A 71,533-nucleotide genomic window follows, 5' to 3' on the forward strand; every position below is an offset into this window, starting at 1 on the left:
TCTGGAGCTTTTGGCGTATCGGTAAGATACCTAACATTTGGCATCAGAGCAGCCACCACGTCCTATGTTCAAGTCACAGAAGGGACGACCTGTGGAGAGGACTACCTGGAGAGAGCTACCTGGTAAAAAGCCAGAGTGAAAGCCGACAGAGTGAAGTTGCCACAGAGTGAGCCGCCGCGGAAGGGGCGACCTGTGAAAAGGCCTACCTGGAAAAAAGGCCAGAGTGAAAGCCGTCACAGAGTGGGCCGTCGAGGACCGCGGATGCGGAAGCGTGGTGGTATGTTACGGTCCTAAGTGGGGGCTTGCCTAGGTATGGAACTGGGTGGGACCCAGCCTGGTATGGGACAGGTTTAAAAATGCCTAACTTGTTCCTTCAGCTCTGGACCTTTTGGCGTATCGGTAAGGTACCTAACACAGAGAAACCCTAAAAACTGAAATAGAATCACATGAAAAAAGGGGATAAAACATAGAATCTGAGATCTAACCTGAAAAAAGAAAAAACGGGGCTTCAATTTTGTCCTGTTCTCGGAGGTTACTGTAGAGGGGAGTGCCCGGATCGAAAGACGGAGGCGTTTGAGCGGTGAAAAGAGGTGATATTTCACCCCTCTTTTTTCACTTGGGACAGCCCCACCAGTATATTCGCCCCCTTTTTACATGGGACAACCCCTCTCCGAGCCACCCCCAAGCAACCAAACAAGGCATCAAATGTAAACCAAAGAAAGCATCAATGTAAAAATCAAACAAGATGGAAATGGAAAGTATTGGATGAGAATTTCTTTTCATATTTTGTTCCTTTTTTCCCAAATTTATATAGGGTGTGTGGCTGCATATAGTAGGGCTGCACAAAAAACCGGCCAAACCGATAAACTTCATTTGAGGGAGGATTTTTTTTGGAGTTAGAGTTAGAGGTGGAAAGCTACATATTGTAGAGAGGAGAGGGTTGGAGTGTGAAAGAGAACCAGCAGAAGAGAGAGCTACACCTCATTTTTTTTGGGAGGGAGGCGGGATATAAACATATTTAACTACTTGATTTGGTTATGTATTAAAGCTGAACCAAAAACCGGAGAAACCGTGAACCGAACCAAACCAAACCGGTCAAAATCAGTTCAGTTTGGTTTGGTTATACCCCCATCGGTTCGATTATGGTTTGGATTTTCTCCAAATCGATGGGCTCGGTTCGGTTCAAAAAACCTCCCTAAACCGAACCGTGTGCAGCCCTAGCATATAGTCCCGTATATTTCCCAAAATACTTTATGGGCCCACGACGATCCAAACCATTCATTTATTGGGCTTCAACGTAAATAGGAAACCTATTGGAGGGTTAGGATCATCCTATGAAAACCTCTAAAGTACAGTACTTTTTGAAAAATAATGGAGCATACGGCCACACACACCGTAATAAAACTTCTCTTTCCAAAACCCTAAACCGACTCTCCTCTCTCTCTCTCTCTCTGCGAGTAACATACGACTCTGTTTCTCGAAGCTGCTCTACCGGTAATCTCTCTCCCATCGCGTATTATACCCCTTTTTTTATTACAGGTGAGCTCCTCTCTCTCTCTCTCTCTCTCTCTCTCTCTGTATCCCTCTTTAGATTTTATTAGCTTTTTTTCTCGAATTTGTTTTGAATTTTTTGCTTTCTGGTTGTTATTTTATAATAGATGAGACGACACTAAAACCCTAGAACCATTCAGGGTTCTCCACGTCTCTCTTTTCTCTTGGAACCCTAGCACTCGATTTTCAGCAACACTACGAAACATGTCTCAACCGCAAACCGCCGAGGTATTTCTCTACATCGCCCTCTCTGTTCAACAATGCAATTTCATTTTATTTAAAGTTCTAACGATCCTAGCTCTTAATTTTCAGTAAGTCTGTTACTTTTACCGCTAATTGGATTTGAATTTTCTTGAACACTTATGCGATCTTTATGTTTAATTTGCTTCTGCTCGTCTTTTCAAGCATTCCGTTCTGCTCTTAATTTCTTATATCTTAAAATTTCGTTGGTTTTTTCACAACTTTTAATTTGCCGAGAGTTTTTATTGGCTATTTGGATACACTTCTAACTTTGTGTTCTGCTACAGGGGGCAACGGAGACTGTAGAGACAGTTTTTTTCAGTTTCTTAACAGATGAAGAGGTTAGGAACTACAGTTTCAAAAAGATCACCCACCCAGTTTTCTACGATCAATTAGAAAGACCCGTGCCAGATGGATTGTATGATCCTGCATTGGGCCCGTTAGATGATAGTTCACCGTAAGTTTCACGAAACAGTATCCATTTTCATCTTGCATACAGATTTGCACAGTTCGAATACATGAATTTTATAATTCAGGGTTGTAATAAAATTCTGGATTTTACATGCTAAAATCTTGATTTTATAAGCTGAAGCCTAGATTCATGATTTAGCCTTTTGTTTTCTTTTCAGTGATGATGGATTCATGATGTAACTAATTTAACTAGAACCATAGTGGACAAAAAATCATGTAAAAATACAATTCACTTAAAGAAGGTAATAGGGTCTTGTAACTCTAATTGCTTACAAGTAGTTTTCAAGTAAGTAATGAGTATGACAGACTAGAATTGCAGCCCATGCATTAATGGTAAAGCAATTGATGCTGGCTTGCAATAAAAGCTCAAATGATGAGAAGTTATCAACATGTACTATTCACTGTAATTTGGATTGCAAGTTGGATTTTAAATGATGAGAACTTATCAACATGTACTATTCATTGTAACTATCGAACACGCTGCGGTTCTAAGTTTTTATCTGATATCTGATTTATTAGAATCTCATAATTTCATAAGGTACTTCATACTTGAGAGAAATTTTGTTCCTCGTGCAGCTGTAAATCTTGCGGCCAACGTTCTTTTCATTGCCCAGGTCACTGTGGTCATATTGACCTTATATTGCCAGTGTACAATCCCTTGCTGTTTAGGGTTCTTCACGGTCTTATACAGCAAGCCTGCTTTTTTTGTCATCATTTTAGGCTAGAGAGAGGAAAGGTAAAATTTGTTTTTTTTTTGTATTTGCACAACTTGCACTTTGGTTGCATTTATTTTCTTTGGTTTTCATTTAATAAATGGGGCCAGATCTTGGTTTTCTTCTTTCAGTTGTTCATTACTCCATTGATATTGGTTTTTTTATTTTTTAAGGTTCAAAGGTACATTGCCCAACTTGACCTCATAAGAAAGGGTGACATTGTTGGGGCTGAGAATTTAGACTCACAGTTGGAGGAAAATGGCGGGAAAGGTACATCTGCTCATATCAAGTCCTGTTCCACCTCCAAACCTTTGGAACAGTACAAGTGGACCTCTGCTCAATATGTTAAGGCAAAGGCTGTCTTGAGTAAGTTTATGAAAGACAAGCCTAAAAAATGTGGGAACTGTGGGGCAAAAAATCCGAATATCACCAGTCCTACTTTTGGTTGGCTCTACATGGTATGTTCTTCTCTTTGGGTTGGATCTACTAGTTTTCACGGCATTTTCATATCTTGCACGCTCAATATGAAGTTGGATCCATAAATACCATTTTCTATTAAGTTCTGCAAAGTAAAAAGTTGACAATTATGTTTTATTCGTCATCATTCATCAGCATTCTGATACTTTTCTAAATAGTTCCTCTGTTATTGAATCCCCTATATCATGTGGCTCTATATTGATTCTTCAAGGACTAGTGTCTATATATTAACTATTTAGGTAGAAATCTACTGTTTCAGATTCTTTATGCGCTATAAGATGGACTGGTGGTGCTTTTTTGTATAATAAATTTTGTCAGGGAGCTTGATCGCATTTATTTCATCTTCATTTAACTGAAAATGGGGACGCATCATAGGTATATAATCAGGCGTTCATAAATCTTTAGACTTTTATCTTCAGCTTCATTTCTATTTATTACAATACGTTTGCCTTTTTAATCACACCATATTTCTTTTTTAGTTTTCTTTGCTTTTTTAACTACACCGTATTTCTTTTTTATTTTTCTTTACTAGTAAGTCTGCTTTTGTTGACTATAGGTTAGTACAAGGATATTTCATCATTATCTAATTTCAACCTCTTCCTCTTTCGAAGTGGTAAATGCTTTATTAAGAAATAAGAAACATTACAACATGTCATCGGACAAAGGTTGCCCAATAACAATAGAATATCGTTTTACACCACACCTAGCTAGCGTATCTGAGGCAAAGATGTAAGACGAGCTGTTTTTCCTCTTGAGATGCGAGGTGTAAGCCTCAGGGATTTTCGAAAATTCAAATTAAACATAAAAATAAAATGATAAAAAATAAAATAAAAAATCACTAAAAGTTTGCCCTACTATATGCAAAACTGTTATTTATTAGTAATCAAAAGTATTAGCAGATTATAGACTCAAAAAAATTTAGATCTCTGTGCTCCCAAGCCATGACTTTGACCAATTCTTTTGGTGTCCCATGCCACTCTATCGGCCCCATGCTTCCGCGCTATTAATTTTCCTGATAAAACTTCTTTTTCAGTACCAAATCTTCTGTGGCATTTCCCTAGCAAAGTCTTGTTCCTCATTGATATTTCCTTTGCCAGGACCTCGTTCTCTTTATCTTTACAAGCAGTCTTCCAATTAACAAGTGGCTTGAGCTTCTTCCACTCCTCTTTCCCTTCCCAATGTAAATTTCTTTGGACCCTTTCAATTCTTTTTGTCAGCTGAACCAGGATATTGTAAAAACTCAAATTCAGTAACAGACACATATCCTTGTATCCTCAAATGTTATCAGATCCTTGCCTTCGCTGTGTTCCAATCTTTGCGGTTCAAAGGATCAAGATGCCTGATCCTTTCCATAGTGGATACCTTTACCTGTATTTGGGTACACATATTAGATACCACATAGTTTGATGTTGTGCTTGGACAATGTTGTTCATCATCTGGTCCATTATGCCAGCCGCTACTTATGATATGGATTATCAGAGCAAGAGTTAAAGCATCCCAATAGATGATTTTGTAACTTGTGTTGGCAATTTTATTTAAACTTCAACCCAGCCATCATGATGATATTGCCTTGATTCAGATTTGGGCTTGATTGATTTTGTTTTTTCAAGATTTTTTATGTGCCTATATTATTAACAACCATTTTTCATTATTATGGTGTAAGTGTTAATACAAAATTGTTTGTTTGCTTGTTTTTTTATGGGGCTTATTCTCTACTTCCACGTTTGTTTGTTTTTTTTGTTGTTGTTGTTGTTGCTTCGTTTTTTTTTTGTTGGGATCCTAAAAGTTTAGCACACAACTACTAATGCTTGGGGAGTAAATTTCTGGAGTTCTTTAACAGACTCATTACCAAGTTATGGAATTGCTTTTTTTCCCCCTTCCTCTCATATACATTGCCAGTAACCCTCTTCATGCCATGGGGGCATGGGCAATGTTGGCTTGTTGTTGGTTGATGTCTTTTTGTATTCTGTTTCGTTCATGATTTAGCAGTCACAGGAGTAGATTCTTGGTGTTGTTTTCATTTTCTGGGTGGCTAAACATTCATTGAGGACACTGATCTATTGTGTTTGATAGCCATGTCAGGTGATTTGTCGATTGGGATTGGTAGCTAATCAATTGATGGGGAGTACTAGCTATATCTGTAGGACTCAGCTCATTGGGTCGTTTCCAACCTTTATGTTTAATAAAGTTATTGCTTTTTCCTGAGATTCCTGTTATGAATTGAACTTAACCTAACTGAAATGTTCCCTCACCTTTTGTTTTTTTTTCAACATATTTGTACATTACCTCATTCTATATTTTATTGGCGAATGCATAACAATATAATATCTGTTTTAATGTAAGCTGAACATGGTATTGTTTCATTACTGAACTACAATTTGTCATGATTGGGCTATAATTTATTGCATTTCGCTGATAGTTGAGCTGCATAAAACTATCTATGCTTTGTAACAGTTTGTGGGACTAATGTTCGCAGGGCGCTATGTCAGACAAATCTATTAGAGACAATGTCTTAAGAGGGACTAAGTTGGATCATTCATTAAGTGATGGAGCTGAAGAAGGATCCTTTAATGGTGTGGAAGAACAGATTTCTGAAGATATGTTTTCAGAAGGAAACAATGTGGGCCCAGCTGATACTGAATTATCTGGTGCTGAGGCTGATGAAATGCCGGCAGGTGCAAAGAAAGCACCAAAAAATGGAGGAGGGCGTTTGCCTCTCGAGTTCTTAAAGCAGAAGAAGTTTTTCTCGGGACACCTCTTACCATCCAAGGTTTGCTAACATCAAACTGAGCACTCTTATCACCCTTTGCTCACTGTAATGCCTGCCTTTTTCAGTTGTTATATGGTGCTATAGACCATGGATAGCCAAAATTTCGAAAAAATATTTGATTTTTGAAAAAATAAATTGAATTTGACGAAATCCCAAAATCTAGGTTTCGGTCCCAACCGAAATCCAACATTTCGGACGGAATTTAAAACCATGCTATAGACATGTTTCTAGTGACGCCTTTATTGATTGTTTAACCTTGTAAGATGGGATGCATATGACGTGTTGTTGGAAAACACTTTGACCGCAGGTGAAAGAACTTCTGGGGCGTTTATGGGAAAATGAGGCCGAGCTCTGCATGTTTGTTTTTGACATTCAGCAGGAGAGTTTACGCCTGACTGGGAATAACAGGAGTTTCACTATTTTTTTCATGGAAGCTCTTCTTGTTCCTCCGAGCAAGTTCCGTCCTCCCTCCAAGGGGGGGGGGAGTCGTACAGTGAGTGAACTTTTGTCCCTAATTATGCACACTTCTTTTCTGGTTTATTTGTTTTTTATACCACTATTGATTCTTTCGATCTTTGTTTCATTATATTTGGTAGTGGATCATTTTTCCCTTCATGCTTGACTCTTGACTTCAGTGTTGAACTCTTAGCGGCATACTCATGATTTATTTATTGATTTGTATAAGAAAGCTTTCTTGGCTATAAGAATAAGAGAGTTGCTTGTTTTATTGGAGATTTGTTTCGGAAAATAAAGTTTATGAGCCTGTTTCCAGAAGTTGCGATGTCATATGAATCTTAAGATTGTAATTGGATCGTTTGTGCCCTTTATATTTAGGAGGTCTAAGGAGTTTTGTTTGTGTTAAAAAAATGGGCCCTGTATCTGTTGGTCAATTTTTTCAACATATCGTAGTGATTTATTTCATCTTCATTCTCAAATCTCTTTCTAGCCTCATATCTACCATCCAGAGATGCATGTTAAAGATGCATAAAGCCATTTTTTTGAAGATTATGCTGATCGTATTAGGTATCTCTGATGAAGATAGGCGATAGATTCATGGAGATGCTTGGGTGCTCGACGGACCACTTCGCTTGTTATTACCTTGGTCTTCCTTTCTGTTGCGATAGAACTAAGAAATGGCAATGAGACATGTTAATCGAGAAAGTGGGACAACGCTTGTCCTCATGGAAAAGGAATCTTATCTCTATGGGAAGAATGTCCTTAATAAAGGCAGTTCTGGCTAATCTACGTGTATATTATACCAGTTCAAAAAAAAAAAAAAACTACCTGTATATTATATGGTCCCTTTTTAGATGTTCTTCGGGGTTATTGATTGCATCGAGTAGCTTCAGAGGAATTTCATTTGGTCTGACTCCACAGACATGAGGAGATTCCATCTTGTAAAATTGAAGGATGCTTGTCGACTCCGACGGATCGGGGATTAGGAATTCACAAGTTGAAGGTTGTAAACAATGCTCTCCTTGGAAAATGGCTTGGGTGGGAGCAATCTCATCTATGAGCTAAGATCATTTGATGGTAAGTATGGTGTCAGGTTCGAAAAATAGTATCCATGCAATAACGGCAGGAATATTGGAACCATGAAGTGCAGAGCCGTTATGAAAGTGCTAGTCTCTTTCCAAAGAGGTCTTCGCTTTAAGCTTACCACGGAGCAAAGTTTAGTCTTGGAAACATTTTTGGTATCCTCAATGGCCATTGATGGATACGTATCCTGATTTATTCTCAGTGGTAAATAATTTGGAGGCTAGCGCCCAAGATTGTTATGAACAAATTGATGACAAGATTAGTTGGAAGATATCCTTTTGAGCGAGTTTTTTTTTATTGAGACACTAATGGGGTGGCGGAGTTGATGGAAAACCTGGAATCAATTTTGTCAAGCGGGCTGGGGGAGGATAAGAGGGTATGGATATGCGCTTTGAATGGCATCTTCTCTGTCCAATCTTTTTATCCCAGCTTTTCCATGCTCGCCGATTAACAAGGTCCGGAGGATCCTTGCTCCGCCTAGAGTATAAGTTTTTTTGTGGACAATTCTGCTGGGTATGGTTTTGATAGTCGGCCACTTAAGGAATCGAAAAATCATCATCGTAGACCATTGTGCCCTGTGTCATTTTCTCACAAGGTTTGGCATCGCATGGGTGTTCCCTTGCCATTTTGGTGGCCTTTTTGAAGGTTCGAGTTTTGCCCCATGAACAATAGGAGGAAGGACTTTTTGGAGGTTGGTCCTCTTGGACACCATATGGGTAATCCGGAAAGAAAGAAATATACACATATTTAAAGGAAGAATGCGAGGTTCTCTCTCTATCTTCCAGCATGCCATTTTTGTTGAAGGTGACGGAGTCATTATGCATCCTTTCTTTACTTTCTTTTTTACATAGTCATTCTTAATGTGTCATATAAAGTATATTACACCTTTGTATGTTTTGATTCTTTTTAACTATTCTTTAATTCTTATGTGTGCCGAGTATTTTCTTCTGGTGCCCATGGTACATGCACTTTCAGCCTTAAGCATTTAAATTGGACACTCTCTAGTGGTACTCACGAGTCATAACACACTTCCTCTATGTTATGATCGTTTTATATCTGATGATATAACAGAAGTATGAGGTATTATGCACCTCATAGTATTTCATTTGTGATTTCATATTCATGTTACTTCGAGAAGTTGCTACCTTCTGTATCCTAGCAACCAAGGTTATTGTCGACCTTGGCTGTTTCATTTTTTTGTTATATGATATGGCTTTCGTGTTCCTTTAATCAAATATTGAGATATTTGCAAACAATTATAATCATGGGATATGATTTTCCTTGGCCACCAGTGTTTATTATGTGTCTCAGTTCTTCTTTCAGTGCATTTGTAAGTGCTTTGCTAACAAAAAAATTTACATTCTTTGGGATGTCTTTTTTAGGCTGTGGATCATCCGCAGAGTGTTCTTTTAAGTAAAGTGCTACAATCCAATATTTATCTAGGGAATGCATGTGGGAATGACTCTCAACACTCAAAGATTGTTCCTAGGTGGATGGCTCTTCAACAAGCTGTAAATGTGTTGTTTGATAGCAAGAAGGCCATGGGTGAGTCATTCTCTCTCGTCTTTCTGTTGGTTTTCTTTAATTTTTTGATATTACCATGAATTATTTATTTTGAACTTAAGTTTCTCTCATTGATTTAGATCATATAGCTCTTGGTTTCCATTAATAGTTGGAGATTTTGCTTCTAACTCATATTTTGTGCATCTGATGTTAGGTCAAAAGGATAAAGTTGCCACTGGAATCTGTCAATTACTGGAGAAGAAGGAAGGTATCTTCCGACAGAAAATGATGGGAAAAAGGGTTAATTTTGCATGTCGGTCTGTCATATCTCCGGATCCATATTTAGCAGTCAATGAAATTGGGATTCCTCCTTATTTTGCACTGAGGCTAACATATCCAGAGGTGAGTTTTGCATGTTTGCCTCACATCAACATGTGCAATGGCTTCTTTGATTTCATTAGCACATAGACAAATTATATCTTTTATAAATGTCACCATGTGGTGCTGTATACTCATCTGGAGATATTTATATGCGTACCTATGTGCATGGATTTAAATTTTGGTTTCGGTTTCTATCGAAATTTTGGCCGAAATCCGGTAAAATTTTTTTTTTAATAATTTCGGTAATTTCGGCCATAATTTCGAAAAAATACTATTTAAAAAAAATAAATTGAATTTCTCAAAATTTCGGATTTTTGCGAAATTTCTGTTCGGTCCGAAATCCGACGAAATTTAAAACCATGCCTATGTGCACGCTTACATGCATGTCATTGAACAAACATATAAATGAACATGTGCAATCCAGCTTGCTTCCTTACGGGTTGGATATCCATGCCCTATACCAATAAACACAACAATTTATATACATACCTATGTGCACACTTACTCAATGATATTTCACACATGCCGTGATCAAGTTGTGATTTTGCAGAGAGTAACCCCTTGGAATATTAACAAGATGAGGCTTGCTATCATTAATGGTGCTGAGATCCACCCAGGAGCTACTCATTATGCGGACAAATCGTCAACTATTAAATTGCCATCCAGCAGAAGTATGCGTATTTCAATTTCAAGGAAGTTACCGTCAACAAGGGGAGTTGTTACACATCCTGGGAAGAGTCTGGAATCTGAGTTTGAAGGGAAGGTTGTCTACCGCCACTTGCAAGACGGAGACATTGTGCTCGTTAATCGTCAGGTAAGTTATCGTTGAAAGGGGTAACACATGCCATTGTGAATTCTCTATTGTATTTCTTCTCAATGTTTTCGTGTGATTTGTCTCTTTTTTTCCCATTTTCCCCTGAAACTAACTTGATTGATTTTCAAAACAAGCAGACTGTGTGAGTATGATTTTTGTTTATTTCTCTATTTAACTGATCTCTCTTTTCCCTAATTGATGTAATGCCTTGAGTGAGATGAAGCTTGTCCTTGGAGGGTTATGTATTTACCCTGTCCATTATTTATTGTTGATTTAAAAGGAAAAAGGTTTACAATATGTTTCCATGAGAGCAGTAGAATGTATCATCTTGTCATTTTCTCATCTTGAGCTTAATGTAAATTAGTTTTCTCTGTGAACTAAATCTAGATGTGGCTACTGAGGTTTCTATATGAATTGACCAACTATACTTGAGACACATTTTAATATTCTCTGTTATGGTCATTTGACTCCTTTCCTGTGACTTTTGTTTTTTTATGTTGAACCTTCCATTTAGAAAAGAGAAGGGGTAAGACGTTTTATAACGGATATCACATATATGTCATGAATTGTTTTAATAGCTGCTTACTTTCTAAAGTCTTGTTTTTCTGAAGTTAATTTAAAATTGAAGTATAATGAATTATTTTTATTACCACAGAAAGAAATCAGTTAAATGACCCGAATACACTTATGACTTGGTAAAGTGCTATTTTTATGTTTGTCGTTTATTATTTCTTGGCAGAATTCCTGTCCATTATACTGCTTATTTTAATTATGATGCTTTCATGTTTTGATTATTGAATGTTGATTAGATATTGGTCTTGATTTGTTTTTTGCAGCCCACACTTCACAAGCCAAGCATGATGGCACATGTAGTTCGTGTTTTAAAAGGCGAAAAAACGCTTCGCATGCACTACGCAAATTGCAGGTTTTTTTTTTTCTAAATTGTATTTCCTAACAAGTTAAGTCACAAATATCTTTCTCGGGAATTTCTCGGCAAGGAAAAATCTCGTGATAGATTTTTTTTTTCCAGGTTTATATTGAGAAAGAACGATAAAAATAAAATTATTTAAAAATATATTAAAATATATAAATTCAGCAAATAATATAAAATAAAAAATATTGTAACAATATCACGATGGTAAATGAAAATATTGCTATATATTTTTTAAAATTCTCGGAATTATTTCAGGATTTTGTCTTTTTATCAAAATATCACGATAAAATCGCTATAATTTGCAAATATTGGAGATATTTGTGACATAGCTAACAAGCAGTGTACACATGCTTTTGTATGTCTGGCTAAACTTTAAGTTGTCCTTTTCTGCAGCACTTACAATGCTGATTTTGATGGTGATGAAATGAATGTTCATTTCCCACAAGATGAGATTGCACGTGCTGAAGCCGTGAATATTGCAAATGCAAATAAGCAATATATAGTTCCAACAAGTGGTGATCCCATCAGGGGCTTGATTCAGGTTAGTAAGTTAACACCAATCATCAAATGGCCTTCTGGTTCCATTATTTGGTGTCACAATTGTTGGCTCCATCCATGGTTTTAAATTTCGGCCGAATTACCGAAATTTCGGTTGGGACCGAAACCAAAATCACATGAAACCGAAATTTCGGCCAGAATCCCAAATTTTGGCCGAAATTTGTGGGAAAATGTATTTTTTTTTCAGAAATTTACTTTTTTCCGAAATTTTGGCACAGTAATGATTTTTTTTTTTACCGAATTTCAGCCGAAACCTAAACCGAAGTTTAAAACCTTGGTTCCATCAGTCCCCAGCATTTACCTTTATTGCTTTTTATTCTTCAGGACCATATTATAAGTGCCGTACTTCTGACGAAGAAGGACACATTTTTAACCCAGGATGAATACCATCAGCTTCTTTACAGTTCTGGTGTGACTGTGGCTGCTCCACGTTCTTTCATTGGTAAATTTGGTAAAACAGTTAGCACAATAAGCTCTGAGGATGAGATAAAACCACTTCTCCCTGCTATTTGGAAACCAAGACCATTGTGGACAGGGAAACAGGTGACATTAGATACAATTTTTAGTAACTTATTTGTCTGTAGTCTACTTGTGAAGTCAGATCTAAAGTCAAACACATAATATCTATGGATTAATCAGGAAGGATAAATATCTCTAAGTTTTAGTCACCCTGCAATGTAATATATTGTGATAATGGTGCTGTAAATGGTTTGTTTTGACAACTGCTAAGTTTGGTTCTCTGTAAGTGGGAGACATATTTGTTGATTCATCATTTTCAATTTGCTTTTCTTTCTTAGGTCATAACCACAATTCTAAACCATATTACTAGAGGTCGGCCCCCCTTTACTGTTAAAAAGACTGGAAAGATCCCAAAGGAATATTTTGGAATTAATAACGGTGAAATCAAGTTGTTAATTCAGAAGAATGAGTTGGTGCATGGGGTGATCGACAAGGATCAGTTTCGCAAGTATGGTTTGGTTCATACAGTTCAGGAGCTCTATGGTTCAGATACTGCCGGCATTTTGCTTTCTGTATTTAGTCGCTTATTTACAGTGTTTTTGCAGGTTGGTTGCTCAATTGATTTTGGTCCTTTTTTTTTTTTTTTGGATGGTTTGATTTTGGTCTTATTATGTAAATACTCTGTTAGCTCGAGTGTTTTTGCTACCTTAAGATATTGTCTATGATTTCAGATGCATGGGTTTACGTGCGGGGTGGATGATCTTCTAATTGTTCAAGAGTTAGACCGAGAAAGGACAATGAAACTAGGAGATGCTGAAAAAATTGGCGAACGTGTCCATTCTAAGTTTGTTGGTGCCAAGGATGGTGGCATAGGTAGGTTTTGATTTTAATCTTCTATAATGTGTGCGCAAATTCTTAATATCTATGCCCACTTATCTAATCTTGTTATGTAGTTAGAATTGCTATAATAGAAAGGGTTTTCATGACAAAAGCACTGCCATTTGGAGGCTCCTCTCTACATGAGAATGAGGAAATTATTTTGTTTCCCTCCTTTGTGATGTGATTTTTATTTATGGTATACATCTCTGAATAGGACAAATGCTGTCATTTATCATCGTTTGCAATACATTGCTCGCACTTCATTTCTAGCTTTTACTCTTGATTTGTAAAGTGTGGATCTCTTTGATTAGAGGAATGCATTAGATTAAGATGCATTTTGATGTGCATGCAAATTGAAATTTGGGTACATTTTGGATTTGCTGTGGTGCAACATATTTGTAACTGCAATCTAAGGTGAAAATTGCATCCAAATTGTAATATGTGTACATCCAAATGTACCTTATCATTTACTGGTTGCTTGGTTTCCTTTGCTCATGAATTAATATTAGTATTCTTTTCGTCAGTCTGGCATGGTGCTGTAGTGATACCATGTGTCAGAGTTTGACACCATGTGCTTCTGAATTAATTTTAGTATTCTTTTCCAAACTTACCTTATCATTTTCTAGAAGCAATAGTTTGACACCGTGTGTCAGAGTTGTAAATTTTGTTATTTTGTTTTTGCTCTCTCCTTCTGTTTTCGTCGGCTTATTGCGGGCCATGTTTCCTTTGTGGCATTTCTTTTCCAATTAATGACTTATCTATGAAAAAAAAAGATTCTTTTTTCCGGTTGCAAATGTTTATTATATTCCAAATGATAATATTTTTGGAGCAGGATAGAAAGATACTTAACCAAAGGCTCTTTATTCTCCCTTGGCTTGGTACTTTTGTCAATATTGGCGCACATTCTCTCTCTTCCCTAAAGTCTTGTGTAGTTTCATATTAACTATGTGTGAGGCTGATTTCATTTTGAATGTAGTTCAGTCAAGTTTTACAGACTTTTAGTTGAAAAATCAGCCTGCTAATTTTTTCTGTTAACAACACTCTATGTAATGGCTTTCTTTAACTCTTAATCATTTATTTCTGAATTCTTGAATTGGAAGATATTCCATATGATTTTATTCTATGCAAAGTGGTAGGTAGATGCAATAGCTTGCTTGAATGTTATCTGTTTGGTTTCATAGATCCAAAAACTTTACAAATGGAGATCGAAAGAGTCGTACGCAGTAATGGAGATTCTGCAATTGCAAGCTTGGATACGATGATGTCCAGTGCTCTTAACCATTTAACTTCTGAGGTTAATAATAGATTATTCCCAAGAGGGTTATTTAAGCCCTTTCCGAGAAACTGCCTTTCTCTCATGACTACGACTGGAGCTAAAGGTGGTTTGGTAAGTTCGTAGATTTTAAATCTATTGTTTTATTATGTTGGGTTTTTTGTTTTATTCTGTTGGTTTTGTACATCTGTGTTCTAGTGTTATTTGGTTCTGTACTTGTTCGTCGGCATTCCTGGATGTGGATAAAAGTGCTGGCTAAAAGCTCTAGAAAACTTACAATGTGAAATATATAAATACTATTCAAAAAAATAAATTGAAGTGGGTAATGATTAATCATGTATTCAGATCATTTCATTGTTTATCCGTGTTCATTGTTTGTTTTTTGCCTTGATAGGTTAATTTCACACAGATATCTTCCCTATTAGGCCAGCAAGAGTTGGAAGGGAAACGAGTTCCTCGTATGATCTCCGGGAAAACTTTGCCCTGTTTTCCTCCTTGGGATTGTGCATCACGGGCTGGTGGCTTTATTAGTGACCGTTTTTTGTCTGGTCTTCGCCCTCAAGAGTATTATTTCCATTGCATGGCCGGACGTGAAGGGTAAAGAACATTTCATGCTATTAAATAGTTTTATTGGACACCCAATCTTCTTATGTTCTTATTTCGACTGAATTACATGTACATGCAACTAACGCATTATCTTTTTTTTAATGATATGAGCTCGAGTTTGTATGAACTTTGCTATTATTTTATGTGGTTCATATTTGTCATCTTGTCCATATTATGCTTGTAAGTTCCTGTATTTCACACATTTGAGTGATTTATGTGCGACAGTTAAGCTCAATGTCTTTTTTTGAGCAAATCCAGTGTTCTTCTGTTAACTTTATTAAGTATGCTGTTGAGGTTAATTAATTGTTTATTCATTTGGACATATACGCATAGGCAATGATATTTCCACCCCTTTAATTTTTTGCGTATGGTTTTTTAACCTAAAGAAATATATCAAACTGAACAAAAGAACAGAGCCCTATACCAATGTGTTCTAGGAAAAGAATGAGAAGGCAAAGGCAGCGTCAAGGAGGGAGATAGTCTAACTCCAAAAGACCAACTCTCCCAACACCACTATGAACCAAGGCATTTGCCTTGCCGTTTGGCAGAGTGAATTTATGCTGGAGACTGGAGAGATGTGGTATGATCTTGAATCATGACCAAAATTTCCTCAATTTCATCCACCAACTTCAGGCTATATAACCTTTCCGATCTTTAATCCATCTAATAACATTGAGAGAATCCCTCTCCATGATCAATGAGTTAAGAAGAGAAACGTCTAGAAATGCGCTGCAACAGAGTGAGGACTTCTGCCTTATTAGAGTCAGCCACCCCATTCTCCCCCGCATAGGATCACCTTATGTTGAACTCTGCATTGTGTAGGAGACCACCAATGCCAGTTGAGCCAGTGGTCCCCATACTCGATCCATTAAGTTTGATGAACCTTGACGGCGGAGGGGCCCAACCCAATAATGAGAGGATATGGCAGGGATTTGAATGGCACTGTACCTAACCTCGTCCCAAGAATTCTCCAAGGAAGACTTTGAAGCTGTAAATCCCGGGATACTCTGTTGCCCACTGTATGGTGGTAGAAAGATCTGGTGTTGACTACACCCAATGTTCATGCTAGATCCCTTGATGTTTTGGTTCCTTTCCTTCAAAATCAACCACAAGGGCGGGAAGAGAGACACTGCAACATTTGTCCTCTTGGGTCCAAGGAACAAAAGACCAGGGCTCAAACAATTCAACACTATGGTCATGTAAGAGCCTAAACACCCCAAAGTTACTGTTAGAAGTGGATATGTGCCTAAGGGCAAGATGGCCTTTGTACTGTGTTCTCCTCTCTATAAATACATAAGTGAAGGGGAGCTAATCTCCAATTCACACTTTTCTCTTCACATCTTGTCTTCTAACATGGTATCAGAGCCTAAGGTTTTCTCCTCCCCACGCCTCCACCATCTTCTCTTGCCTTTTTTTTTTTTTAATTGACAAATATATTCATACCAGGAGAATTTTCAGTGGGGACCAATAGTTCCACCAGATTTACATAGTATGAATTGCCTAGGAGCATTCTCCTTCGCCCAAAAGAAAAACCATTACCCAATAGCCTCAATTGTATCGAATCCAACAAAAAGTGCTATATTATGGGGCCCACCAAGTCAAGATCGTGACCTGCCACGTCACACAGACTTCACCACATTCCGAATTTGATTTTAAAAAATCCCGCTCGAAATTTCATAGCTATTGTGCGCCCCTAACCGTGCACGATAGCCAACCATTCAACAACACCGTCGGATCTCCGGCGCCCTCCACCTCGTACCACCACCAAAACCCGGCCGGTCATTCTTCCCACCGACGACCACCTCCTTCTACGCGGTCATCACCTCGAGTCCCTCCTACATCTCTTCCACAAAAGTCATCTCCGCCGGGGGAGTCTTAGCCACCACCACCGTCAACAAGAATCATGTCATCCTCCCCGCCGACAACCATCTTCTCTTGCCTTATTCCTCATCCCCAAAACCCTTAACCCTAATCTCAGCCAGCCCCCACCCGACACTCGAACCTCACTCGACCCTCGTCGGAACCCTCACAAACACTCCCATCTTCCTCAGCCAGCCCCCACCCGCGACTCTACCCTCACCGGAACTCCCCGCCCCACTCTCCACCCCTCGCTTGAACCCTCGCCCACTTTGCCTTTCGCCAGAACTCCATCCTCCCTTCTTAAACCCCATCCCATCTCGCGACCTCTTCCCTTCTCCGTTCTCCATCCCACCACGTCTTCCACCCCTAATCCATCTTCTCTCACCCGGATCCTCATATAATCCCTCTCTTGTCCCTTAAAATCCTAGTTCTCACACCCCTTTCCAAGACTTAAGTTTACTTCCCTTTTTTCCTCTTTCCCTGATGACCTAAATCATCTTCTTGAAATTCTTTCTCCTTGTCCGCAGCTCTGATCTTGTTGGCTAGTCGCTCTATGTCTCGTTTTCATCTTGGTACTCCTCGGAGCCGCGGCGTGATGTTCGACCCCATCTAGTGATCCCTTTCTTGCTTATTCTCCCTGTTAAAGTATAAAAGATAAATAACGCCTTTCTCCAACAGCTTAAGCTTTTGGAGAAGTTGGTAAGGTAACATGGTATCACAGCCAAAGGTCTCGAGTTCAAACCTCCCGGATAGCAAAAATCCACATGCAATGGTCGGCCAAAGTGGGACCACATGTGCCACGTGTTTGCCAAGTGGGCCACACATGCGAGGGAGTGTTAAAGTATAAAAGATAAATAACGCCTTTCTCCAACAGTTTAAGCTTTTGGAGAAGTCGGTAAGTTAACACTCCCTTTTCCGATTGTTGTGGTTGTGAGTCATCTTCTCTCTTTGTCTTCATGGAGCCTCCTATCATTGAGAATCCCACTATTGGCACGACCCATGGGGTCCGTGCAACTCCTCCACCTTAGGTCTCTTCTTCTTCCGGCCATTCTCCATCTGTGGAAGGTTCATTCCCACAGATGACTACCGTCAAACTAGATTGATCATTACAAACATTTTTCTTTTTTGAAAAGAATTTTCTATAGGATCATTTTTCTTTTTTTGAAAAGGTAATTTTGATTCAAATAAGTGAAATACAAATGACGGACTCACTATATTTAGTAAAGACGGACTTACTGTATATTTAGTAAGTTTGATAAGGATACCCCGAAGGTACTCTAATACTCCCCCCTGTAATTGATATTGACACCCCTTCTGTAACAGACACTTAAAAATTAAAATATGGGTCCGAGGATGATCCCAATAAAAGGAAAGTGATATATCTGCCCCTTTTGATTACTTGGGACATCCAGCAGCAGTGTACGTGGCAATTAGGCCCATTGAATCCTTCTGACGTGAAGTACATCAGCCCCTCTGCAATCATTGGCTGCTGGGTGTCCCAAGTAATAAAAAAGGGCGGATGTATCACTTCCCCAATTAAAAGGCCTAGATATTGAGTTTCACTTGCTTCTTTCTGGATGATATAGGAGGATTATGAATATTGAGTTTTCTAGCACAATTAACCCATATGTTACTTATGCAAGAGTTAGCAAAGGCTGTCATATTTATGCATGGGTTTTTTTTAGCACCTTAATCAGTGACACTCTGCATTTTTGTTAGAAATATCATAGCCTTAATCAGTGACTCTGCATTTGTGTTAGAAACATCATAGAATAAGGCGTAAATCAGTGTATTTGATCAGTTTGTTGGAACCGAATTATTTTGTCTGGTATTAACCTTATTGCGTATTGTCTAAAATGCTGTTCTCTTGTTGTATTTGTATGTTTGACAAGTTGTATCAGACAATCGTTTTTCCATTGGTTCTGAGCCACCTTTTGAACTTCACATTTTAGATTTTTTTTCTTTTTAATGCAGTCACATCACTGAAAATCTATTTTTTCCTTTTATCTTTTGCAGATTAGTTGATACAGCCATTAAAACATCTCGTAGTGGATACCTGCAAAGATGTCTTATAAAAAATCTTGAATCTTTAAAGGTCTGTTACGATCATACAGTACGTGATGCAGATGGGTCTATTATACAGTTTTGCTATGGGGAAGATGGCGTTGATGTCCATAAAACAAGCTTCATTGCTGAATTTAAAATTCTTGCTGCCGTAAGACTAGAAACCCTAACCTCCTTTTTTTTAACTATCTTCAAAGTGGAAATAATATTCTACAATCTATTTATCCTCTACAATTTTCAGAATCAGAATATTGTTTTGGAAAAGCTCAGTGGTCAACTTGAGGATGCACATTTATCTAAATCTGATGCCTATATTAAGGAGTTGCCAAATGCACTTGAAAGTGAAGCAAAGGATTTCTTTTGTAGCCTCACAAAGAAGAAAAGACATTCTCTTCATCTGAGGAAGCAAAAGAATTTCATGAATTTAATGAAGCTGAAGTACCTCTCGAGTCTTGCTCAGCCTGGAGAAGCTGTTGGTGTGCTTGCTGCTCAGTCTGTGGGGGAACCTTCAACCCAAATGACGTAATATTTGTTATTTATTCTGAAGTTCATATGACTATGGTTCACATGCTTGTTTTTTTCAGCTATTTAGTTGCATGTAAATAGATTATTTTCACCTCTTGATGATTCAGAATCTGAATGCAGATGGTTGAAATGCGTGAAATTTTTTTGGGGAAATGCTTTTGAAATGCATGGGAAACATGTAGGAAACACGTGAGAAACATATGGGAAACATGTGAAAGGCATCTGTGAAACACATAGGAAACTTATGTAAAATGTGTGGGAAACGTGTGTGGAACTTACAGAAAATGTTCTACAGAAATCGCACCAAAAAAGTGTGTAATATATACTAAAAAAAGAAATAATAGGATATATAATTATATAGTAACAAATAAAAAATAAAAACAAGTAACAAATTCTACATAATTTAAGAATATAGATAAAGTAAAGAACACATATAAATAATTAATGTATGCCTCTAATTTAAATAAAATTTATGAAAAAATATTATAAATGCATGTGTTTATGTTTGAATCTCCCTCTTTACTTTTGTTCTTTCTTCTCTTAAAAACCCTAGACCGAGACGCACCACTTAGTATTAGAGCATTCAACTGGGATTTTTTTCTCTGATCGAGACTAGACGAGTTTGACCTTGATGATGTGATCTGTCCATACAGCCACCTATACAACTAGATCTACCTCTCTTAGTCGAAATGGGCATAAAATGGATATTCCAATTAAATGTTTTGCCTTTCAGAAGTTTTTGCATCCATTTGGAGGACCCCTTTTCTTCTGATTGCATTATCCAAAGTCCAAACCCTATTCATAAAAACTTACATGTGTTTAGGAAAGCTCTAGGAAAAGGTTACAAACTATGTTGGATAAGTTGGTGCTATCATTCACGCTCCAAAGGATTATTAGTGATAATGTGTTGGGTCTGTGTTTCTCGTGTAATGTATATACATTTCTTCGATTGTTCTTTATTTATTTGAGTGCAACCTCACTATTGTTTAATGAATAAAATAATTCATACTCTAAATATAAAAGGGTAAAATTGCCATTGCCTATCATGCACTTCTCAGAAAAATTCTCCCACCATTACAGTCTGTGACCACAAGAAAGATCCATGACCTAGGAAAACAGAAGATTTACGAGTGAAACTGTCCCAAGCATGATATGTCATTGCATCAAATCACAAATTAAATGTGCACATTCATGTGGTGTAACATTAGACCTCATTTTTCTTGCAAATGATTGCAAATATTATGGATTTTTTACTGTGATTTTGGTTTCTTGGATACTAAGTTTATTAAATTGCATTTGAAGAGTATAAATCTCTAAGGTTCTGCTGATACAGGTGATATTTGATTGCTATTATGATGATCATTCTAATGTATCATTTCCTTGCTGAGTCATCCATGTGGGTACAAAACTATGAAGGAAGATTAATCCTTAATGCATTGCCATGATAATCATTCAAGTCAGATACATTAACACTACAATTACGCTAAAATATTGTTTACCTTTTTCCATTGTTAGCTGGAATTATTCGTTTTCTATTTATATATTACTTAATGCATGTATATTATGTGGTCTAGTTTCCTAGAGTTTGATTGTTCTATGTTGTCAGCATATCTGGCAGGTCATGGTTTATTTACACCATGGTTTTAAAATATTGTTATTTCACAACAGGTCATGGTTTATTTATTTATGTGAAAGCAGTTTTTTTTCCCTTGTTAATTGATAATCCCATTTCTTCCACAGTGAAGACTTTGTGTTACCTTTGTATAAGCTTGCTGAGTGATTTCATTGTTTAACTATTTGATGTGCATTCTATTTCTCAATCGCCTTTCTATTGCCTATTTGATTTTTTTCTTCTTTTGGTGGCTTCACACCTTTGCGGTCACTTTGAGGTCTTTTTTCTCATAACTAATATGATCTATGGGATTTTCAGACTCAACACTTTCCATCTTGCTGGGCGAGGAGAAATGAATGTGACTCTTGGAATCCCGCGTTTGCAAGAGATTCTGCAGATGGCTTCAGAGAAAATTCGAACTCCTGTTATGACCTGCCCTTTGCAAAAGGGGAGGACAAGGCAAGTTTGGAATTGCTCCATTTGTTCTATGATTGGAAACATCTCAGTCAATATGGTGTCTTGTATATTTTTTACCCTTCTGAACCCTGGGTTGAATATATGTGCTGAACTAAATCTTGTCATCACTTGTTCTGAATTAGACTCGATTATACTTCATAAAATTCTGTCTCAACCTAGTGGGTTTGTATTATGTGGTGTCTTATAATATTTCCATTTTGTTAATTACTATTTCCATTTTTTTCATTTCACTTGTCTTATATTAACTTGCAGTGGCATGTATGTTTGGTGCAGGGATGATGCTGAGCGCCTTGCCGCAAAATTGAAGAAAATCACCGTAGCAGATATTGTGGAGGGTATGGAGGTCTGTGTTGTCCCATTCTCTGTTCAGAATAAAAAAGTTTCTACAATTTATAAGCTGAAGATGAAGTTATACCCACCTGAGCTTTATCCTCCACATTCCAATATCACAATAGAAGACTGTATTGAAGCCCTTGAAGTTAGGTTTCTTCGGAAATTGGAGGATACAATAGATGACCATCTGAAAACACTGTTCAAAATTGGTGGCATCAAAGACTTGTCAGATAATGTGGAACACATTAAAGAGAAAGATCAAGATGAACCTAGTAAATCTCAAGTAGGGGAAGATAATGATGATGGTGGTGGCGGGGATGATGTTGATGAAATATCTGAGGATCAAGGTGCTGATGCTCAAAAAAGAAAAAGGCAGGCCACTGATGAGATGGATTATGAGGATGGCATCGAAAAGGAGTTCTCCGTTTTTGAAGATGGACAAACTGAAATAGAGCAATCTGCCGGATTTGAAAGTGAAATTGATCAAACTGAAGCTGATGATGACTACACTTTGGACGGTGTTGATCAGGTGATGGATGGGGAAGAGCAGATATTTGATGCAGAGGACGAAGCCCCTGAAAGTCCATCAAAATTGGAAGAAGAAATGTCCAAGTCTAAGTCAAGCAAAAAGAAACTTAAATCACAAGCCACAAAAAAGAATACTAGAGCTAAACGTATCAAAAAAGAGACTGATAGGACAGTCTTGGTAGTTGCTAAGGGATTGGATTTCGAGGTTCACTTCAGTTTTAAGAATGAACCTCTTATTCTACTGGCGGAGGTATTCTTTTATCCTTTTTAGATACTTTCAAAGCATTGTTTTAGCCGAGAGTTTCTTGACCTCGCACTTTTACGAATGCCAAAATTGGTTTAAAAGCAACTTTTTTTTCTTTCTTCCTTTGGCAAAATTAGGGCACTCAAGATGCTTTGAAAACAATTATCCAAGATGCTTTTACTGGAAGAAATGTATAAAATTATGTTAATCTTCTGAAAAATGATCATATTAGTCTTGCAGACATAAGTTTTCTCATTTTCTGTTGGCAAAATCTTCCTCCACTAGGGTTGGGCCTGTACCTCAACTTTTTTGCAACACTTGGTCTAAAATATTTTGAGAATTAATGATATTTCAATATTTTGACTTGATTTCAATGTACTCTGCTGTTATTTACTGCATTTCTGGATTAATACAACTTCATCATTATCTTTCAAAAAGAAAAGAGATGAACTTTACTGTCACGTGAAAACTCAATTTAATAGATGACCCGCATGTAAAACAACCATCCAGATTGCTCAGAAGGTGGCGAAAAAGGTATATGTGAAGTCATCTGGAAACATCGAACGTTGCTCAGTGATTAACAGCACCAAGGATTCCAGCACTCCAGCCCTTCAGACAGCTGGAGTGGACTTCAAGGAATTTTGGAACATGCATGGGGACCTAGACACCAACAAAATAACTTCAAACGATATACACGCCATGCTCAACACCTTCGGAGTTGAAGCCGCAAGAGCAACCATTATAAATGAGGTGAAGGGGGTCTTTCATCATTATGGAATATCGGTCAATATCCGGCACCTGACACTAATAGCCGATTACATGACCGCTGACGGCGGGTACCGACCGATGAACAGGTATGGCATTTTAAATTTGTTCTCTTTCTTTCTTTCTTCTTCTTCTTCTTCTTCGATGACATAGGGTATCCCCACCCCAATTTTTTTGTGATGAATAGGTATGGCATGGCCGACACCAGCACTTCACCATTCTGCAAAATGTCTTTCGAGACAGCGACTAGGTTTATTGTTGAAGCCGCTCTTCATGGGGAGCTCGAAAGGTTGGAATCTCCATCGGCGAGGATCTGCCTCGGCCTACCAGTGAAGGTGGGGACTGGGTGTTTTGACTTGTTGCAGAACTTACAGGTTTGATGTCTAAAGGGAGAGTGTTGTCTTGTTTAATATTTAATGGTTTTTTTTTTTTTGTCACTTCCTAAGTATCAATCTTGTAATGGCCTCAAAAATGTGGGAGAGATTAAATCCTGGCTTAGTATGAGAAGCCAACTGGAGAAGAACTGTGTAGGAACTGGGGCCATAGCAGGAGTTAGTATTGTATACCAACTCCAAAATTTTTGTGTATTTATATAGGTTTTCTTTGTCATTTATTTCAGTAACTCATTCTACCCGAACAATTCAGAACTTTCAGCTGTTATCCCAGTTTGAGTATTTGCATTATTTGTTGTAGATCAGTATCTGATGGTTTCTAACAGTAACCACCACCTTCTGCAGCTCTCCTTCACTCAATGAGCTGTGTCTGATAGCAATTAGATGCAGTAATGGGGGGACATTTTCCTTTTCATTTAAAAAAACAGAACCCAAAAAGGGGGCAATGAATGATATGAAAAGCCATAGTAGGAGAATAGAGAGGCAATCTCTGGGCCCACCAACATGACTTGAGCATGATCTAGACAGTTCATCTGGTGGTTCTCACCACATATGGCATCCTGAAATTCGAACTTAAATCAGATTTTAAATTTTAGTTTGCAAATGGACTGTTGAGAAAATGAGCAGCAGCCCAAAACTCAAAATTCTCTGATCTAATCATATGTAGTTCATAGTTCAATTGGTGGGTCTCATCGTAGATTCATAGGTAGTTCTAGAGCCTATTTGTCAATATTGTCGGTTATCACAAGTCCAAAATATTGCCCTCAGATTCTCTCATCCGATGATTTTAGCCCCTTGATCGGGATCAATGAAATTGGCCGTCCATTAATGTGTCTAAGCCATTGATTCTCATTGGGCCAGGACCCACTAGATCTCCCTGTGATCGCCCATCAGATCAATGGTCTCGATCACTTCACACCCTAGCCTGCTTGTATACTCTATCCTATACCCGTTGGGGCTGTTTTTGATGTGAACAGGAAAAGCAAGCCTATCCAAGGATAAGATAAGCCCTGGATTGCCACCCACGTGGATGGCAGCCTCATTAGAGTTGGAACAGCCCTTGTTTTGATACTCACACACCTGTTAGAATTTCACAATTGATCTGATGGGCCTGCAGTGTATTATTCACTGGTATTTAATCACAATTTCCCAATTCAGACTGATGATAAGAGACCTGTTACATATTTTAAGCATTTAATGCCTTGAAAGGCTTTTTGATTTTGGTGAATCAAATTTCAACCGTTTAACACTTTTATGATATTTACCGTTTCATTTCTTATTTGTTTATGAGGCTTTAATTCATTCTTTAGTGTTTTAATGACCTTTTGCAAAAACATTTTGTGCTTGGAAAAAAGAGACGTTGCGGATTGGGAATATATACACCTCTATAGTGTATACAAGAACGATCCTCTTCCTCTCGTTGCAAGAACTCACACAAGAAAAGTCTCTTCTATTCCTACTGTTCACTCTTTCAAAAAGTGTATTGTATTGCTACATGTTTCAAGCTTTTAAGCTTTTCCAAGATTTGGTTGATTTTTGGGCAAATTGTTCGACATTAACCGTTGTTCGCAAGGTCCGAGCCGGTGCGTGCAGCCGTGCGCACCGTCAAAGACAAGTATAGTGGTGTTGTATCCTGGAGATAGGTCGCAAGAGAACCCGATTGCATACTGTTCGTGGTGGGGGCGATAATTTATCTTAAGGGTATCGTTAATCCGTAACGTGCCTCTACCACTAAACTCTTTTAAATTTCTTACATATTTGCTTTGATCTTTGCGTACATATTTGCGAGTTCCTTACAAGACCATCAAAGGTAATTTGATACTTTCATTTCAATTATAAGCTGTATCACTAGTTTTGTTGAACTAATCTACTTGACCCCAAAGAATATATCCAACAAGACCCACATTCGGTTAAGCGTGTGATGGGCCCACTGATTCCACCGATTTGACAACTCATGTAGGTGGTGGGCCCATGATAACCATTTCAATGTTTAACCACGATAAGCGAATGATCAAAACCACTGTTTAAAAACTCGCACTCGGGCAATAACTCAGTTAACAAAGAATTAACTGGATTAAGAAAGTCAATTTTTCATTAATTGGGGCAAGTCAGGGCAATAACTCAGTTAACAAAGAATTAACTGGATTAACACAGTCAATTTTTCATTAATTGGGGCAAGTCAAGAAGTTTTGACTGACTTGGTAGGGCAAAACTTGAACTTCGCGCTGTAGATTAATGTGGGTCCACCTGTTTAGCAGCTTTTAATAAAAAAAAAGCTGGTGGGCATAAAAAAGAAGAGCACATTGCCTTCCAACATAACATGAGAATTCGCCTTTCAGTTGATCTGCAACAAATTGATTCATCAGAACTTATGGGTACATGTACAAATGTTAAAAACAGACGATTATGGAGCATCAAAGCTGACGAATTCTGAAAAAAATATGATTTGTGGATTCTGAAATATATATTAATCATTTTTAAAAGATGAATATTTCGCCTCCTCCATGGATCACAGGCATTGTTGGAGAGAGATTTAGAGAAGGGAGAGCCTCGCCCCTCCCCCAACCTCTGGTAAAGCTTAATTTTGACGGCTCAAGTATTGGGAATCCAATGTCGGCTGGCATGGGGGGGGGAGATGAGTTTGGGAATACTCGGTGGTCTTTCTTTGGTCCAATTGGGATCAAGGACTCCAATTAAGTAAAGATTAGAACGGTTCTGCAGGGGAAGAGATTTGTAGAGATAGACGACTTGACGAGGTTAATAGTAGAATAGGACTCCCTTTACGCCATTAGGTGGTTTCAGGGGACAAGTCCCTATCCTTGGAGGTTCGTGAATTTCGTTGAGAAGATCTAGGGAAAGATTGATAGATCCTTGGTTCTCTTCCATCATGTCGAGAGGTCGGCTAATAGTTGCATGGACTGTTTAGTACGTTCGAGTGTGGAGCATGCCCGATTGGGGTTTTTTTTTTTACTTTCCATTGCTTGATTTTTACTTTGTATCCATGTTGTCAGAACTCAAAATAAAACCTAATTGATGGAGAAACAGGATATGGAATGCAACTTTAGTAATGTAAGGAGGCGGGACGGAGATGTAGTAAATATGACTGGATAGGAAATACCTAAGAGAGATATCTTTTGCTATCTTTGTTCAATTCTACATAAGGAAGGAGAGGTTGAAGATGATGTTAACCATAGAATAACAGCAGGTTGGTTGAAGTGGAAGCTTGTCTCAGGAGTTATGTGCGACCGTAAAATCCCTACCAAGTTGAAGGGAAAGTTTTATAAGACAACTGTGAGGCCAGCCATGTTGTACGGCTCAGAATGTTGGGCCACCAAGAAGCAGCATGTGCATAAGATGAGTGTAGCGGAGATGCAAATGCTTAAATGGATGTGCGGCCACACAAGCTTAGATAGAATTAAAAATAAAGACATTCGTAAAAAGGTGAGGGTGGCCCCAATTGAGGAGAAGATGAGAGAGCACCACTTAAGATGGTTTGGACATATCCAAAGTAGGCCCTTGGATGCTCCGGTGAGAAGAGGCGACTCGTGCCAAATTAATAGAGTAAAAAGAGGTAGGGGCAGACAGAAAACAACTTGAGTAGAAACAGTGAAGAAAGACTTAATAGCTAGGAACATAACAAAGAACATGACCTTGGATAGGATAGAATGGAAGAAAATGATCCACGTAGAAGAACCCAACTAGAACTAGGATTAGAGCCGGGTAGATTCCTTTTACCTTCTTTATGAATTTTTTCTAAAGGATTCATTCAGCCGACCCCAACTAGTTTGGGACAAAGGCTTTGTTGAGTTGATAAAGAAACAGGTTTAGTTAGTGACAGTTTCCAAATTGATGAAGAAAACCTATTGTTGCTCTTTGTTGTTTTGTTTATGCTCTCCTTACTTTCTACATGAACAGTTGACAATTATTTCCTAGCTTTACTAAGTTAAGGAAAAAAATGGTTCATCCAATGTTTTAAAACTCGGGCTCGTAAAAGAACTCAGCAAAGGTAAAAGAGTCGAGTCGGGCAAGTCAATGATTGATGTGGTCATACATAACTCAGGCAAGACGAATTTAGATTGACTTGGAAGGGCAAAACACGGGATCGGAGGAACACGGCAAGGTAAATCAACGCAGTCAAGTCGATGAATGATGAGTTTTTAAACCACAGGTTTATTATCTTAGCCATATTACAGGCTGCTGAAATTTGGGAAAGGAACACCAACCACAAATTCCAGGTATAAGCATGCAAACAGCAATAATACTTTTGGTTAAGCACTTCTGTGCAAGAAGTGCAAGAAGAATCTTGGCAGAAGAACAAGTCCAGCTGAAAGTCTTAAAGAACTACGTGTGGCCCATAGTTTTAAAACTCCCCCGCGTCCGCATCAACTTCCCCGAGTCGACTCCCTTTTACCTTGGCTGTGTTCTTCGTTTTGCCCTAAGAGTCAGTAAAAACTCCTTCAACTCTTCCAAATTATAACCGCGTCAACCGAGTACTCAACCACGTCGTGCAGCGTCAACTAGGATTTTCTTCGGCCGCATTCCCCGACGCATCCGCATTTTTAAACACTGGTGTGGACAACCTATGTTGTCCAGGAAGAAATTATAACAAAAAAAATGGCATCCATGCAATTGCAAGTCAATGTCTTCCACACATCCAGACTACAATCCACTATAAAAAGTCAGTGCAAACACTACAATCCACTATAAAAAGTCAGTGCAAACACAAAAGAAAATTATTTGTCTCGGTTAACATGCCTGAAGCTACACAAAAGACAATACCCGAGACACTGCATAATCTTTCAGCCCAGATGCTTTAGTAATAGATCTGAAATACTGAAGTCATGGTTCTCTTTTGAACTGCAAATCAAAAAACAACAGAGCATACAAACACAAAGTTGAGCCACTGCAAAATCACTTGCCCCAACTGCAATGTGGTACAGAATGCACCACTTTCACATTGGCAACAAAAGAGCTACCTCAAAACATCAAGCACAGTATTACAAGAACGGACCACTTTTACATTGTCAACAAAAAGTAATACATAGTTAATAAGAGTTACCTCTTCAAGTGAGAACACAACACTCAGCAACAAAAGTGGGCATGGAACATTGGTGTCCAGGGAAATCTAGAAGCCTCAAACTGCCTTAAAGTTAGTGCATTTGAATACTTTGAAGGGTTAGACAGGTGACATTTATCCTCCTAGGAGTGAGACCATCCACATCACCGGTTGATGGAGCTACTGAACACTGCCCAAATCGATTTGATCTCTTCCTTGCAGTCTATCCATTCCAACAGCAACAGCGTTCATCAATGGTTCAGACCTCTTGAAATCAATCTCCAATTCGTTGTGCTTCAATTGCAACGCCATCCGCTCATTCTCTAATTTCAGCCTTTCATTCTCCAATCTCAACCTCTCAAGTTCCCTATCTTTCTTGCTGCAGAATCTCTGCCACTTAAACCGGCGTTTTTCCAGCTCAAAAGCTTGAGTCTGAATGCTAAGTCCCTGCTCTTGAAGTTGCAATATTCGACTCCTAATCCATTCCCGCTGCTCCAAAGGTGACTTTGTGGTATCTTGAAGCACCCCATTTATTTCATCTCCGAAACCATCGTGAACACCAGATTGTGACCAAAAACTACCATCCTCTTCACTCACCTTCTTTTTCCCAAAATCAACGACTCTCTCAACATTTCCATACCCATTGGCATCATCTTCATTGTCTACATCATCATCACATTCCTCATTTTCCTCGTCAACTTCCTCCTCAAATGCATTACCATCTTCCGAACACCTCACAATGGGCACGGAATAACTGTGTAACTCAAGATCATGAACATTGGGTATCCTTTGCCCATTGTGGTAAGCACACATTTCCTTGTAAAATAAGTGTTTTGAGCTCAAGATCTTTCTAACATCGTCCTTGAGCTTCGGTGTAAGGTCAGACATGGAGTCCAAGAGAAGAGGGTTCTCAACAACTCTACAAGTCGTCCCCCTCCCCAAAATTTCATTCAGCCGCTTGTACCTCTTGTTCAAGTCATTGAACTTATCTTCACACTGTTGAGGAGAAACAGAGTGACCTCTCTCCATCATGATCCTCGAAACGGTTTTCCACTTCCCCTTCTTCTGCAAAACCCCAGACTTCCTCTTCGGCCCATCAACGCTTTCGGGTATACAATCCTCCTCAACGTATGAAACCACGGTTATGAGAAGCCGAACGATGTTATCTGTCCACTTCATCCTTTGCCAAGGAGAACCCTTTTTTCCCTTTCCCCAATTAAAATTCACATCATTACCATCAGTGAAACTAGGCTCATCTTCTTCGCTAGTGTTGTTACTAGCATTAGGAGCAATAAGGCCCTTCCCTCTAACACAATTCATGGGAATACCCTTCGAATGATCATTCTCGAGAGATGTCATGGCGCCCATTGTCGGTGTGTGATGGTGACGTGGAAATGGCATTTGTGCTAGATGGTGATGTTGGTGTCTATGAATAGAGGGTTCCAGCTCTAAAATCCCAGCCCCCCGACCGGACAAAATCCCGCCCCCCATAACAGAATTATCCATTATTCCCAGTTCAAATTTCCCAGTCAACGACAATATCACATCAATTCATTCCACCTTAAACCCTAACACCAAAAACCCTAATGAAATTCAACCTTCAGAAGCTTTTCGATCCATTCGACCTTAACCCTAACATCAAAAACCCTAACCCACCTTAACCCTAACTCCAAAAAAACTAACGAAATTCAACCTTCAGAAGCTTCGAACTCTTCCACCAATCAAGAAACTTAAAAGCTGACCCTACAATTTCAAGAAGCCCTAGCACGATTCATCATTAGAAGAATCGTCTAGAAACCCTAGACAATAACCCAATAAATAAATAAAAACCCTAACCAAATCCTACTGTTCTCTCTCCAAATTTTCCACAATTTACAACTTTAGGGTTCCCAGAACCCTAGAACAGCTAAACCATGTAAAGCTGAATTATAAAAAAAAAACATAAAATCCACTCATTCCAGAGAAAAAAAATCTCGAGAAGAGAAACTCAATCTCTACTCAGCTCGATCAATCCAAAACCAACTATTATAAACATAACATGATCAAATTACATGAGATTCAAGAAAATAAAAAAAGGCCAACCTTAGAGAGAGAGAGAGAGAGAGAGAGAGAGAGAGAGAGACCCGTTATCAAAAAATGGCCGCGCGGATATCAGTACCTAACATGCTTTAATAAGTTTTATATCATGAGTCTGAGTAACAGTTTCAAGAAGGGAAGCGATATTTTTGCTCCTTATTCTTCTCCAGGCCACCCCCATCTAGTGTTTTTATCGTAAGTGGCCGATGGAAGAAAAGGGGCAAATATATCATGGAGGATTATAAATTCGCACCCCCTGTACTCTTTTTGACGTCAACTCAGGTTAAAGGGAGCGAATCATCCTACAGGGAGTGCGAATTTATCATTACTCTTTTTATTATTTAGTTACTTATACACGGGATTTTCTACAACGTCCATCTCTGAAGGGGATGGAGAAATTCATAAAGAATGACTGCTTGCCTAATTTAAAAGGTAAATGATATATTCGCCCCTTTTTTCTTACATGGGCCACCCGCTTGTAGTGTAAAAGGGTAGTATAAAACAACAAATACACTAGAGTGGGCTGGCCCAAGGAAGAAAAGGGAGCGAATTTATCACTTCCCATAAAAAAAAAATGATTAATCGACTAGAGAGAGTGACACCCATTTATTTTATGGTAATGCCCGTCTTTTTCTTGAAAACGTATCAAAAGCATAGAGAGGGTGACAACAGAAAATGAATGGGGCAATATCTCATCTCTTTGGAAAGAGCTCTTTCAGTATTTCAAAGAGAAAGTGACTGGATTGTTTGGTAGAGAAGCACAAAGATATGAGTGGTTATTTTCTCAAGTTGAACTTGTCATCAATAGTCAGACATTATGAATGCTCTTACAAATAGAACTTGAAATTTCACAGGTAGGTAGACTTGGTCCAAAGTTCAACCCCTTTATTCCCAGCTAGTGGCCAGAGCTACCAAACCCAGGTCTCTATCTTAGAGATATTGACCCACTAGTGGAAATTTTTTAACTTTCAAAGAACAATCCAGTGTATAGCATATACAGTGACGGTTCTGTGTATAAGCTATTAACCACCACCATCAGATCAGACATGGGTGATGAATGAGGACCATGATCGATAGGTAAGGGACCCATTTAGGAAGGTTTGTACCTAGAGCAGACGGTGGATCGCCCTCTGTAAGATTGTGATCAGATACGGGCGCACAATGTATACACCAAATGCTCTGTCAATCTGCTATAATCCTGATCATTCTTCTTAATTGCATCAGTGCTTTCATCTCCGGGGTTTATTAATCCTTAGGTAGACTTGCTATACTATGTTGACGTCAACCTTTGTTCTTAGATAAAATTGGTGAACAGTAGACAAGATCATTTCAAGATAAACCTATCCAAGAAGGATAGTCAATCCCAGGATTTCTATCCAGTTTCCAAACAAACCAATAATATATGAGGTAAAGTAAAACACATTAATCAAAGATTAGGTTGTAGAAGCTATACAGCTAATCCTTCCTTTTATCACATTAGTACCTTTGTTTTCTTACAGTTAGCAAAATACCAGCCACATATAAAGGAAAAGCATATGAACTTGATGACGAGAAAATTTTAAGACTAGGTCTATAAGCTATACACCTGATCCTTCCTTTTAATGCATTAGTACCTTGGTTTTCTTACAGTTAGCAATTTAACAGCCACACATAAAGGAAAAGCATATGTACTTGATGACAAGAAAATTTTAAGATTAGGTGTATAAGCTATACACCTAATCCTTCCTTTTATCGCATTAGTACCTTGGTTTTCTTACAGTTAGCAAATTACCAGCCACACATAAAGGAAAACCATACATATCTGATGACAACCAACTTCAAACTAATGAAGACCCAACAGGTCACACAGAATTAGAGTAATCAACTGGCGCTCGAGTGTCTTGGACGTGGAACGGTTTTTTATACGATTGCAATAGGAGGGAGGAGCAGACAACGCTGAGCGACGATGCTGCCATGCAAGCCCCAGCAAGCCAAGGTGGTAAGCGAATCCCTGTAAATGGGAACAAGATCCCGGCCGCGATTGGCATGCCAAGAACATTGTAGCCCAGGGCCCACACGTAGTTGAGCCTTATCCTTGAGAGAGTCTTTCTTGAGAGATCAATGGCTGTTATGACATCTTCCAAATTGCTCTTGATTAGAACAATGTCGGCGGCTTCGATCGCGACATCGGTTCCTGCACCAATCGCCATGCCTACATCGGCCGCGACCAGGGCTGGTGAGTCATTGATTCCATCGCCCACCATTGCAACAATCACCCCTTTCATCTGCATTACATGTAAGAGCATATTGTTGGGACACTACTAACTAACATATTGTAACTGAAAAACTAATCATAAAATAGTTTTTTTTTTTTTTTTTTTGAAAATTAAAGACTTGCTTCGGTTTAAAATAGAGTAATGTAGCAATTTGGTGATTGGAATGTATTAATTCAGTTAGCATGCTGTGGGTGGTTAAATCTGAACAAGCTAAACTAACCACCTACGAAAAAGACCCATTAACCAACACTGCATAACTACAGTTTGGTTATACTCAGTGGAATTAAGAGAGAAATGAAATAAATAAACTAATTGTTTAGCTTGAACCACTTTGGGGTTAGTGAGGCTCCCTAGGATTAAGAGAGAAATGAAATAAGGGATTTGCTAGGGACCATCGCAGAAGGCATTTCGCGGACTGGCTGTTGCACGAGGGAGAAGCCACGTAGGCTCACTTTTCAACAGATTGTCTTATTCATTTAATTCATCTAAGGCGGCTGCTCTCTTGCAAGTCCGCGAAATGCCTTCTGTGATGGTCCCTAGCAAATCCCATGAAATAAATATCCTAAGGCTACGTTTGGATACCTCATGTTTTTGTATTTGGATTTGGATTTGAGTTTTGGATACATAATACATCAATCATCTTCATGCTCAAGTTTTACGAGAGAGAGAGAGAGAGAGAGAGAGAGAGAGAGAGAGAGAGAGAGAGAGAGAGAGAGAGAGAGAGAGAGAGAGAGACGTCTTGCTGCTGCAGCACAGTCGAGGAGCAGCGAGGGTGAAAGTAATTGCCACAAATATGGATTTCCAAATAATGTCTTGAGGGAGGGAGGGACGTCTTGCTGCTGCAGCACGGTCGAGGAGCAGCGAGGGTGAAAGTAATTGCCACAAATATGGATTTCCAAATAATGTCTTGCAGAACAGATTTGAAAATCAGATCTTTTTTCACTGTTATAGCTGACTTGAAAATTTAAGGATTTGATCCAGATCCAAATCTCACAACTGCCAAATGTGAGAAATCCAAATCTAAATCTCGTGGGAATCCAAATGTAGCCTAATTGTTTAGCTTGAACCACTTTGGGGTTAGTAAGGATTCTAGGGTGGCTGCAAACTTGGTTACTATTGTTATGTTTACCTGCAACTCTTTAACTTTCTCAGCTTTTCCTATCGGATCCGTCTCGGCAAAAACTGTGGTGATTCCAACCTCCCTGGCTATGGCGGTTGCTGTGGCCCAGTTATCACCAGTCACCATAATGCTCGAAATGCTCATTGACCGGAGGAAAGAAACCACGCGCTCTGCTTCTGGCTTCAAAGGATCTGTCACGGCAAAAGCTCCAGCTATTCTCCCATCAATGGCAACCAACACACATGTGCGAGCTAGCTGTTCACTATCTGACACATAGTCTTCGACCTCAGTGCTTACAGGGACTTTGCAAGCTAGCATGAGCCTCTTGTTCCCTACCAAAACTACTTTGCCACCAACATTTCCACGCACCCCGGCTCCTGGATGAACCTCAAAGTCCTTGGCTTCTGTCACGTGGGTGGTGAAGGAACCATACTGCTGGCGTAGCTTCTTCACGTGCTTCACTACAGCCTTTGCTAGAGGATGTTCACTGTTGGCCTGCCAATAAAATGAGGAAGCTTTAGCAGAATTCACTCAAAAAAAATACAAGAAAATTACAAGCTACCCTTTAAAACACATATGCCTGTCAATTGGTGCCGTGAGGGCACCCACACGAATACATGCATCTGCACACAGAGTTGTGCCTGAGCAGTTAGTCTATATGGCTCATAACATTCAGGCCATAAATTTGGATGGCAGCACACACATTAACAGCCATACAGAATGCTCACATGCACAGATGTTCCAAGGATACCACAATAACTTCGTGCAAACCGGGGATTTCGGCCGGGACCGACGACAATTCAACTCAACTCAACTAAGCCTTTGTCCCCGGGACCGACATCAAAAGTACATAAATCTGAAATTTCACCGAAATATACAAGTTTTCCACGAAAATTTTAAAAATTTCCACCGAAATCTTGTAAAATACCGAATTTGTTTTTCCTAATTTTACATAAATCTGGCTCCTAGTTTAGGTGCCCACCTCTGCGGCAGCAGCCATGTCACAGAACTCCAGAATTGGAATATTGAAGAAGAGCATTGTGCTAACTACCACCGGTTTTCCAACGGTCAACGTTCCAGTCTTATCAAAAACAACAGTTTTAACCTGCATTTTCAAAGAAAAAGGTGAGCTCAGAATCCAACTCAAGAATAAAACATCATCAATTTCCTAATTAAAAACAAGGAAATTATGTCCAAATTAGTCATGGCTTGTTCTTCTTTCCAATTAATTACCAAGAAGAACAAGCAGTCCCTTACTTGCCTTGTGTGCATTTTCAAGTGCATTTCCACCCTTAATCAGGACACCTTCAGAAGCACCTTTTCCTGTGGCGACCATGACTGCAGTTGGGGTTGCTAGTCCCAGAGCACACGGGCAGGCAACCACCAATACTGAGATGCCGAATTGCAGGGCTAGTTCAAACCCATCCATGGCCTTTGGTATCCAACTCTTGGGGTAAAGGCCAACTTCTCCAGGGATGAACCAGCCCAGCCACGTAAAGAATGCTGCCACAACAACCTGCAATATAAGAGAAATGTCACAATCCCATAGCAATATAAAATGGAATCTCTCTATTCCGTACACATCCATTCATGAACTTTTCGTAATAAATAAAATATGTGTGTGTGTGTGTGTTTGTTGGGGGGGGGGGGGGGGGGGGGGGGCGTATTTGGATCAACGATTGGTATCCTTAACTACAAGAGGATCCAGACGACAAGAGAGCACCAAAAAAATGACAGAATAAATTGTATAAGACTCTGTGTGTGTGGGGGGGCGCGGGGGGGGGGGGGGGGGGGGGGGGGGGGGGGGCGTATTTTGATCAACAATTGGTATCCTTAACTACAAGAGGATCCAGACGACAAGAGAGCACCAAAAAAATGACAGAATAAATTGTATAAGACTGTGTGTGTGTGGGCGGGGGGAGGGGCGCGGGGGGAGGTAGAGAGCACCAAAAAAATGACAGAATAAATTGTATAAGACTGTGATGTAACAAATAAGTTGACATGCGCTTTTCCAAGAAGCCTTCCACCCCCGGTTTTTTTCAAGCCTCAGCCAACCACAAAGCATATATTGCACACATATATGATGATCAGAGCCTTTGAACTGGTGGCCTGGTTGAGTGGTTGGCCACCACTTGTATGGTCTGGGCTTGCCAAAATGGTGGCAATTAGGTGATCTTAGCCATCTGATCAAGTCCTTGAAATGAAATACAACCTTCACCAGGAAAAAGAAACAAAAAATAAATAAAATCCCCAACTATTATTCAATAAAACTACCAAACTAAGCAGAAGTTTCTTTTTCATCTTTTTCCCTTTGTATTCCCCTTCACAACAAACCTTCAGTGTATAGCCTCACATGACTGCCTGTATGGTTTGTTCTTCACCTAGTTCTTTGCTTTTTTTCATGGAACAACCGAAATTCTTTATTTTTTTCCCTTTTGGATTTAAACAACTGGAACTCACTTTTCCATAAGATGCCAACATATTATTCAAACTGAAACCATTTATTATAATCCAATTACATTAAAATGAAAGGGGAAAAACAGCAAAGAACTTACTGTGGGAACAAAGAACTTGGAGATTCGATCTGCTATTTTTTGAACAGGTGCTCTAGCAAGCTGTGCAGCTTCCACTAGCTGAACTATCTGGGACAACGCAGTCTCTGAACCAACATGAGTGGCCTTAACTAGTAAACATCCATTCTCGTTCATCGTTCCCCCAATAACCTGTATTTAGAATATATTAAAAATACAGAATTTATTGGCTTGTAGATTAAATGTGCAAATTGCATAAAAGGAAAATGAATAAATAAAAATGAAGCCTTGTCTCCTGGTGTACCATTTCAAAAGGAAAAAAAAAAAACCACCTTGTCTCCTGGTCTTTTAGCAACAGGCCTTGCCTCTCCTGTGATCATGCTCTCATTTACGTGGCTCTGCCCCCTAATAACAACCCCATCAACGGGAACATTTGCACCAGGAACAATCTTGATTACATCATTCCTTTGTATCAGCTGAGTGCTAATCTCCATCTCCGAAATAACATTCCCATCCACGTCCAAACTCAGCAGAAAAGCTGTATCTGGAGCAAGATCTGTGAGCTTTGCCAATGCATCGGATGTCTTCCCCTTTGCCACCACCTCCAGATATTTTCCTAAAAGAATAAAGGATATCAACATGGCACTGGTCTCAAAGAAATCCTGCCCTTCGAATGAACCTGAAGTCACCGCTTTTATAACAATATATAGAGAGTAGAAATAGGCAGCGTTCGTTCCCAATGCAACCAAAACATCCATGTTAGCAGACCCACGTCTCAATGCATGGTAAGATCCCACATAAAACCTGAATCAACATCCACTTATCAATGTCAACAGAACTTCATATTTTTGGAACTAATAAATAGATCCTCAAAACTACTCTAAAAATAATGGCCTCTCCACACTAATATATATTCTTTGAATGCACTTTGCTGAAACCAACCAATAAGAGCACCCTTGTAGTTGATTTTTGCAAGGGCGCCCTTCATTCTATCATTTCTCATATTACATATGTATAATTGCAAAATCATTGTTCTGTAAAATATATTGCCTGCATGCAAGTTGACAGAAGTGTTTGGCAATTAACAGTTATAACTAGCTGTCAATAAATAAAGGATTCTGTTCAAGTGAATTCAATTAACTGAGATTTAGATAAAATTAAAATTGTAAAGAACAACATTGCTTAATTGCAATGTTCCTGTAACCAGCTGGTGTCACTTGAAACCATCAATCAACAGCCAATCAAAAATTGTCTAAACAACTTCTCTCAACTCAACTCAACTCAACTAAGCCTCTCAACTCTAAACAACTTCTCTAGTAAAAAAAAATTCTGTGGGTGGCTTGGGACACTAGAAAGTTAAAGGCATCCAAATTTTTAGACAGCAGCATATCAGTGGGAATATTATAAAGATTAATATATCATTTTTTATAAAAGCAGGGGCATTAGGTATATCAGTCTCATTTTGATAGTAACAACAAAAAAAAACACTGAAAACAGTTGCAACACTAACAATAGCGATGAGATATCCAATGTCATACCTCCGGCCAATGATGAACTGTATTGGTGTGCAAAGGACCCATCTCAATAGCATCCCAATTGTAAGCATATTGTAAATCTTATCATTCAACCAATACCCATAAGGAGGAAGCATGGGAAGTACCATTGAGAAGAGAAATACCGGTATCAAAAATAGGCAACTCCAAAGGAATTGGTTTCTATACACCTGAATCTCATGTTGCCATTCCGTTTCTCTTCGCCTCGGTGGTGTGTATAAGCTTGCATGATAAAAATTGGGGCTGTCGCCAGCTTGCTGAACACATTGTATCAGAGACCTCGGACCGGTGAGATCTGGGTCATATGTAATGGTTACTTTATTTCCTGGTACATCCATTTCCACATGATTGACACCCTCTGTTGACTCAAGGCAGGACTGAATGAGTATAGCTTCTTCAGGAGAACTGAGGCCTTCGAGTCTTAGATGCACTTTGTTCATTTCATCTCCGGAGCTGATCAGATCGGCACCAAATCCTGCATCTTCGATGGCTTGGATTAGGTGATCAGAGTCAGTGATGTTTGGATCAAAGTGGATCTTTGCTTCCTCAATGGCAAGGCCCACCACAGCTTTTTTCACTCCGTCAACTGTAAGAAGGGCACGTTCTATGGACTCGGAACAGTTAGTGCATGCCATGCCTTTAATTCGGAGCCGACATACAGCTATGTCTTGTTCAGGAAAGTCATCAACTTGGAAACCTAAGTTATCTATAGCATCTTTGATTGTTTGTGCCTGAAGAAAAGGTTAAAATGTGAATAGCAACTTTACAGAAACCAAAGAGAAAAAATAAACATTAAAAGACTGGAAACAACTAGTTTACCAAAATTAGAAAAATTGTCCATAGTTTATAAGAAATTAAAAACTAATATTCCCATGCATGAACTACAAACTTTTACATGACAGTAGGGAAGGTCAATAAATAGAAACCTGCCAAAGCACATTTTCTCAGAACAGGAAACAGCATGTGGCACCCATAATGAAACTATATTCACAACAGGGTTGGCTAAACAATGCAGTTTAGAGCCATGACCTATAGGAGTGCAATCTTATTATCGATGGTGAAAGTTGTGAGAATGTGGTTTCAGAAGAGATGGTCTACAGCATCCAATCTCTTACAAGTTAGCATGGTTTTGAAAAGGAAAAATGAGGTAACGGTCAACAAACATTGTTTAATTTTGTTTTCAATTGAAAAATCATATAAGAATCTCTTACTGTGTGATGTTTTGATGGATGCTTGCCATCTTCTATTTGGTAGACCTTGGCAATATGATCAGAAGGCTATCTACGAAGGGTAAAAAAATGCATACACGTTTTGAAACGACTGTGTGAAGGAAATTTTGGGGTTGTCAAAATTGGAGAGTACACCTAAGCTGGTTAATGGGGAGAGTAACAACTTTATATCCATAGCAGTCAATGGTGGATATTACATCCCTCATCGAACACAGAATACGCATAGTTGGAAGGCATATCTACCGCAAAGGAAACAGATGAAATCAACCTTAAAAAGCATGATCTATATAATTTAGATGGATAAGAACAAGTCAGGTTTTAAACTTTATCATGAAAAGAGCCAGATACCCACTCTAAGAAGGGAAGTTTCAACTTGCAATTAACTGCATAGATGAAATCAAATTATTGAAAGAAAAATACAAGCTGATGTTATTTCTTGGTTATTTGATAAATCCAGTTATGAAAAATAGAAATAGGTCCCCAGATTTAATTTGGAGGGTTGCACGAGAAAGAAATAAAACGGAAGAATGGTCCCCTTAATGTCGAGGTGTTGGTGTCATTTCCAGTTAAAAAGGGAATGTCAGTTCAATTTATAAGGATCAAGATAGAAATGTGGAATCCAACTTACATTGATGAGTTTTGGTTCATATATAATTACGGCCTGTCCTTGAAGAGGTGATATTGTGATACTTTTGATTCCTTTATTCTTTCCCAGCACGGATTCAATGGATGCCGTACAAGAAGCACATTTGATGCCTCCAATTTTAAACATCACTGTCCTTGTTTGCCTGGAGCTTTTGTGAGATGGATGAGAGACTGTGACTGCAACGCTTTCTGAACTTGGCAGAAGAGGCACTTTAAGTTCATCCATTTCCTTCCCCCTAAACTTCAAATGATCTGCCCTTCTGGCCTATATCAAAAAAGCATTTTGTTTCATGAGTCAGGACTTCACTTTTATCATGATACATTCTAAATATGTTAAAACTCTGTAGGTATACTTTCTAAACATGTCAAAACTCCCTAGGTCAATCATCGGATCACCCGAGTCGACCCAATTCATTACTCTACTGGGTCAATCAAATTTACTTGACTCACCCGAGTCAATTAAAACTAGACAGAAATCATTGACTTGAATGAGTCAATCCGGTTTTTCCTTGGGCAAGGTCTTGACGGAGTACATCTCTATAAGCATTAGTAAATAACCTTATTATGATAAGTCCATACAAATCTTCAGAACACATGACCTGCTGAAACCAAATGTTTACATTCAGCGAAACAGTATCAAAATCATAAGAATACCCAAAAAAACTTATATATACTTCGAACTTCTCGGAATTTTTCCTTTTGGGTATATTTCAGTCTAATTCAATCAATTTGGAACAGTTTGAAGTACTGAAATTTTTGGAAATGAGAAACACATTAATGTATACGAGATACCCCCGAACCTTCCAAACTACTCAAGCCATTACCTTCTGATCCTAGTTTCCTGTGAAGAAAATAAAATAAAATAAGCCAATTAATCTCGTGAATGGTCCTTCTTGGTCAAAGAAAGAATTATGAGAGAGAGAGAGAGAGAGAGAGAGAGAGAGAGAGCAATTAAAAGGGGCCTAATCTACAAAGTTTTTGAGATTTCCACCCCAAAAATTAATTTTTCCGTGTCTGGGACCCTTAGAAAGATCAAAGCTCCAGTGCATTTACTTATTCAAATTACACAAAAACTTCAATTATAAAAAAAAATGTAGGAAAAAAGAATTTTTGAAAAAAAAAGAGAAGAAGAAGCAAAGTCTCCAATTCAGACACTAGGGATAGTCTGGAATCCTCATAAGTCCATAACTTTTTAGGATAATATCATCTTCAAACAGAGAACCAAACACATAAAGATTATCACCGTGATTAAAAAGCTAATTCCTGTTTCAAACTTCACAAAAACTTCAACACCAAAACCCAAGGAAATACACAATCAGTAGAAAACACAACTACCTAGATTTGAAGAAAAACAAATTTTCATAAAACCCTAGGATCGGACGAGCTCTCCTTAACCTAGATTTACAGAAACAGAACAAACAGAACTTCATAAAACCCTAGAATCAGAAGACCTCACCTTAACCTAGATTAGCAGAAACTCAACAAACAAAACTTTATAAAACCCTAGAATCAGAGGACCTCGCCTTAAAACAAATAGCCCTCTTGGATGATTATTGGAAAAGAAAGGCCTGAAAGTTCCTGTCGCGTCTCTGATTACTACCTTTTAGCGTTTTCAGCGTTTTCTTGCAAGCCTCGTTCACGTGAATGAAAATTATTGTTTCACGAATAAAAAAAAAGCTAGGGTTTTTGAAAGAGAAAGAGGGCAAAAGATAAAGGTAGAAGAGAGAGAAGAGAAAGCTAGGGTTTCTGAAAGAGGTCGGCGAGAAAGAAATTTGTCTTTCGCACCAGAGCTGACGTTTCCCTCGTGGCTTCGCTTCTTATATGCTGCGCTTCTTTTGAATTTTCGAATTTCCCAACGGACCACAAGTTTGGAACTTTCACGGAAAGTAATAGGACAAAAGTTACGGACAAATGGCCTCAGAAATTGCCCTGTGGGAAGCACATTTTTTTATGAAACACTACTATCAAGATGAAGTGGGCCACCCTATAGCATTGTTGCTATTTCCACCTTGATAGTCCCTTGATGATAATGCATTTTAGGGTGTACCCTTGAGCTGCTGTTTTGATGTATGAAATTTTTGTTTGAAGAAATTTTTTCCATGGAAAATGATTTTTTTCAGTGCTTTTAAAGTTAATTTCCAAGGAATTTTCATGATTCCGAAGATATTGAAATATAATTTCTTCCTCTCTTCTCTTCGTCCTTTTCTTCCCTTCTCCTCCCCTGCCTACTCGTTATGGGCCTGAGCAGGGCCTGTCTAGATATGGGACTAGGTGGGACCCAACTTGGTACATATGGGGCATGTTTTAAAAAAAGCTTAGCTTAACGTGTTCCATCAACTATGGAGCTTTTGGTTATTGGTTAGGTATATAATATTTGGTATCAAAGCAACCACCATGTCCTGTGGTCGAGTCGGGGGGTGGGGGGGTACATGGAAAGGATTACGTAGTAAAAACCAGAGTGAAAGCTGCTAGGATGAAGTTATCATGGAGTAGACGACGACAGAAGAGGGCGACATGCGGAAAGGGCTACCTAAAATAAGGGTAGGGTAAAAACCGCCACAAAGTGAGTCACCCAGGATGGTGGCTACAAAAGCATGGTTGAATGTTACATTCATGAGTGGGGCCTCCCTGGGTATAAGACTAGGTGGGAACCAACATATTATTGGACAAGTTTTAAGGGCATAGCCTAACACGTTCCATCAGCTTTAGAGATTTGCCGCATTAGTTAGGTACCTAACACTACCCCTTATCTTATCTGGGGTAAAGAAAATCACCAAGAGAATAAGCCCAAATAGGGTTGTTCTCCATGGGATAGAAGAAAACTTTGATAAGCTATTCTTGTGATTGTGTATCTTTTTATCTCGAACAAATTTATCTTGAAATTTTCTTTGTACGTAGTTTGCCTGTTTTTTTATGCTAATATTCTATACAAGACAAAAGGTCGATGGGAACAGAGGATGACAAGTCTATTCAAGGACAAAATACACGGAGGCTTTCTCACAGAGAACAGACCCATTATTTCAATATGTCAGTTGTCTTAATCAGCAAGCGACAAGTCTTTGAAATTGTTTTTTACTTAGTCATAAGGATGAGATTCACCAGATTTTTTTAACTCTTATCAATTTCAGGAGAAAAAATCACAATGGTTCTTACTAGAAGAACAGTGTAAATCGCATAGATACATGCCAAGTTTACCAGAGTAGAGACGCTAGCTTTGAAAATAAACACTAGATAGGGGAAATCCTACGTTTGCACCAAAAAAAAAACAAACAAACAAACATTTTTCCATGATTTAGAGGGACATGAAATAGTGGGATATCATTATTCAAGGTCACACAAAATAAAATCGAATCAAATTGAGTAGGGTTGGTTCAATTTATCTTTTACTTGTGGAAAAAAGTAAGAAATTTTAGAAATATTTATCCTTTACGAACTTTCCCAGAAAATTCCTGCACTCCAAATAGGACCTGTAGGCAGGTTCTTTTATAAAGCGATCATTTAAAAAATCAGTTGTTTCGATTGAAAAAAAATTTAAGGGAAAAATACACTTAGACCCCTGTGGTTTAGGACACATTCAACTTAACCCCTAATGTTTAAAAAGTTACAAGTAGACCCCCCTATGGTTTCAATTTTTGTAAGGTAGACCCCCTCAGTTGACGGTTCATCAACAGATTAAAGGGTTAGGATGATCCTATGGAGCTGATTTTTTGGGCACACCCTATCTATGTCAGAGCCCATCAAATGAATGTTTTGGATCTTCCAAATAATGTGGGCCCAAACCCCATACTCGAATCCAAACACTACCAAAAATACAGTAGGCCCACATTGTTTGGATGATCCAAAGCGTTCATTTGATGGGCCCTGACATAGATAGGGCGTGCCTAAAAAATCAGCTCCATAGGATAATCTTAAGCCTTCAATCTGTGGACAAACCGTCACTACCTTACATAAATTGAAACCACAGTGGGTCTACTTGTAACTTTTTAAACAATAGGGGTTAAGTTGAATGTGTCAGAAACCACAAGGGGTCTAAGTGTATTTTTCCCAAATTGCCTGTTGTGAAAATGGGGTTTGCCAAGCCCAAAAAGAATTCTCTTTCCAATGAAAAAGTTGACCTAGAACCTAAATTGAAGTGGCCAAATTGCCTAACACGTGGCACCATGATCCAGGTTCCGATCATTCAGCTGGTTGACATGCTGCCCGTTGGTCATGTCATTCTTAGGCCCAATTCTTTTTTGGGATTTTGAAAATTGATTTTGAGCCGAAAAGTGATTATTTTCGTTTTTATAATTGATTTTGAGTGCAAAACTGATTATTGAACTCAAAATAAGGTTCAATTCCTATTAGATTTTGAGAATTGATTTTGAGTGGAAAAATATTATTTTGGAATTTGAGAATTGATTTTGAGTCCAAAACTGATTTTTGGAATCGAAATTAGGCATGTTCGTTCTGGGTTTCAAGAGTTGATATTGAGAGACGGTAGGGGATTTTCTGCTGTAAATCAGCAAATGTCATGGGAGAATTTTCGTAATTAGATGAGTAAACAAGCTGATAGAGGATTACAAGGACTTGAGGGTGAGGTCGGCTAGATCCTCTCGTGGTAAGATTTGGCAAAGGTAAGAACAGGCCGTCCTCCTCCTCCGGCGGGATCTTCTCCTCCTCCTCCTTCTCCGGTTCTCCACTTCTCCGGCGATTATTAAGACATGGTTGTGCCGTTCAAACTCAGCCTATCTTGAGCTACTGTTGAGCTCCTTCATTGGGTTTCTATATGGGTTTTGCTTCTTTTTCGGTTTTGGGTTTCTGCTGATCGGAGCTTTATGTAATGGAGCCTCCATCTTTCATTTCCCCTGTTTTGGCTGAAATCCTCGTTTCTCCAGACCAGTGCATCTCTGAGCCGCCTTCTCTCGTTTCCCCTGTATTGGTTGAGAATATCATTTCACTCGAGCAATGCTGCTCTGAGGCTGAGAGCCTCAGATCCGGGAATATCGGTAATTCCGACTCCGTGACTGAGAGCCTCTCTTTCCCTCAACTGATTAAATTCAAGATCGACTCTACCCCTACTCCATCTAGCTATTTACGGAGGATTCGATCTTCTATTGAAGAGGGAGAATTCGATCGATTCCAGCCTTCTGCTCGTGATAAATTGAAGTTCTTAAATGAGGTTGAGCAAGAAATCTTGTTTTCGAAAGGACCTCCCTCTGCTGAGAACTGCTCTTCGGGAAAAAAAAAAAAAACAACAAAAGGAGCCAAGAAGAGCAGAAAAAAGCTTTCGAATCCGCATAATCATTTTTCTGAAGATGAACATGTAATCTTCCCCTCGTTTGATGATCGAGTGAAGGAAACCACCTCGGTCAATGAGGAGACGATTATTCCCTCTCTCATCCTTCCCTTCACCTGTACGGAGAGCAGCCCTTCTATGATATCTTCAGCCATCTTGACTGACCTTTTGGCTGACAATCAACCGCTGGCGATATCAGTCCTTGGAAACCAGACCCCAATAAATGCAATGAATGGTGCCTCTTCTTCTGAGCGGCCATTAAATGCTGATGGGAGTTCTCTAGAAATAGGCATTGGGAATCTGCCCCTTCAGTCTAATGCCTTCTCTCTGCTTGATTCCCGCCCATCTGATAGAGATTTTCAAACTGCAATTTCTGAGTTTAACCCAAACCCTTTGTCGGATCCTCGGCAATCTTGTTTAGACAAAAATAATTCTTGTCCCCCCCCTCCCATTGTCAGTAGCAAATATCCTTCGATCTCTTCCAATTTCGTACACATTAAAGACCATCCAATCTTGCCAATGCCTGCAAGTCTTCAGACTACTAGCGCCCCCAGGATTGCTTCTGAATCTGATAAGATCCCGAGCTTGCCTAGCTCAGCTCCAAATCATTGGAATAAACTGTTCTCAAATCCTGAACCTGCGTCTGTTCCTAAAAAGCTTGATCTCATTGCCCCTGCTGAAGAGGAGAAAGAGAACTTCAAGCTTATCTTCGATGATGAAGAAACTTTTGAATCAGAAACCAAATGGGCGAACTGCCTGGTTGGATATTTTATCGGAAAAAGACCCTACTTCATCTCTTTTCGAGACTCTCTCTTACGAAGTTGGAAGATCACAGGCTCTTTTCAAATGTATTACCTTGATCATGGCTTCATTATTTTCAATTTCTCTTCTGCAGCTGATTGTTGTAGGATTCTTGAGGAAGCTGGGCATCATTTTGGAGGAAGGCCTTTGATCCTTCAAAGGTGGGATCCTGACACATCCTTACAAAAGATGCAGCTGCCTGAAATCCCCATCTGGGTAAGGCTCCCGGGGCTCCACCTCAAGTTTTGGTCTAAGCACTGCCTGAGTAGAATCGCCAGTTTGATAGGTAAACCCTTATACATGGATACCCCAACAGCCGAAGAAACTCGGCTCAATTATGCCCGATTATGCATTCAAATTAATGCAAAGCAAACTCTTCCTAGTTCTATCACACTCAAAACGTCAACGAGAGAGATTATTCAGCCTATTATTTATGACTTCAAGCCAAAAGCTTGCTCTACTTGCTGGGACTTCAGTCATTGTTCTGATGAATGCCCTGCTTCTGCTTCTGTTTCAATTCCTCCCCAATCCAGGAAAGAATGGAAACCAGTCCCTAAATCCAATGAGGAAGAAATCAGCTATCCTATTATCCCTGAACCTAGTCCCTTGCTTGGGTCAATTTCTCCAAATAGGAATTGCTCTCTTGCCCATTCTGATGAGATTGCTCGATCCAACAGCTTCTCAGCCTTTGCTAATCCAGTAGATTTATTGGATGGAATAGATAATTCCTCAAGTCGTTCTAAAGAAGATTCTGATATGGGCATTGCCTCCTCATCTTTGGGAGGTCCTTGGCAAAAAGTTCTCAAGAAAAAAAATAAAAATAAATAAAGGAAACACTTTTCCTTTCCTCCATCCCTTGCCAAGCATCTTGTCCCCAAGGAATCCCAACGACCTCCTTCTCAGGATCTCAAAGACATAGATGTTGATCATCTCTTTGGGGTTGGTCTTGGGTCTTTTTGTTAGCTTTGTTGGTTGTTTTGTTCCTTGCTTTGGGCCCGTTTTGTTTTCGTGATTTTGTTGTTCCCCCGTTTTTGCTGGGGGTGTTGTTTCTGTCTTGTTTCTTTTTAGTTTTTCTTTGTGCTGGTTGCTTTGTTGTTTGTCCTCCCCTGTATGCTTGGGGTTGTTCTTGCTTTTCTTGTTGTATCTTTCTCCATTTTTAATATATCTGGTCGGGGTCCGCCTAACCCCAGCTTACCTATCAAAAAAAAAAAAAAAAAAAAAAAAAAAAAAAAAAAAAAAAAAAAAAAAAGAGTTGATATTGAGTCCAAACTGACTATTTGTATTTTGAGAATCTATTTTCACTCTAGAAATCACTTTTTCCAACTCAAAATCAATTTTCAAAACCCAGAATAACAGGCCCCAAGAAATAACATGATCAGCAGTCCAGAACAAACAGGGCCTAATTTTGAGTCCAACTATCAGTTTTGAACTCAAAATTTATTTTCAAAATCCAAAACTAAGGCCTTGAATGATCATGTACAAAGCAATGATGCAGTTAGAACTTAGAACTAGATTTTGGTTCAAGGGCCCCAACAAGGCAGGTCCAACTACCTAAGGGCGTGTTTGGCAACTATTGTACGAAGGTTTCCACCGATTATGTAGGTGCGGAAATGACTATTGCAAGAAAATTCCAAAAAACTTGTTCGGGAGCCACGACCTGCAGAGCCCTTTTCCACTGTTTTCTCGTTTTTTGCAAGGCCAGATGAAGAAATTATCTGGGGCGACTCATAGTTGCTTCCATAGATTCTCATTAGCTCGTCTCTACCTGCATCTTCGAGCAAGAAAGAGAAGCCTTGCCAATCACGGCCGAGACTAATGTGATATGTGTAAGATGGTGGGTGGAGAGTAGGGGTGGACATGGTTCGGTTCGGTTCGGTTTTGGGCTAAACCCAGAACCGAAACATGTATAATCGGTTCCCTGGAATTGGAACCAGAACCGAACCATATATGTGTGGAACCGAACCGAACCAGAACCATATATAATCGGTTCGGTTCGGTTCGGTTCTGGGTTTACCCAACCGAACTACAAACAGCCAAACAAGTATATATCCCTATCAAACATGCCCTATCAAATTATATGTGAAACAGGTACATATGGACTACAAACAGGTATATACCATTCGTATCAAAGTTTTGGGCAATTCCTAATATACAATATCCAATGCATATCAAAGTTGGGATAACATTTATATATGTGGACTACAAATAGGCCCTATCAAATTATATATGAAGTTATGAACTACAAATCGGTAAAAGGGGGGTGAGTTAAAATTTTAAAGGCAAAGGAAAACGTTACAGAGGGGTGAATTATGACTGATTTTATCAAATCCCTAAGTAAGTACTAAGTAGTGTCGGTTCTCGGTTCCGGGATCCCAAACCCAGAACCGAACCGAATATCCACCGGTTCCAAATTTTTAGAACCGGAACCGAACCATATATAGCTGGAACCGAACCGAACCGAACCAAATGTGCCGGTTCGGTTCGGTTCCCCGGTTCGAACCGTAACCATGTCCACCCCTAGTGGAGAGCATATACGAAATGTTTCCAGAAAGTCCGTTTGGTTGCCGGAATTTTTTTGGTTCTTGGGAATTTTGTGGAATTTCCGCAGGAAACCCACGTTTGGTTGCTGGTTATATAGTGGGCCCAAAATAATCCCAGGAACCAAAATAACCCCGCACGAAACTCAAGATCCAAAAAAAAAAACTCCCAGGAACCAAAAATAAGCTTGCAGAAGTTTTTTTTTTTCTTCTTCCGAACAGTTCAAGCAACCAAACAAAGCATTTTTTTTTCCCACCATAGTCCGGTCAACCAAACATGGGATTTTTATTTTACCGGGATACTTCCAGGGAGTTTTGTTTCCCACCAATCTCCCAAGGAGTTTTTTGCTCCACAAAACTCCCAAGAACCAAAAAAATTCTGGCAACCAAAACGAGTTTTTAAATTTCGAGTTCTTTGCTTGGCGTAAATACCAAAATTTCGGCTGAAATTCGGTAAACAAATAAACAACAGCATTTTAGCCAAAATTTGGTAAATTTTGGTTTCGGTCTTGACCAAAGGTTGAAATTTAAAATCATGCCCTTATGCTCTTCTCCCCGTCGCATGATAATCTATAAAGTTCTAGATAGCATCGATGCGAAAAATCCATGTCGAACTGTGTAGATGATTATAGGAAATGTAAACATAGGATTAGGGCATTCAATATTGATCCAATAAAAGCACTGCATATTTACTAATCTAAATTGATATAGCCATGCAAATTTCTTGAATACAAAGGAGGGTTTGGAACTTATCTCAGATAGACTAAAGTCATAATTGATTAGTGGGGAAGATCTCTTTTAGCCATCCAAATAAAAGAAGAGACCAACCGCTTATTTACAGAAATTAGCCCTTAGAGTTTCACCCACAATAGAACTTCAACTGACTCAATCCATTTAGCCAACCACATTATCCAGACCTACATGATGTAGTTGAGGCTACACTAACCATCCATGTTGCAATAGTGATGGGATGCACTGATTACCTTTATACCCTTTACCGTTAGCTTTGGTCCATGGGTAACTCAAGTAATTTCACTCTTAATCTCACTATTCAATATAGACCAACGATCTTAAATCAATGAGTGCCCACAATAAGATCTCACAGGAAATTATTGGATATTCTTTGCGGGGTGAAGTATATAGAAGTCTAGAGGTCCTAAAACATTCTCTAGAAGGTCTTGGATCTTCCTACTTAGTTTACCTTAAAAAAATGGAATCGTTTTACAACAATACACGTGAAAAAAATAGGAAAGAAGGTTTTGGTATATGGGGGATAAATCTTGCTTCCAACAGAATAACTAAAGTAGTACACTTACTCGAAGGCTGTGTTTGGCTGCCATGAATTATTTTTCATGAAATTTTAGTTTATTAAGAGGTGGGAGTGCGACTAGAGAGGGGGCGAGTGTGGACCAGTTGGGAAAAGGTTCAAAAACACGAAAAAGAATAAACTCCAATAAAAAAACAATTTACTTTCACCTTGCTTCTAGCCACTCCTTACCCCAACTCAGTCATGGACAGACGATTTTTCATGTTTTGTGTGGCCATAAGGTCTGGAAAGAATTATAAAAAAAACTTCAATTATAAAAAAAAATGTAGGAAAAAAGAATTTTTGAAAAAAAAAGAGAAGAAGAAGCAAAGTCTCCAATTCAGACACTAGGGATAGTCTGGAATCCTCATAAGTCCATAACTTTTTAGGATAATATCATCTTCAAACAGAGAACCAAACACATAAAGATTATCACCGTGATTAAAAAGCTAATTCCTGTTTCAAACTTCACAAAAACTTCAACACCAAAACCCAAGGAAATACACAATCAGTAGAAAACACAACTACCTAGATTTGAAGAAAAACAAATTTTCATAAAACCCTAGGATCGGACGAGCTCTCCTTAACCTAGATTTACAGAAACAGAACAAACAGAACTTCATAAAACCCTAGAATCAGAAGACCTCACCTTAACCTAGATTAGCAGAAACTCAACAAACAAAACTTTATAAAACCCTAGAATCAGAGGACCTCGCCTTAAAACAAATAGCCCTCTTGGATGATTACTGGAAAAGAAAGGCCTGAAAGTTCCTGTCGCGTCTCTGATTACTACCTTTTAGCGTTTTCAGCGTTTTCTTGCAAGCCTCGTTCACGTGAATGAAAATTATTGTTTCACGAATAAAAAAAAAGCTAGGGTTTTTGAAAGAGAAAGAGGGCAAAAGATAAAGGTAGAAGAGAGAGAAGAGAAAGCTAGGGTTTCTGAAAGAGGTCGGCGAGAAAGAAATTTGTCTTTCGCACCAGAGCTGACGTTTCCCTCGTGGCTTCGCTTCTTATATGCTGCGCTTCTTTTGAATTTTCGAATTTCCCAACGGACCACAAGTTTGGAACTTTCACGGAAAGTAATAGGACAAAAGTTACGGACAAATGGCCTCAGAAATTGCCCTGTGGGAAGCACATTTTTTTATGAAACACTACTATCAAGATGAAGTGGGCCACCCTATAGCAATGTTGCTATTTCCACCTTGATAGTCCCTTGATGATAATGCATTTTAGGGTGTACCCTTGAGCTGCTGTTTTGATGTATGAAATTTTTGTTTGAAGAAATTTTTTCCATGGAAAATGATTTTTTCAGTGCTTTTAAAGTTAATTTCCAAGGAATTTTCATGATTCCGAAGATATTGAAATATAATTTCTTCCTCTCTTCTCTTCGTCCTTTCCTTCCCTTCTCCTCCCCTGCCTACTTGTTATGGGCCTGAGCAGGGCATGTCTAGATATGAGACTAGGTGGGACCCAACTTGGTACATATGGGGCATGTTTTAAAAAAAGCTTAGCTTAACGTGTTCCATCAACTATGGAGCTTTTGGTTATTGGTTAGGTGTATAATATTTGGTATCAAAGCAACCACCATGTCCTGTCGTCGAGTCATGGACGGGGGTTGGGGGGGTTACATGGAAAGGATTACGTGGTAAAAACCAGAGTGAAAGCTGCTAGGGTGAAGTTACTATAGAGTAGACCACGACAGAAGGGAAGACATGCGGAAAGGGCTACCTAAAAAAAGGCTAGGGTGAAAACCGCCACAAAGTGAGTCACCCATGATGGCGGCTACAAAAGCATGGTGGAATGTTACATTCATGAGTGGGGCCTCCCTGGGTATAAGACTAGGTGGTAACCAACCTATTATTGGACAAGTTTTAAGGGCATAGCCTAACATGGTCCATGAGCTTTAGAGATTTGCCGTCTTAGTTAGGTAGCTAACACTACCCCTTATCTTATTTGGGGTAAAGAAAATCACCAAGAGAATAAGCCCAAATAGGGTTGTTCTCCATGGGATAGAAGAAAACTTTGATAAGCTATTCTTGTGATTGTGTATCTTTTTATCTCGAACAAATTTATCTTGAAATTTTCTTTGTACGTAGTTTGCCTGTTTTTTTATGCTAATATTCTATACAAGACAAAAGGTCGATGGGAACAGAGGATGACAAGTCTATTCAAGGACAAAATACACGGAGGCTTTCTCACAGAGAACAGACCCATTATTTCAATATGTCAGTTGTCTTAATCAGCAAGCGACAAGTCTTTGAAATTGTTTTTTACTTAGTCATAAGGATGAGATTCACCAGATTTTTTTAACTCTTATCAATTTCAGGAGAAAAAATCACAATGGTTCTTACTAGAAGAACAGTGTAAATCGCATAGATACATGCCAAGTTTACCAGAGTAGAGACGCTAGCTTTGAAAATAAACACTAGAAAGGGGAAATCCTACGTTTGCACCAAAAAAAAAAAAAAAAAACAAACATTTTTCCATGATTTAGAGGGACATGAAATAGTGGGATATCATTATTCAAGGTCACACAAAATAAAATCGAATCAAATTGAGTAGGGTTGGTTCAATTTATCTTTTACTTGTGGAAAAAAGTAAGAAATTTTAGAAATATTTATCCTTTACGAACTTTCCCAGAAAATTCCTGCACTCCAAATAGGACCTGTAGGCAGGTTCTTTTATAAAGCGATCATTTAAAAAATCAGTTGTTTCGATTGAAAAAAAATTTAAGGGAAAAATACACTTAGACCCCTGTGGTTTAGGACACATTCAACTTAACCCCTAATGTTTAAAAAGTTACAAGTAGACCCCCCTATGGTTTCAATTTTTGTAAGGTAGACCCCCTCAGTTGACGGTTCATCAACAGATTAAAGGGTTAGGATGATCCTATGGAGCTGATTTTTTGGGCACACCCTATCTATGTCAGAGCCCATCAAATGAATGTTTTGGATCTTCCAAACAATGTGGGCCCAAACCCCATACCCGAATCCAAACACTACCAAAAATACAGTAGGCCCACATTGTTTGGATGATCCAAAGCATTCATTTGATGGGCCCTGACATAGATAGGGTGTGCCTAAAAAATCAGCTCCATAGGATAATCTTAAGCCTTCAATCTGTGGACAAACCGTCACTACCTTACATAAATTGAAACCACAGTGGGTCTACTTGTAACTTTTTAAACAATAGGGGTTAAGTTGAATGTGTCAGAAACCACAAGGGGTCTAAGTGTATTTTTCCCAAATTGCCTGTTGTGAAAATGGGGTTTGCCAAGCCCAAAAAGAATTCTCTTTCCAATGAAAAAGTTGACCTAGAACCTAAATTGAAGTGGCCAAATTGCCTAACACGTGGCACCATGATCCAGGTTCCGATCATTCAGCTGGTTGACATGCTGCCCGTTGGTCATGTCATTCTTAGGCCCAATTCTTTTTTGGGATTTTGAAAATTGATTTTGAGTCGAAAAGTGATTATTTTCGTTTTTATAATTGATTTTGAGTGCAAAACTGATTATTGAACTCAAAATAAGGTTCAATTCCTTTTAGATTTTGAGAATTGATTTTGAGTGGAAAAATATTATTTTGGAATTTGAGAATTGATTTTGAGTCCAAAACTGATTTTTGGAATCGAAATTAGGCATGTTCGTTCTGGGTTTCAAGAGTTGATATTGAGTCCAAACTGACTATTTGTATTCTGAGAATCTATTTTCACTCTAGAAATCACTTTTTCCAACTCAAAATCAATTTTCAAAACCCAGAATAACAGGCCCCAAGAAATAACATGATCAGCAGTCCAGAACAAACAGGGCCTAATTTTGAGTCCAACTATCAGTTTTGAACTCAAAATTTATTTTCAAAATCCAAAACTAAGGCCTTGAATGATCATGTACAAAGCAATGATGCAGTTAGAACTTAGAACTAGATTTTGGTTCAAGGGCCCCAACAAGGCAGGTCCAACTACCTAAGGGCGTGTTTGGCAACTATTGTACGAAGGTTTCCACCGATTATGTAGGTGCGGAAATGACTATTGCAAGAAAATTCCAAAAAACTTGTTCGGGAGCCACGACCTGCAGAGCCCTTTTCCACTGTTTTCTCGTTTTTTGCAAGGCCAGATGAAGAAATTATCTGGGGCGACTCATAGTTGCTTCCATAGATTCTCATTAGCTCGTCTCTACCTGCATCTTCGAGCAAGAAAGAGAAGCCTTGCCAATCACGGCCGAGACTAATGTGATATGTGTAAGATGGTGGGTGGAGAGTAGGGGTGGACATGGTTCGGTTCGGTTTTGGGCTAAACCCAGAACCGAAACATGTATAATCCGTTCCCTGGAATTGGAACCAGAACCGAACCATATATGTGTGGAACCGAACCGAACCAGAACCATATATAATCGGTTCGGTTCGGTTCGGTTCTGGGTTTACCCAACCGAACTACAAACAGCCAAACAGGTATATATCCCTATCAAACATGCCCTATCAAATTATATGTGAACAGGTACATATGGACTACAAACAGGTATATACCATTCGTATCAAAGTTTTGGGCAATTCCTAATATATAATATCCAATGCATATCAAAGTTGGGATAACATTTATATATGTGGACTACAAATAGGCCCTATCAAATTATATATGAAGTTATGAACTACAAATCGGTAAAAGGGGGGTGAGTTAAAATTTTAAAGGCAAAGGAAAACGTTACAGAGGGGTGAATTAGGACTGATTTTATCAAATCCCTAAGTAAGTACTAAGTAGTGTCGGTTTTCGGTTCGGTTCTCGGTTCCGGGATCCCAAACCCAGAACCGAACCGAATATCCACCGGTTCCAAATTTTTAGAACCAGAACCGAACCAAATGTGCCGGTTCGGTTCGGTTCCCCGGTTCGAACCGTAACCATGTCCACCCCTAGTGGAGAGCATATACGAAATGTTTCCAGAAAGTCCGTTTGGTTGCCGGAATTTTTTTGGTTCTTGGGAATTTTGTGGAATTTCCGCAGGAAACCCACGTTTGGTTGCTGGTTATATAGTGGGCCCAAAATAATCCCAGGAACCAATATAACCCCGCACGAAACTCAAGATCCAAAAAAAAATACTCCCAGGAACCAAAAATAAGCTTGCAGAAGTTTTTTTTTTTTTTTTTTTCTTCCAAACAGTTCAAGCAACCAAACAAAGCATTCTTTTTTCCCACCATAGTCCGGTCAACCAAACATGGGATTTTTATTTTACCGGGATACTTCCAGGGAGTTTTGTTTCCCACCAATCTCCCAAGGAGTTTTTTGCTCCACAAAACTCCCAAGAACCAAAAAAATTCTGGCAACCAAAACGAGTTTTTAAATTTCGAGTTCTTTGCTTGGCGTAATTACCAAAATTTCGGCTGAAATTCGGTAAACAAATAAACAACAGCATTTTTTCGGTCTTGACCAAAGGTTGAAATTTAAAATCATGCCCTTATGCTCTTCTCCCCGTCGCATGATAATCTATAAAGTTCTAGATAGCATCGATGCGAAAAATCCATGTCGAACTGTGTAGATGATTATAGGAAATGTAAACATAGGATTAGGGCATTCAATATTGATCCAATAAAAGCACTGCATATTTACTAATCTAAATTGATATAGCCATGCAAATTTCTTGAATACAAAGGAGGGTTTGGAACTTATCTCAGATAGACTAAAGTCATAATTGATTAGTGGGGAAGATCTCTTTTAGCCATCCAGATAAAAGAAGAGACCAACCCCTTATTTACAGAAATTAGCCCTTAGAGTTTCACCCACAATAGAACTTCAACTGACTCAATCCATTTAGCCAACCACATTATCCAGACCTACATGATGTAGTTGAGGCTACACTAACCATCCATGTTGCAATAGTGATGGGATGCACTGATTACCTTTATACCCTTTACCGTTAGCTTTGGTCCATGGGTAACTCTAGTAATTTCACTCTTAATCTCACTATTCAATATAGACCAACGATCTTAAATCAATGAGTGCCCATAATAAGATCTCACAGGAAATTATTGGATATTCTTTGCGGGGTGAAGTATATAGAAGTCTAGAGGTCCTAAAACATTCTCTAGAAGGTCTTGGATCTTCCTACTTAGTTTACCTTAAAAAAATGGAATCGTTTTACAATAATACACGTGAAAAAAATAGGAAAGAAGGCTTTGGTATATGGGGGATAAATCCTGCTTCCAACAGAATAACTAAAGTAGTACACTTACTCGAAGGCTGTGTTTGGCTGCCATGAATTACTTTTCATGAAATTTTAGTTTATTAAGAGGTGGGAGTGCGACTAGAGAGGGCGCGCGTGTAGAACAGTTGGGAAAAGGTTGAAAAACACGAAAAAGAAAAAACTCCAATAAAAAAACAATTTACTTTCACCTTGCTTCTAGCCACTCCTTACCCCAACTCAGTCATGGACAGAAGATTTTTCATGTTTTGTGTGGCTATAAGGTCCAGTATTTTTCAAATAAAGTACGGTGGGGCCTACTTCATAGGATGATCCAAACAACTCATTTGTTGGGCCACAACGTAAATAGGTTGTAACCATTAGATCTTCTCTATGGGAAAATAGTAACCCTCTGATTTGTTGCGATTTCATCATCGTACAAAGATGATTTACATGTTACAATTGGGCCCCACTCTGCTTTTTGAGTGGTACTGGACTTTACGGCCACACCCTATATACAATCTCCTTTTTTAGATCGTGAAAAGGGACAAATTGAATGGTCACCTTATATTTGTAAGTAAATTCTTTAATGCCACATTTTGATACCCACAAGATTAAGATTTGGATTTCTCACATTTGCAGTCGAGATTTGGAATTGGATTTTCAAATCAGCTACAACAGTGGAAAAAACATCCGATTTTCAAAGCTGTTAAGCAAGACATTATTTGGAAATCAATATTTGTGCCAATTACCTTTACCCTCGCTGCTCCCCAACCTTGTTGCAGCAGCAGCGAGACATCCCCCCTCCTTCTCTCTCGTACAACATGAGCATGAGGATAATTGATGTATTTTGCATCCAAATCTCAAATACAAATACAAATACAAAAACATGAGGTGTCCAAACGTGGCCAAACAGTTTAATTTCTAAAGAATGCAACCAAATGAAGGTCGAACGGCCCAATTCAAGGCATTTGGACTCGTGGGCCCATTCATAGATGAATGGAGGGGAGTCCATTTTTTTTTTTTTTTTGGTCAAACGCGTCTCAGTGCACCACTTCTCTACATAATAGCATTGGGTAGGGGTGTCAACTGATCCACTTTGGATCGGACCCACCTATGTCTTAGTCACGATCCATTCAAATCCCTTATCGGTAGGATCGGATTCAGAGTGTTCTTCTGATCTACTTCTTGTGTCCTGGTTACGATCCATTTCAAATCGGACTGTCCATCGGAGTGTCCTAGTAGGTCCTACTTACAAAACAACAAAAAAACTTAGCTTTCTTCATTTGAATTGAACTCCAACACTTCCTCGATTAAGAAAAGAATTAGTCACTATATCTAATAAGTAATAACAACCCATGATTTTGATGAATAATAGGATTTTACTATTGAAAGGAACCCCATTGCTCAAGGGTAAGTGATGCTAAAACTTTTTAGTAACTAATCCCTGTTGAGGGTGAGTGGCATGTTTATAGGAAGAAAAACCGATTGAGGAAAGGTAGAGAAAAAGATGTTGGAAAAGGGAGAAGTGGAGAGTCATAAGCTAAGAACTATTTAGTTAATTTTATGAAAATACCCTCCTTTAAGAAATATTTTGAGGGTATTTTATTAAAAGGACTTCGGATCGTGATTGTCAACCGGTTTTTTTTGCCATGTCTTGATCACGATTCAAAATCTTTCCGATCTTAAGAAAAGGATCATGGATCCTAATGTGCCTAGATCCTGTCTATTAAGGTTCGGATTTGGACTATCCATCGGACCGCCCGGGTCATTGACAACCCTAGCATTGGGTCCCACACACGGAAAAGGAACATTTCCCATGGGCATTTTAGTCCTTTCAGTAGTCACCGGCGTTTAGCCTAATGATCCGAGTCGTTCTATTGTTGCCGCTCCAGCATCTCGAATTAGGGTTTATGAATCATGCTCAGCTCCAAAACCCTAGAAATGGTGGAAAGCTAGGGTTTCCCTAATTTTCTACATTCTTCTCCTTTTCAGAGCTCAGCACACTCAACAATGGCGAAAAACGAAGATATCCGCTTCGTATCATCTTCCATAAAACTCCCTCTCTCTCCGTCCCACCATCCGCTCCCCATCTTTCCAAACCTTCCTTTTGCTCGCCAAACCCTAGCTCTCAGCCTCCATAAAACTAAAGAAATCGTCCACAGATTTGTATCTTCTTTCATAAATCCCATAAAATCCGATCGTTTTCTCACCAAATCCCCGCTCCTCTGCTCGTCTTCCTTATCTCTTGCTCAATCTGAAGAACCGAATCCGATCCTTGTTGAAGGGAGAGAACCTCAATCGAAAGGTCATTTGCCGACTAGGTATGGGAGAGAAGATCAAGAGAGGGTTTTGATTAGCGAGGTTTTGGTTCGGAACAAGGACGGTGAAGAGCTTGAGAGGAAAGACCTCGAGGCTGAGGCTGTGGCCGCATTGAAAGCTTGCCGTCCGAATTCGGCTTTGACGGTACTGTGAAATAACCAATTAGTCCAAGATGTTAAGCTGTTAGAGTTGGTGTTATTTAATCATTTATACTTGAACAGGTACATGAGGTTCAGGAGGATATTCATCGGATCATCGATAGTGGGTACTTCTCATCATGTATTCCTGTTGCTGTTGACACCAGGGATGGAATTCGGTTGGTATTCCAGGTATGATTGATACTAGTTTTAGTCAATTTGTTTGTTTGGATGAACAATGAAGAAGGTTTTACACTTGGGATGTGTTTGAGTTTGCCATTGTATGTGATTATAAAGTTATCTAATGGGAATTTATATTGATTGCAGCCTACATTGTAAACAATCAAAATGGCAACTGAATTGAAATTGTTGTTGGGTCAATATTTGTTTGTTTTGATGAAAAAAGAGGAAGGCTTGACAACCATTTCATAAAACAAAAATGAGGAAGGCTTGACACTTGGGATGTGTTTGAGTTTGCCATTTGATGTGAAAATAAAGTTCTCTAATGAGAAGTTATTTTGCTCGAAATCTTGACCAATTGATTGCATCTTAGGCACTAAACAATCACAATGCCAACTGAATTGAACTTGTTGTTGGGTCGATATTTAATTTATCTAATCTCATATATGATATATATATTTTTTGATAAAGGGCATACAAGAAATTAGAAGATCTACGTAAATTCTCAAAACATACTCAGGACTAGAAGTGCTACTTTATTTTCATTTCTATAAGGCCCTGTTTGGATGCCGAGAATATTTTGATTTAGATTTTTCACATTTGCAGCCCTTTTTGCATTGTAATTTGGATCTGGATCAAATTCTTGAATTTCCAATTCAGCAACTGACAGTGAAAAAAATCAGATTTCCAAATATGCCGAGGAAATAAGTAATTGGAAATCCACAGATCTTGCAGTTTCCTTCACCCTCTTTGCTCCTCAACCTCTCCCCTTCACTAGGAAGTACCCCCTTCCCTCTCTCTCTTCCTCAACACGAGCTGGCGGATCTATTCATTTTGTATTCAAAACTCAATTCCAAATCCAAATACAAAATATGAGGTATCCAAACGGGCCCTAATTTCTAAGTACACTTTTTCTGCCACTTCAGACTACTGACTTTGCTCTAGTTGAAGTTTAGCTCGACACGCCAATTAGGGGTTCTTTCCATCTTGCCACTATTCGCCATACCCTTGTACTTTAGCACTCCAACCCTTCATCATAGTCAATTAAACTACCATGTCTTGATTCTCGGGCCTCCTCACACATGACTGGTGAGTCGAGTATTTTCTCTTCCTTTTCTAATTCCGCACCTAGTGCTTCTGTTATAGTCGCCGATGGATCTCATTCCACTTCCTCGTTCTACTCGCCGATGAGTCACTGGGCAAGGAGTGGTCCATCTTACCAAGGTTTTAAACTTTGGCTTCGATTTCGGTTTTGGTTGGCACGGAAACAGAAAAATTTCAGTTTCGGTGGAAATCTTGTAAAATCATGAAAACGTATGGAAACATATGCAAACGATGGAATTTTAAGATGAAACTTTGGTAAATGCTAGAATAAGCACACATACATACTTAGAAACCACCACATAAGCAAGAAGGCCATCCATAATGGCTTAATCCCATTGAATACCTAGTGACATTTGTTGTCGCACATGTCTAGAACAGTAAAGTAAAAAAAAAGTACAATGTAATGAAGTATAATTGTATAAGAAAGTACAATGACCGGTCTCTCCTCCATGGACGCCAACTTTATGTCAATACCATATAGAGTTATGAGGTATTATTGGACCCATGCCGATCTGATGTTTTACACATAAGATACTGTTACTTTGCCTACCAAATGTCATTCTCTACATGAAATGGAATGAAATGAAATGCAAATCATGACACGCTGTATTGGGTTACTGTCATAATTAGGTTGACATAGCTGAATTGTGTTGGATCTGTATGTCATTTCAACACCTATAGGTTTCGTGTTCAAATAGATGGGAATGTCTAAATATTTACCTTGAATTTGTAAGGGGACACATTTAGCATAACCAAGGAGTGAGTGGTGGTAGGGCACTCTCATGGAGATGCAGACTACTGGATATTTGAATGTGGTCTGGGACCTCCGATAGTTGCCCGGAATTTTGCAATCTTTATATAGATAGGTGAAAGAAGGCATGCCTTCATTCTCTTAAGAAAGACATCAATTTTGCAAACTTATCTGTAGATAGGCGAAAGAAGTCATGATTCCATTCTCTTAAGAACGCCATCAGTTTTTCGTCACTGAAAATTGTATCCCTACTAACTGGTGTATTTTTCTCGATTGTATCTCTCATTAAAATTTTTTTTTACTAATGTGGAAGGTGATTCGAATAATGTGGTGAGATGGCTATGTGGGTCGGTAGTTCCACTGTGGAGATTTACATCTTTTTTCGATGAGATCTCAGATCTAACTTCTGGATCGTCTATTGTTTTCAGACATGTTGGAAGATCCGCTAATAGTGCAACGGATTCATTAGCTAGGTCGGTAGAGTGGGTTTGGAGTGGTTTGATTTTTTACCACGTTGATTGTATTGCATTTGTTTTTATCTTCCTATCCATCTTGTACTATTGGTAGACCATCTTGGTCTTCCTTCATTTAATGAATTCTTTCACCTTTTCAAAAAATAACTGTTCACATTTATGCTAGGACCACATTAAGTTGGTGATTTGTCTTTTAGAACCCTTCCTGCGACAAGTATTTATTTACACTACAAATTTAGTGAATGCATATATATGTTCTTTATGTTTAAGTAGGAAAGGAAAATATCTGAAACAAACCAGGTAATATCTCTGTGCTGATGGTAGCATGAAGCTGTTAATGTTAATTTAAAGGTTTTGGTTGTAATTCCCTATATTTTTTTCACTGTCCTTGCTTCACTCTTTAATATTTTTAGGCTTCTATTAACTTTAAGTTAATCACCTTTAAAGGATTTGTGTACCTGATTTATTATCCCTTGGTTGTGAAAGTTCTTATATTAGTTCATTTTGAGGTAAAGATCCATTACTAACCACAGACTTGTTTATTTCATTTCATGGCATAAATTTCCGGATTGATTTCACTTTCATTTGTTACAAGGTAGAGCCAAATCAAGAGTTCCATGGGTTGATATGTGAGGGGGCAAATGTTCTACCCTCAAAATTTTTGGAGGATGCATTTCGTGATGGATATGGTAGGTTTTTCTTTAAACAATTCTCATATTTTTTATTGCATTCAATTCATAAATAATGTTTTCATCATTTATTTTTACCTCTTAAACCTGCCATGTAACAATAAGTGGTGATAGGAGGCTTTCACGAAGTTAATTTTTGGTGTCAAGTTGTGCAGGAAAAGTTGTCAATATCCGGCGTTTGGATGAAGTGATAAATTCCATTAATGGGTGGTATATGGAGCGCGGTTTATTTGGTTTGGTTGGTGCTTCCTCAATTAGAACAGGAATAGCTTGTGCATATGCTTTTATAGAAACCCCAGAATTGATTATACACTTAAAAAATGTTTTTTTGCTGTAAATTTATTGCTCCGTTAATATGTTACTGGGGATTGCTGTCACAGGTTTCAGAGGTGGAGATACTTTCAGGTGGAATCCTTAGGCTTCAAGTTTCAGAATCTGAAGTCAATAACATCGCCATACGTTTCCTTGATAGGAGAACGTAAGAGCCCTGCCTTGAAATTGCTTTAGGGATCCTAAATAACTGCTACAAACTTTTCAAGATTGGAATTTATAATATGCATTTACTGTTGCCTTCAGCGGTGAGCCAACTAGTGGTAAGACAAGAACGGAAACTATCCTTCGACAACTCACAACGAAGAAGGGACAGGTAGGTTATATGAACTTGACTTTTACTGCTTACACATAGGAAGTTACTTGTTCTTTCAGGACTTTACTATCTCCTTTTATTTGGAAGATAAACTTATTTTATTAAAGCGCAAAAATAAATATACACAAACAGGGGACAGAATGTCCCACTTACTTTATCCCACCGCGATACTCTCTACATACTCCCTTTCATAGCTGCCCAATACAGGGCAGCCTCAAAGGGCACATAGTACATCAATTAGAACCCACTTTCATAGCTAACCAATACAGCCCCAAAGGGCACAAAATACATCAATTAAAACCGCAGCTTAAGCTTCTGAGAAGCTACTCTTGAACTGGACCCGAAAAAATGACAGCCTCCTCCTCCATTCCTTCCTTAGCCAACCTGTCCGCTGCATCATTTGCTGACCTCTTCATGTTGTTAAACTTCCGGTGCACGAACGAACAAAGGCCGAGGGTATGTGAGATGATATTGGCCAAAGCATTTGAGGAGTCTCTATCAATCATTAGTGGTCCGTACCTATATTGCACGGATGATTTTAAACCGCAGAGAAGAGCCTTAGCTCCAGCCTTGTTGGAATCACATATCCTGGCTGGATCTGAAAACGTTTGAATCATACCTCCACTGTAGTCATGAAAATAGCCTCCAATCCTCGCCTTTCCGACTTTTCCTTTCGAGCTGCCATCAATGTTAAACTTCAACCAACCTGATGGAGGGGGCTGCCACTTGGTTGCAGTAGCAATCTTCATTTCCTTTTAAAAAATGACCGTTTTCCAATTCCGTAGAGAGTCTCCCAGCTATAAGATGTTAGTATGTTACCTTGCCTACTGTAAGCTACTAAATCCACCTTGATTTTTGTGATGGTTCTTCCCAACTGCTTGTCTTTGTCTTCAAATATACGATCATTCTTTTCTTTCCATATACACCAAATGATAGCGATAGGGGCTAGCCGCCAAAGTGCTCTCTTGATCGATCTTTGGAAGACCCACTCCTTTCTAAAGCTTTTTATAATGACTTTTCATATGTCATTCAAATATATATACATTTCTCTCTCTCCCTACACACACGCACACACACAATGACATTCCATATCTGATAAGCAAAAGGACAATGCAAGAGCACATGATTTCAAAATTTTTCTTTACTATCTCCCCCTTTAAACTTGACATCTATTGTATCTAATTGTCTATTGTTTGGAAGGAGCTTCTTGTCACTGTTCAATTACCATGATTTCAGGAAATTTGAAACTTGGCCGTATCATCTAGTTTCAAAGTTTTAAGGAATTGTCACTTTACTATAGGGCTCCAATGGTTGTAAGTTTGTTAAAAAGCATGGGAGTTGACTTGGCCTCGAACCAAGATTCATGTGATCTGGCTAAAACTTGGTTGCAATGCTACAACCCCTTTGAGTTTTGAACCTTGTTGTATTCTTTATAAATTAGTTTTGAAGTGGAGGTTTGGAGCTTGTGTTGCAGATATATCGACTAGTGTTATCATTTTCATGTATTTGTAGTTGCCTTTGTATCCTAATCTCTTATTTTCTATTAGTAGGGTGATGCATGGTTTTAAATTTCGGCTGAAACATTTCGTGTTGACCGAAATATTTTGATTTCGGCTGATACCGAAATGAAACCCACTTGGATTTGTTGAACTTCCAGATTTCACCTGAAATTTTGGGATTTAGTTAATGTTTTGGTCTAAAGATTCAAAACATGCTACTTTCCAAATAAAAAAGCAAAGTTTCTATCAAAATGTCGACCTTTCAACAGAGATCCTGACAAAAATCAACTCCATTCGCAGAAAAGAAAATAACAAGATTCCTTTAAGATATTTCTAAAAAAACGACAAAAAATAAAAATAAAAACCCTTGGTAAAGAATCTTCCATGGATTTTGACCGTGATTTTGTACCAGAATGCTTCCATGATTTTATGAGATTTTGGCCAAAATTTCGTACTGAAACCGATCTGTTTACATTTTGCTGATAACCGAAACCGAAACCGAAATTTAAAACCATGGGGTGATGTGATCGATGAGTACCTGCTATTTTAGGATAGTTTCCATTTTAGGCTATTTTCTATATTCAACATCTAGGCTGGTGTCTATTTTAAGCACGCTTCCTATTTTGAGATTACTTCTACTATCTTAGCAGCTTAGACGTAGGAGTTTTCCACATCAACTAGGGCCTACACCACCTTACCCTTGTCTCACTTATACCTTTGTCCATGACCCACTTATTAGCTCTCACTCTAGTCATTTAAGTTAATGACTTAAGATAGTTTTATTTTGTTGGCAAGTCATACCCACACACCCTTCAGCTAACACATTATAAAAGAGCCTAAAGCGGAGAAAAACCCAGGATTAGATTTTTGTGCTAACCCTAAGAGCTGCAAGTGGAGAAGTTTCTCCCCCCTTTGGAAAGGCTTTACAAGATTTTCCCATCAGTTTTGGAAAGGCTTTACAAGATTTAAAGCCTGCAATGTGTCTTTTTTTAGGAAAAGCCAGACAAACTGAATAAAAAAGAAGAGTTTTTTGATGACCGGCCATGCTATATTTCATGGATTTTTGAATTCGATGTTTCGGTCGTTCCTTTATTTGGTGCCTAGTAACAAGACTAAATAGTTTTTTTTCATGATTTTGAAATCTTTTGGGAACCTTGAAATTCAATCATGGCACACTTTTTCTGGAGACCTTTTCTCTGGACATTTTAATTGAATACCGTATAAAGATTCTTTGTTATGTGTTTTCCATTCACGATGCATGAAGCAAAAGGATTACTTAAAGCATATCAGAAATCTTGTAGGACACGTTGCATTATTGAGTTCACATTTTTTAATTTTCCATGTAGGTCTACAGTTTGCTACAAGGAAAAAGAGATGTAGAGACTGTATTAACAATGGGAATCATGGAAGATGTTGGTATCATTCCCCAGCCTGTAGGAGGTGAGTTACATTTCAATATTCATTTGAATAAATTTTGGTGGCATAGTAGCTCTGTTATCAATCTTTTGCATTCTAAAATATGATTTACCTTATATTTTGAATTATTTTCTCCTAAATGTTAAGTGTCATTGTTGGCATTGGCAGTCCATATGAATTTGTGGTGGTTCATTCCAATCTACGCTTGGCTTTGTAATCTTACCTTCCGATTGATCATATGAGTATGCTACCCAGTTCAGATGCATATTTTGATTTTTTTTTTCTGGGAAATATCATTTCTTTTGATGTTACATGTATTTTCTTCCTATAGGAATTACTACTGGCATGGTTTTTCATATTTGCTTGTATAATGGTTTTGAGTCCAAGACAGTAGTGATATCATCATTGCATGCCAACAATGGAAGTGAAACGTTGACAATGGCCTAGTGTTTTAAGATTGATTTTGGTGTTGGCATTATTCTATAATCTATAAAAGAAAGTTACCAGGAACTTCGTAGTTGGATGGGAAGCTCGCTTCGGAAGCTAAGTTCTTCTTGCTTCCTAAATTTAGGGTAAGCATGCTTCTCACATGTTGCCCACATGCTTTCCTCTTAATTAAAGTACGCTTTCTATTTAGGTGACTATTTTTTTCTAAGAGTATTTTCTCCATTTAGTAATGTTGAAGAAGCATATTTGAAAAAAAGGTGTGTATTTAAAACTTAAAAACTCATCTTGAGTTTCAAATGAAACCTATGTGGATTTTTTCTAAAAAACTCAACTTTAAATCAGCAATAAATCTAAATTAATAAAACATGTGAAACTATAAATCAAACAACTTGGGTAGAAACAGTGAGGAAAGACTTGATAGCTAGGAACATAACAGAGAACAGGACCTTGGATAGGAGGATAGAATGGAAGAAAACGATCCACATAGAAGAACCCAACTAGACCCAGGCTTAGAGCCGGGTAGATTCCTTTCACCTTCTTCATGAAATTTTTCTAAAGGATTCATTTAGCCGACCCCAACTAGTTAGGGACAAAGGCTTTGTTGAGTTGAGTTGAGTTGATGTGAAACTATAAATCACTAAAATTAGTAATTTTAATTAGACGCGAAGTCTTCTTTACTACTTATAATCCGTACCTACATTAACCCTTCCTCCTTAATCTACTGTAACCTACATTTTCTACACTTCTTGTTTGCTTGTAATCTACTTTTTCTACACTTCTTGTTTGTTCCCAATGAAGCTTATTAAATGTTTTTTTTTGTTGATTTTCAACAACGCTCCCACACGTTTCCTCTTTACTTTCTTTATGGCTTTTTTTTCTTCCCACATTTTCTCAATTTCTAAACCCTCTGTTTCCTGCATCGATTCTCGCACTCACATCCCACTATGGCAACAATTTTTTATACCAAAAGCTGGTTATACTATTGTGCTCATCCATCATGCAGGATACAAGATTGATAACAGAACTACTATGCACGCGGGTAGTGTACATGTCGTCACAACTCCAAGATCGAATATCTCTCTCTGAACTTGATCCATGGATGATGGAACTCTTGGTTTGACCATTTGATAAACTGAAGGCACTCTCCCTCGGTCTGGGACTCCACATCTTTTCAAATTGCTTAAACCCCATCCATAGAATATTTTCGCCTATCTAGCATGCACATTGGTTTTAGGGTTGTATACGTGAACATCATAGGTCTTGGACTATTTGCAAGTGTTCCTTTGCCACTTGCCTCTCTCTCTCCCCCCAAATATTTATTTTTGCTACTGATATTTGCACCAAGCTTTTAAATTTTGGTTTCGGTTTCGGTTTCGGTTTTGATCATCACAGAAACAAAAACATTTCGGTTTTCGGTTGGAATTTTTAGTGGAAATCCTGTAAAATCAAGGAAACATATGGAAACATATGCAAATATAGAATTTAAAGATGAAACTTCAGGAAGTGTTAGAATAAGAAAAAAATACACACTTAGAAACCATCACATAAGCAAGACAACCATCCACAACGGTTTAAAAACATCGAACACCTAGTGACATGCACTCTTGTTCATACCAAATTTGACATGTAATTCATATAAATATTTATACATATTAAATGCACCACCATTTACTTGTAATTCATATCATATAATTATGTAATACATAGTAATATGGGATTTGCTAAGGACCATCGCGGAAGACATTTTGCAGAGAGTCTGTTGCATGAGAGAGCAGCCACATAGGCTCAGATTTTGTCTTAATCATTCAATTCATCTGAGGTGGCTGCTCCCATGCAACAGCCACTCCGCGAAATGCCTTCTGCGATGGTCCCTAGCAAATCCCTAGTAATATAGTATACCGCTATTACACTTTTTTTTGAATCAAAATATATCCGACAGTTACACTTACGATTTTGGTTTATGCATTTCAGTTTTTTTGGTTTCAGATTCGGTGGAGATGGAAACACAAACATTTCGGTCGTTTCGTGTCGGTTTTGGTGGAAATTTAAAATTATGATTTGCACTACCATGTTTTAATAATTGCACAAACTCAGCTTGTCTTTTCTTTTTTAATTTTTAATTGGCTTCTTGGAGCTTTTTGGGAACTGTAGTAACCTTTGACAATTGGTTAAATAGTAAAAGACAAGATGAGTTAGTACAATTATCAAAACATTGTAGTGCCAACATCAATAGCCTTTATTTTTGCCACTAAATTCAATTTAGCCAGCCCATGAGCAAAGTTGATCAAACCCTGGATATAAATATGGAAACATGCATTGATTTGAGGAGCCACGGAACTTGGTGTTTTCAAAGATCTATAATCAAGATACAAATGTGGGGTATCACATGCCATTTGTGTGACAACATGACATACATAACTATAACTTTAGAAAACTCGGCTACATTTAAATTAGAAAAAGGACTTGGTGATGTATTGATCATAACATAAATAAGATTCACATGCCTAAAGTTCAAATTGCAAATGCACAATGCTATCAAATGGTAAGCATGTTAGTTGATTCCACAAGGGCCACCAAGAAGCAGCATGTGCATAAGATGAGTGTAGCAGAGATGCGAATGCTTAGATGGATGTGTGGCCACACATGGTTAGATCGAATTAAAAATGATGACATCCGTAAAAAGGTGGTGGTGGCACCAATTGAGGAGAAGATAAGAGAGCACCGCTTAAGATGGTTTGGGCATATCCAACGTAGGCCTTTGGATGCTCCAGTGAGAAGAAGTCACTCGTGCCAAGTGGATGGAGTAAAAAGAGGAAGGGGTAGACCGAAAACAACTTGGGTAGAAACAGTGAGGAAAGACCTGAGGGTTAGGAACATAATAAAGAACATGACCTTGGATAGGATATGATAGAATAGAAGAAAATGATCCATGCAGACGAACCCAAGTAGTGTCAGGATTAGACTTAGTCAATTTGAGTTGGGTAGATCCTTTCACCTTCTTCATGAAAATTTTCTAAAAGAGTCATTAGCCGACCCCAACTTGTTTGGGACAAAGGCTTAGTTGAGTTGAGTTGAGTTGAGAAATTCGACCAACTTAAGTATCAGTGCATTTGCTATTATCCATGTTGATCTTTTCGGTATCTTTTCGGACACTACCTGAATACAAATATGAACATGGATATGAGAGGTAGATGACTCAACATTTTCAAAAGTCTAGGTCACGGATATAGGTATCAAAAGGACCTTACGATGAGAAAAAACAGAAGACATATAAATAAAAATGTAGGAAACTAAATTACATTTATCTTAAAATTATGAATTGATAATATATTGATTATTGCATCTAAAGGCATTGTTTAAAAACTCCCCTCGTCAATTGTTGACTCTTTGAATTGACTCCCTTTGACCTTTGTTGAGATCTCGTCTGAGTCTGAGTTTAGCCATACCAAGTCAGTCAAAGCTTTTTTGACTCACTCAAGTCAATGAAAAATTGACTATGTCAATCCATAACTTGCTTGAGTCGATGCCCTTTTACTGTGGTGAGTTCTCGTCTGAGTCTTAGATTCGAAACACTGCAAAATACAATCAAAATTTTAATTGCAAATCTTCTCTAGCAACAAGAATGTACTATTTTTGTTTTAAAAAAAAGAAGATGATGGGGACATAATTCATTTTGGTGGATCTAGAAAGATGATAACCTACCTTTAAAAAAAGAAAAAAGAAAAAGAAAAGATGATAACCCGGTCACTGTTTTCTTTTAAAAAAAAAGTGCAATTGTAATAAACAAGAAGCATGATAGTTAATGCAGCAAGAGTGTAATATATATTTGAAACATGATAGTTAACTCCACAAACATAGGTTTCATGGAAAATATGTAGTACAGCTGTACAAGCATCTGGGTATCATTTCTTTCAGCAGTTTTTTTTTCCTGAATAGTAAGAGATTGATTCTTTCAGCAGTTTTTTGGGTATTTTCTTCCTCCCCCCCCCATTTCTTCACCAATTTATGCATTGTGGGGTGGTTGTTGCACATTTCCGCCCTTATTGGTTCTTGATTAGTGTAAATTGGGCTATGTATGCACCGGACTATGAATTCTGTAACTTTTATAACTTTAGATGCACTGGCCTTTTAAATTTATAAATTGAGTTATAACTTTTTAACTTAAATAATTTATATTTCAAAAATGCCAAAATATTTTTTTGCAAAAAGTAAATGGATACAATTGGCAGTTTATCATCTTTTGAAAGTTTAAAGAACTATATTTCATAAAAAAAGTGAATGAAATATATCTTGTAAGGTATTCAAAATCTCATGTGATATTTATGGTTTATTACCTTTTGAGTATCTTGCATAAAGTATAATGAGATTTTTGAAATATTGATTTTTGTGCTATGATATGAATTGGGAATTATTTTGAACCTTATTATCAATTCTTTTCACACATTCTTTGCATTGTATTCATGCCTATGATGTCTTAGCTTCCCCTTTTTAAATTCTTATTTTTGATGTTTAGATCCTTGGTGAAACTTTGCAGACACTGGTAAGGTTGATTTGATAATGAATGTTGTTGAGCGTGTCAGTGGAGGCTTCTCTGCTGGTGGCGGAATTTCAAGCGGGTAAGTGGTGATTTTATTGTTGACAACGATAGAAAACTATCCATAATTTTTAACGTTTTTATTGCTCCCATATCTGTGTTCTAATATTTTTATGATGATACTTCATGTCTAGGATGACGGGCGGCCCTCTATCTGGATTGATCGGGAGGTAAACACTGGAGGTCCTTATGAGTTGGGATTGCATGTTGGTTTTCTAATTTTCTACCTTATGCTTGTTGGTTGTAAATCTGTTATGTATTGATTTTATTGGGTTTAGTTTATTTTAGTTCCATATTACCTAGATCTGTTAATGATGGCGCATATGATTTGTTAGGTTGCTGCTTTGATTGCTCCAAACTACCTATCAGGGTATCACAAACAACTGGAGTGCATGGATATTTTTTATTCTAATTGTACTACTTTAGAGAGGTGATTAATTGAATACCTTCTCGTGGGCGCTTTATCTTGGCCCAACACTGTGGTGATATGGGCTCATTAATAAACATAATTTTTGATGATCTTGTGGGAAAGGACATCCTTTTCTCCTGTTTTTAGAGGGCTTAATAAGGTAACAAACTCTTTAGCCATAGATGTAAACGGAGAAATGTTAGCCTGATAGTGATACAATCTCTCCCCTTAATGGAAGTTTTTGATGTTTTTTATGAAGTAATTTTTCTTGTTATATTCTTAATAAAGAAAGGAATATTCAATGTAATCTATTTGTTGTGAATGATCAATGGGTTGTCATAGTCA

The 71,533-nt window shown here is 38.4% G+C and overlaps 4 protein-coding genes across 13 annotated transcripts in view; 2 read left to right on the forward strand and 2 right to left on the reverse strand.

The window, feature by feature from the left end:
- Window positions 1–1,379: 1,379 nt before the first annotated feature.
- Window positions 1,380–24,259, forward strand: NRPA1 (nuclear RNA polymerase A1). 2 transcript variants are annotated; one of them, XM_077358422.1, is made up of 23 exons: window positions 1,380–1,539; window positions 1,659–1,779; window positions 2,079–2,248; window positions 2,839–2,998; window positions 3,149–3,433; window positions 5,929–6,222; window positions 6,530–6,715; window positions 9,144–9,306; window positions 9,479–9,666; window positions 10,196–10,459; window positions 11,296–11,384; window positions 11,787–11,934; window positions 12,276–12,494; window positions 12,749–13,015; window positions 13,142–13,283; window positions 14,471–14,676; window positions 14,957–15,159; window positions 19,045–19,243; window positions 19,334–19,614; window positions 21,548–21,688; window positions 21,980–22,817; window positions 23,322–23,665; window positions 23,764–24,259. In XM_077358422.1, exons 2-23 carry the CDS (start codon window positions 1,756–1,758, stop codon window positions 23,954–23,956), a joined length of 5,004 nt encoding a protein of 1,667 aa, XP_077214537.1. In that variant the 5' UTR covers window positions 1,380–1,539; window positions 1,659–1,755; the 3' UTR covers window positions 23,957–24,259. The 2 variants fall into 2 exon arrangements, with proteins under 2 accessions (XP_077214537.1, XP_077214542.1); XM_077358427.1 differs by having other exon boundaries at window positions 1,383–1,539; window positions 1,692–1,779.
- Window positions 24,260–28,683: 4,424 nt separating this feature from the next.
- On the reverse strand, window positions 28,684–31,168 carry LOC143849432 (uncharacterized). The gene is made up of 2 exons (XM_077358436.1): window positions 29,028–31,168; window positions 28,684–28,825 (listed from the first exon to the last, which is right to left on the reverse strand). The coding sequence occupies exon 1, from the start codon at window positions 30,528–30,530 to the stop codon at window positions 29,205–29,207; it is 1,326 nt and encodes a 441-aa protein (XP_077214551.1). The 5' UTR covers window positions 30,531–31,168; the 3' UTR covers window positions 28,684–28,825; window positions 29,028–29,204.
- A 1,603-nt stretch (window positions 31,169–32,771) lies between these two features.
- LOC143849439 (copper-transporting ATPase HMA4-like) lies at window positions 32,772–42,239 on the reverse strand. 6 transcript variants are annotated; one of them, XM_077358453.1, is made up of 10 exons: window positions 42,034–42,239; window positions 41,258–41,274; window positions 40,417–40,698; window positions 38,545–39,290; window positions 37,339–37,810; window positions 37,031–37,198; window positions 35,737–35,991; window positions 35,458–35,580; window positions 34,485–34,970; window positions 32,772–33,364 (listed from the first exon to the last, which is right to left on the reverse strand). In XM_077358453.1, exons 3-10 carry the CDS (start codon window positions 40,657–40,659, stop codon window positions 32,942–32,944), a joined length of 2,916 nt encoding a protein of 971 aa, XP_077214568.1. In that variant the 5' UTR covers window positions 40,660–40,698; window positions 41,258–41,274; window positions 42,034–42,239; the 3' UTR covers window positions 32,772–32,941. The 6 variants fall into 6 exon arrangements, with proteins under 6 accessions (XP_077214568.1, XP_077214560.1, XP_077214575.1 ...); XM_077358445.1 differs by lacking the exon at window positions 41,258–41,274; XM_077358460.1 differs by lacking the exons at window positions 41,258–41,274; window positions 42,034–42,239 and adding an exon at window positions 41,890–42,027.
- A 16,135-nt stretch (window positions 42,240–58,374) lies between these two features.
- The window catches only part of OEP80 (outer envelope protein of 80 kDa), a 20,535-nt gene continuing 7,376 nt past the window's right edge, over window positions 58,375–71,533 (forward strand). For all 4 annotated transcript variants that reach the window (XM_077358508.1, XM_077358493.1, XM_077358500.1 and 1 more), the window contains exons 1-9: window positions 58,375–58,987; window positions 59,065–59,172; window positions 62,084–62,177; window positions 62,333–62,415; window positions 62,558–62,655; window positions 62,754–62,823; window positions 65,669–65,762; window positions 70,720–70,801; window positions 70,914–70,949. In XM_077358508.1, the coding sequence (XP_077214623.1) occupies window positions 58,535–58,987; window positions 59,065–59,172; window positions 62,084–62,177; window positions 62,333–62,415; window positions 62,558–62,655; window positions 62,754–62,823; window positions 65,669–65,762; window positions 70,720–70,801; window positions 70,914–70,949 (1,118 nt within the window). In that variant the 5' untranslated portion in view covers window positions 58,375–58,534. The remainder of the gene's footprint in view (window positions 58,988–59,064; window positions 59,173–62,083; window positions 62,178–62,332; window positions 62,416–62,557; window positions 62,656–62,753; window positions 62,824–65,668; window positions 65,763–70,719; window positions 70,802–70,913; window positions 70,950–71,533) is intronic.

The sequence above is a fragment of the Tasmannia lanceolata genome, unplaced genomic scaffold (assembly GCF_043159265.1).
Source record: "Tasmannia lanceolata isolate RefF3 unplaced genomic scaffold, GAP_Taslan_0.1 ptg000003l, whole genome shotgun sequence".
In the NCBI taxonomy this organism is placed as follows: domain Eukaryota; kingdom Viridiplantae; phylum Streptophyta; class Magnoliopsida; order Canellales; family Winteraceae; genus Tasmannia; species Tasmannia lanceolata.

Coding starts and splice junctions, on each gene's coding strand:
- NRPA1 (XM_077358422.1), top strand. CDS start 1,756: ATGTCTCAACCGCAAACCGCCGAG. Junction 3,434..5,928: donor CTTTTGGTTGGCTCTACATG/GTATGTTCTTCT, acceptor TAATGTTCGCAG/GGCGCTATGTCAGACAAATC. Junction 14,677..14,956: donor CTGGAGCTAAAGGTGGTTTG/GTAAGTTCGTAG, acceptor TTGCCTTGATAG/GTTAATTTCACACAGATATC.
- LOC143849432 (XM_077358436.1), bottom strand. CDS start 30,530: ATGGATAATTCTGTTATGGGGGGCGGGATTTTGTCCGGTCGGGGGGCT.
- LOC143849439 (XM_077358445.1), bottom strand. CDS start 40,659: ATGGATGAACTTAAAGTGCCTCTTCTGCCAAGTTCAGAAAGCGTTGCA. Junction 39,291..40,416: donor ATGAACCAAAACTCATCAAT/GTAAGTTGGATT, acceptor CCTTTTCTTCAG/GCACAAACAATCAAAGATGC. Junction 35,581..35,736: donor CACTTGAAAATGCACACAAG/GCAAGTAAGGGA, acceptor TTGAAAATGCAG/GTTAAAACTGTTGTTTTTGA.